The sequence below is a fragment of the Podarcis pityusensis genome (assembly GCF_964106645.2).
Source record: "Podarcis pityusensis genome assembly, chromosome: 17".
In the NCBI taxonomy this organism is placed as follows: domain Eukaryota; kingdom Metazoa; phylum Chordata; class Lepidosauria; order Squamata; family Lacertidae; genus Podarcis; species Podarcis pityusensis.
In genome coordinates this window covers 8,098,650-8,170,738 of record NC_138042.1, presented here as the reverse complement: position 1 = coordinate 8,170,738, position 72,089 = coordinate 8,098,650, and the positions used below count along the sequence as shown (strand labels likewise).

Genomic DNA, 72,089 nt, shown 5'->3' with positions numbered 1-72,089 from the left:
TAGTTGCTTTTGCCCCACCCTCTTTCCCTTTGAGCCTGTCTCCACCCAGACCACACTGGATTTTCCCAAGAGAAAGGTGGGCAGGGAGAGGATTCCCTGCATTGGGTCACCCTGAGTGGGGGATTTGACATCTTTCCCCAGGGCCTGCAAGACAGAGCTGTTCCGCCAGGACTTTGGACAGGATGCAGTTTGACTTACTTTCCTTTGTATAAAACGAGCCCAAAGGAGGCTCCCAACCCGCTCACAGGTCCTTGTATGATCAGTGGAAACAGTTGGCCCTGGCAAGTATTAACCACTCTCAGTCCCAACCTGATAATTGCCACCTGCTGAGATTTTAACTTGTTTGAATCAATTTTAAGATGTATTTTAATTAATTGATGTCTGTTTTTGTGCCTATTATGTTGTTTTTATGATGTTAGCTGCTCTGAGCCTGGCCTCAGCCGGGGCGGGTGGGATACAAATAAAATATTATTATTATTATTATTATTATTATTATTTACAAGCAGTGCCATAAAGCACACACACTCCTCTTGCCTTTTCTGCTCTAGAAAAAGCAAGCGGGGGGGGGGGGGGCGGAATTGTCATTTCATCCCTGCATGGCCGTTTTCTCTGGGCACCTCAGCTGCACAGTTGCTAGATAACCCCCAACCTTCTCGGATCTGGGAAATTAGGGAGGTGGCAGGGTTGGACCACCATGCAAATATGCGGGGGAGCTCTGCCCACTTCTGAGTCTGTTTGGCACAGTTGCCAGAGGGCAGCACCACACTTGCCGTGCCATACTAGGTGATTGAAGCCTAGCCATGATGCTTGCAGCAGCTACAGGTGAGCAGAGAGCTGCCCGAATGACTCATGTTCCAAGAGAAAGAGCAAACTGTTCAGACCGCGGCTTCCATTGCTTGCATTACTCAAGAGGTGTGGAGGGTGGCAACACGAGAACAGGGCCTTCTCTGCAGTGGCTCCCCGTCTGTGGAATGCTCTCCCCAGTGAAGTTCGCCTGGTGCCTTCATTATACACCTTTAGGCGCCAGGCAAAAACGTTCCTTTTTAACCAGGCCTTTGGTTGGTCTGATTCACATCCTATACCCTTTTAAAATGTGGCTCTTTTGGGGTGGGGGTGTTATTGGGTTATTGTTCCTATATATTGTGATCTTTTCTGTGAACCGCCCTGAGACCCCCGGGTATAGGGTGGTATATAAATTCAATTAACAACAACAACAACAACATTAATTTTCATCCAACATTTCCATTTTATCATTTCTGCTTAACCCTCAAGAAAGAAGGGCATTTTCGCTGGCCAGGTTTAATTCAAATCCATCAAACCTCCTTTGGGGAAGGTTCTCAGGCAGAGTGGAAGGAGAAAGAACTTGCCCATGTGAAGACCACCTGGTGGAAACCCTTACACACATGGTTCTCAATTGTAAATTATATGCTGATCTCCGCCAGCAATTTCTAGATCAACTCTGTATCCCCAAATGGAAACCAGAGTCAGAGGTCATATATTTTCTATTACTGGGGAATGATCAGGAGCTCACCATGTTAGTGGCCAAATATCTCTATTTGTTTTTTTGTCATCAAAATACACTGCAGACGTCTGATCTCCCTGGAGACCAAGAGATGTGACGATAGACTGCTCTGCCTCCTTTCTTTTAGTAAATGTTTTGTGCCACTGGGGAAGTGGTGATTCTGTATTGATTTGTTTTGGCTGTTGTATATGATGCCAATAAAAGGTTCACTACTACATTTTATCAGCGTTAATTCTGCATCCTCACAATTTGCCAGCACAGTGGGGGCATGGCTAGCTAAACACTTTTTGCCCTCACTTGCCCAGACTCAATGCCCAAAGGAAGCTTACATGCTGTACTAGTTGAGTCAGCAAAGGAGGGCGAGGGGTTTGTGTGGCTTACTGCTTTCTGTATTACATTGTTATGGACACTCCATAAACAGTAAGGGCTTTGTGGGGCATCTGTACAGCTACGGGTTGTATAGAAAGCAGAAAGGAACATTTGGGTCACTTGAGGAGTCGTACGAAACTCTGCGGCACAGAAAGCTCTAGATACCTTGGGTGCTAACAGCCCAGCTCATGTCGCTTCTGCTGTGCCTCGTGCAGGCTTCCTCTCAGCCAAACCGCACTGGAGGGGGCTTGTTAGCATCATGAAGAGGATTTCCTGTGGCCTGTAAGCAACACTTGGCTGGAGATGCTTCAAGTGGGGGCTGCTGGGTAGGTGAAGAGCTGCTTGCATTCTTGGAAGCTGTGCCGAAATTAGGCATCCTGTAGCACTGAAGCAAAGGGACGCGGGTGGCGCTGTGGGTTAAACCACAGAGCCTAGGACTTGCCGATCAGAAGGTCGGCGGTTTGAATCCCCACAACAGGGTGAGCTCTCGTTGCTCGGTCCCTGCTCCTGCCAACTTAGCAGTTCGAAAGCACGTCAAAGTGCAAGTAGATAAATAGGTACCGCTCTGGTGGGAAGGCAAACAGCGTTTCCATACGCTGCTCTGGTTCGCCAGAAGCGGCTTAGTCATGCTGGCCACATGACCCAGAAGCTGTAGGCAGGCTCCCTCGGCCAATAAAGCGAGATGAGCGCCGCAACCCCAGAGTCGGCAACAACTGGATCTAATGGTCAGGGGTCCCTTTACCTTTACCTTTAGCACTGAAGCAGCACCATCGGGCACATGGAGACATGTGGTGGAAGGCAACCTCAGCTGGAGCATGACTTACTGTGAAGCTGCACAGATCCCTGGAAGAAGAAGAGATTGACGGTTCTTAGTAGTCAATATTGGTGCTGGTTCCCAAGCAGGTCTGGGTGAGGCAAGGTGAAACGACCACCTTGCACAGCAGGATCCATGGGGGCAGCTGATCTGGCTGCCTGTTGTCACCTGCTGTCTCAGATTTGCCGTTATCCTGTCCTATTCATTTAAATTCCCACTGGTAAGGGAATCCAACTGCCTCCATTGCTGCTGTATAGGCATAAAGCACACCTTTTACCCAGAGTCTCTGGACAAATATCTTGGGAAACATCCAGAGCAGTTTTGCCATATTTTAGCTCCTGCCGGTTGTGTGATGCCTTAAAAATCAGCTCTTTTTGTTGGTAGCATTCAGACTTAAGCACTATAGCCCTGAGAGCATCTTCTATGTTGCCTCTTGGACCCAAGACCCTATGAGCTCTACAGTGGTGAGGGGATGCCTATATCCAAAGTGTCTAACCAATCTGCAATGAATTGGGACATAGAAGAAGAAGTGTTTGGATTTGATATCCCGCTTTATCACTACCCTAAGGAGTCTCAAAGCGGCTAACAGTCTCCATTCCCTTCCTCCCCCACAACAAACACTCTGTGAGGCGAGTGGGGCTGAGAGACTTCAGAGAAGTGTGACTGGCCCAAGGTCACCCAGCAGCTGCATGTGGAGGAGCGGGGACGCGAACCCGGTTCACCAGATTACAAGTCTACCGCTCTTAACCACTACACCACACTGGTCCCTCCCTCTACTTTCTCCAGAAGGCTTCTCAAATGGAAATTCTCAGAAAACTCTTCCCATTTCAGTTCCAGATCATCAGCTGCCATTTGCAGGAGTTGTCTCTCTGACTGATCACTTGGGCTTACATTTAGGGCAGAGCCGCCTTTCCCATTGGGCTTACTGGTGCGTTGCGCCAGGGTGCCAGCCTCTCAAGGGTGCCCCAGCGAGTGGGAGTGCTGCGCGGCTTTGCCGGTGTCCTCCCCTTTCCCTCCTGCACCCCCGCCAGCTGCGCCCCATCAACCATATGGCTGGCGGGCGTGCAGCTTGCCTCCCAAGCCCCCACAGTAGGAGAGCGATCCCCACAGAGGCTTGGGAAAAGGTCGACAACTCTTGGGAAATGGGGGTTGGGGCGCCAGAAGGATCTTTGCACCACGGCGCTGGATATACTTAAGACAGCCTTGATTTAGGGCCTCATTTGCCATCTGAGAAATGTCTGAGATCTAGGTTGTTTAAGTCTCAACTTTTGTTTCCAGTGGTAACAGAGCTGCTTTTCTCACTTTTGTATATATTTTACTTATTTGGAAAAGCCCAATTCTCTTCCATATCACAGGCTGTTTTCACTCCCTTTTGTCAATGGCAACCTCCCCTCATCATATCAGAGTCAGAGGCCTCATCCAAGAGCTCTGAGAAAACCCACAAAGTTTACTCAGGGGGCCAAGTAATCCCCACATCATCAGCCTGATGAGAATATGTGTATTTTAGGACAATGAAGCACTAATTACTACCATGTGCATACATGTGTTGGGGAAAGAGGTTTCTAAAGCAACTTTCTAATCTTTGCGTAATTTAGAGAGAAAAGTCCCCATAAGTCCTTCATGCTCATTTATTCTTACTTTCCGATCCTACCAAATCTATATACAGCAGCTGCTCTGCCTGCTCTCTTGAAGCGCTAACAGCTGCATATCATCTTTTTTCATATTAAGGGCAAGGGGACAACCTTCCCCCCAAGAAAACTTCCCACAAAACCTTGTCTCTTTTGAGTCAAAATTAGATAGTCCTACAGACTAGATAGTTCACAGATCCTCCAAGTGTCCCTATTTTCCAGGAATGTTCCTGATTTAGAGAAGCTGTCCCAGTTTCTGATTTGACCCCAAAATGTCTTGCTTTTCCTTAAGTATCCCTATTTTCATCGGAGAAATGTTGGAAGGTATGGAGTTACCTGACCCCTGAGCTGTCTAAAGGCAATCCTGTATAGGGAAGGTTTTTTAAAAAATGTTTAATGTTTTATTATGTTTTTATATATGTTGGAAGCCGCCCAGAGTGGAGAACAGGGCTGAAGACTATCCAGAGACTTTGGAGAAGGGGGGGGTGTGTGTGTGAATACTATCAAGAGGCTGTGAATCTGTAAACTCTCTCTCTTCCAGTGTTTCTCCTGCTAGCTATTCCCCATCCAGTATTTCCCAGCTTCTGCCTCCTGAACTATGCCCCTCTGCAAACCACTGTTCCAAATCTTTTTTTTTTTAAATAATATTTATTGATAATTTCAGGATTACAAGAAAAATAAAAAACAAAAAACAACAACACTACAATACAAAAAATAAAAATAAAAAAATAAAAAAGAGAAAAGCACAAAATATAAAAACCAATACGACAATACAGCAAAAGAAAGTAAAAAAGAAGAAAAAAGAAGAAAAAAACACAAATCCCAAATTGCATATCCATAATTTCCATTTGCTTGTTTCGTTGACCTCCTCACACCTCCCTTTTTGTAATTCTTTCCATCTTTCTCAATTTTTGTTATAAAATTTATCTTAACAATTTAACCTAATAATTAACTCAACAAATCCTTTCCATCTTTCCCCATATTCTGTTATTCAAATTATCTTAATTTATTTAACCTTATCTTACCCCTAAGTACCTTAAGACTTAAATCTTAGTTTTCAAATATACATAGCTCCTGATAACATTTCTGCTAGAGTCATATAGTTTCATTCCCACATTTTCCCTAATATTCATTAAGCTGATTCTAAAATAAAAAATTCCCATTATAAATTCTCTTTCAATCATCATCCAGCGTCTCTTCTTCCTGGTCTCGGTTCGTGTCAGTCCTTACTGTCCATTCCATCTAGTCCATCAACCTGGAAGCCTTATGTCCGAGGCCCTTAAGTCTCTTCCATGTCCCTTCTGCAATTCTTCTTCATCTTGTTTGTGCTTGCCCTTTTCCTTGTCTTTTGTTGGTCTCTGTCTTAGTTTCTTTCCTTTCTCATTGAGGAGTAGGTCTCTGGGGGATTCCAACCCAAAATTGTCTCCATCACCCTTCATCCAGCTCGCCCATTCCCCACAGTCCCACTCCCCACAGTCCTCGATATAATCCAAAATGTATTTAAAATCAAATTTCAAGATCTCTCCAAAGCTAGGAACCTCCTCATCTCCAGACTCCCCTTGGCCCACTCCAACTTCAATCTTCAATAACAGCGGCTTATGCTCCTATAGGGCCTCTGGTCTCTCCATTTGTACTATTTGAGGTGCAGCCGCATCCTCCTCCATTGTCATCTGCACTTGCCCAGTCAGTACAGATTCATAGGTTGGTTCCTGAATGATTTCTGTATCAATGTTCCCTGTTTGTCCACAGTTATTAACCACAACAGTCAAATCCATTTTCTCATTCATCATGTCCATCTTCTCATGCATCTGTTCCAGCAAAGCATTTGTCTTGCATAAAGCAAGCACCCAGTCTTCCTCCCAGCTCATCTTTGTTCAAGGTCAGAAAAGACTGTTCCCACGGTCTTAATCTCACAGATGTTGGGTCTCAAATATACTACAGCAACAATTCAGCAAGCTCCCTCTAGAGGAGACAAACTATTTGTATCCATTTTTTTTTTAAGACAAAGGAAAGTTACTTTCATTTTTCAGATATTTCAGATGTTTTTCAGATATTTTGTTTCTTTAAAATGCAAAAGGCAACATTAGAATCAACTTGTTTCTCTTCATTAGCTATCTGTCAAAGTATTACGTTCACAGTCAATGAACCTCTCCAACAGTTTCTGTCTCTGACACCCCGTTCCCAGGTTAGAAACGGTGGAAACTTATCCTTCTTCACTCCCTCTCCTGCTAGGGTTAAACAGAGTCCCCCCCCCCTTTCTTCTGCTTCCAAGGGTGGTTTCAGTAATTCTGAATGAAGGAAATTTAGTCTTTTTTGACAGCTTCCCGGCTTTAGCTTGCAAAATGTTTGCTTTAGTCTATATACAAAAAAGCGGAAGGCGGACTTCCTGTTTGCACCTTCCCGCTTCGATACCAAATTAAACAATTTCTTGATCCAATTTTCCGTTTCTACTCACAGGTACTTGTTTTAAGTCCAATTGTCCACAGGAAAAAGTCAGCGCTCTCTGGCAATGGCTGTGCGGCTTCACTCCGTGAAAGTAGCAGTCAGTTCGTAGCACCGCGCTTCTCACCCCACTTCGCTCCGGAGCCCCTAGATGGGATTCCCCGCGAGTAGGGGGGCGCTTCTGGTGCCCTGCCGAACCCCACGCTCCCAGGCTTCCTCCGCCTGGGATTTCTAGCGGGTCCCCACCTTCGCCGCGGTGGGAAGACCCAGTTTCCACGGAGCCCGTTCCTCCGGTCGGAGGAACTCCGCCATTCACCAATGGCGCTGACCCAGAAGTCCACTGTTCCAAATCTATACTGTCCTCCTGCTCCTGGGAAGATTCAGGATTGGGGGAGGGGGTGGCTCCCACCATTCCTCCTCAGTGCAGCTCTCCTGAGCATAATCCCTGACACAGGGTAACTGGGTGTGAGGTGGCAAGAAAATAGGGGGAAGACAGGCTGGCTGAAGACAGGTTGGGAAAGATGCCTTGTGTTAAGTTGTGGGTGAACATATCAGATGACACAGCAATTCTTCAGACAGCTCTTGTTTATTCACAGGCCAGAACAGAACTGAACTGAAGGGTTCAGCCAACCTGCTTATATAGAGCTCAACTACAAAGCAACAGTAACAACTTTCTGTAACTATCCAATCACAGAACGTCACTTTCAATTCCTTATTTGCATATGCGGACCTGAGGGAAAACTATCTACAGTATCCCCCTGCTGGCCCAGGGTGAGAACTTCAGTACATAACGCCTTGGACTCCAACACTGCACTGCTGTGGGGAATAAATCCCTTGAGATGAGCATGCTGCAATTCCCTTAATCCAAACTTAGAGTTTACGGGGAAATGATATACAATGAATTGAAAAAGATGTTTAAAATAACATTTGTAAAAAACAACAACCCAGAAGCTTTCCTTTTGGTAATTATAGGGACAGAACTACCTAAACTGTATAGAAATTTATTCATGTATGCGACTACAATGGAAAGAATGTTATTTGCCGAAAAATGGAAAGAAGAAGAAGTCCCAGCGAAAGAAGAATGGATACAAAACCCGATGGAATACGCCGTAATGGCGAAACTTACCAGAAAAATATGAAATCAAGATAACAGACTTTTTAATAAAAGAATGGATAGGGTTTGTTGAATATTTACAAGCAAACTGTAACAGATAAGAACATTGGCAGGATTACTGTAATAACCTGCAGGTTTATAAGAGTATACATTTAAAGTAGATGAATGAATGTTTAAGTTAAGTTAATTTGGAATATGCAGAAAATATAAAAAAATAAATTTAAGGAACTGCAGAAAGAGCAGGAAAGGAAGTCGAGTTTTGAAAGGTTAAGATGATTGTAAAATTATTGAAATGTATAAGATTGAAAATCATAATTAAAAAAAAATCCAAACTCAGGTGTAATTATGTGAATATTTCAGATTTCTTAAAGCTACAACAATCTCCACTGTGTCTTGATTCTCAGACCTTGGGTAAGCACCTAGAACCCCCTGGAATCTGGCCACAGTATGACAGATTGTGGGAAGGGGTGCCCAACTTTTGTAACAATATCTCCTCTTTTTCAGACTAAACATACCCACCTTCTTCAACTATTCCTCATAAGGCTTGGTTTCAAAGCCTTTGGTCATCTTGGTCGCCCTCCTCTGCACATGTTTGAGCTTGTCAATATCCTTCTTAAACTATGGTGCACAGAGCAGGAAACAATATCCCAGATGGGGTCTGACCAAGGCAGAATAGAGCATGGTTCCTAACATGGAATTTGCCCTTATGCTGGGTCAAAATTAAGTTTTCTTCGAGACTTTACTGCCCTTTACTGCATGAATTACAATAATAATAATAATAATAATAATAATAATAATAATAATAATAATTTTATTTATATCCCAGCCCTCCCTGGCCAGGGCTGGTCTCAGGGCAGCTAACACCAAATATAAATTACAATAAAACGTAATAGCAACAACAACAACAACAAACAAACAAACAGTTAATTAAAATACGGCTTAAAATACAGCTTAAAATGCAGCCTCATTTTAGCAGTAGCCCATAAATCAAGACCATAAAGGGAGGAAACATCAGGTATTCACCCGAGCCAGCTATCCAAGCTGGTCCTACATTGGCCAGCAAAAAAGCCAAGGGAAGATTTATACACCAAATCCCATATAAGGGGTCAGAGTGAGTTTAAGCTGAAGGCCAGGCGAAACAGCTCCATCTTGCAGGCCCTGAGGAAAGATGTCAAATCCCGCAGGGCCCTAGTCTCTTGTGACAGAGCGTTCCACCACTTCGGGGCCAGTGCTGAAAAGGCCCTGGCCCTAGTTGAAACTAATCTAACCTCCTTGAGGCTTGGGACCTCCAAAGTATTTTTATTTATGGACCTTAAGGTCCTCTGTGGGGCATACCAGGAGAAGCGGTCCCGTAGGTACGAGGGGCCTAGGACGCATAGGGCTTTAAAGGTCAAAAAAGGTTTACACTTGTTTCTTTTGGAGGTTTGGGAACCTGAGCATTTCAGAGAGGAGTGTGTTTTTATCACTGCCCACTGCAAACGGTGCTACTAGCAAAGCTCAATGTAGGTCAGGGTTTGCATGAAGTTTGCTCAGAGTCGCATGCAGTAGGAACAGCCACAAACCATTAGAGTGCCGGAGGCCAACTTAACTCAGAGTGACAACCAGGGCTGAGCCAAACAAGGGGTGCTATTCATGTGCATTTTCAGTCATCCTGGAAAGTGACCTGGGATGTAATCCTTATCTGGGGTAAGCCCCCTTTAACTCCATGGGACCCACTTCCAAGGAAATTTGCTTAGGAGTTGTAAGTTAAGGCCGCAATACTAAACACAGTTACCTGCATGCATGAGAGCAAGTCCGAATGAATTCAGCAGGACCAACTTCGGAGTAGACATGCACAGGATTGCTTATGGCCTAAAAATATTAGAATCATAGAGTTGGAAGGGATCCAAAGAGTCATCCGGAAATGGCGAAAACTGGGGCTAAATTGTGCTGTAAAAAAAGCTCCAAAATTCAAAAATTCTTGTAAGGTAAAGGTAAAGGGACCCCTGACCATTGGGTCTCGTCATGGATGACTCTGGGGTTGCGGCGCTCATCTCGCTTTATTGGCCAAGGGAGCTGGCATACAGCTTCCGGGTCATGTGGCCAGCATGACTAAGCCGCTTCTGGCGAACCAGAGCAGCACACGGAAACGCCGTTTACCTTTCCACCGGAGTGGTACCTATTTATCTACTTGCACTTGATGTGCTTTCGAACTACTAGGTTGGCGGGAGTAGGGACCGAGCAACGGGAGCTCACCCCGTCGTGGGGATTCGAACCTCCAACCTTCTGATTGGCAAGCCCTAGGCTCTGTGGTTTAACCCACAGCGCCACCAGCGTCCCAAAAGGAGGTTAATTCCCAGCAAAGATTAGGAGGGTAGAAGATACAGAAAAAGTCTCTATATCAGTGATTCCCAAACTGTGCTGCTGAGGCGTCATTTGAAAAATTAGCAAGAAAAGGAAGGCTGTCTTGGCATCCACAAGTACTGGGATGGCTGTGCAAGAGCTGCAGTGATAGCACAGTAATATAGTCTGCGGAAAAACTGATCGCTGTTTGCTCCGATTGAGTGCTAAAGAGCTCTTTTCTCTGGGGGAAAGCAGAGGGACAAGAGGAAATGTGGATAAACCCTCAGTCTTCCCTAAGCAGTGTTTTTTTGGGAGAGAGTTTTTCCCCTTAGTTTTTCTTCCTCTTCTAACCATTTCTTGGTACAGTGGTAGGTAAAGGTAAAGGGGCCCCTGACCATTAGGTCCAGTCGTGGCCGACTCTGGGGTTGCAGCGCTCATCTCGCTTTATTGGCCGATGGAGCCGGCGTACAGCTTCCGGGTCATGTGGCCAGCATGACTTAGCCGCTTCTGGCGAACCAGAGCAGCGCACGGAAAAGCCGTTTACCTTCCCGCCGGAGCGGTACCTATTTATCTACTTGCACTGTGATGTGCTTTCGAACTGCTAGGTTGGCAGGAACTGGGACTGAACAACAGGAGCTCACCCTGTCACGGGGATTCGAACCGCCAACCTTCTGATCGGCAAGTCCTAGGCTCTGTTGTTTAACCCACAGCGGTACCTTGGGTTACAAACACCTCAGGTTACAAATGCTTCGGGTTACAAACTCCGCTAACCCGGAAGTAGTACCTTGGATTACAAACTTTGCCCCAGGATGAGAATGCAAATCGCGTGCCGGTGGCGCGGCGGCAGTGGGAGTCCTCATTAGCGAAAGTGCGCCTCAGGTTTAGAATGGTTTTGGGTTAAGAACGGACCTCCAGAACAAATTAAGTTCATAACCCGAGGTACCACTGTACTCCTGTAAACATTGAGCTCTTCTGAACCTACTAACAACAACTTCTTGTTTCACAGGCTCCTGTTTGGTTACAGTTATGCCAGCACACAGCAACTGAGTTCACTGTTAGAGAAAGATACAGTGGTACCTCGCAAGACGAATGCCCCTCAAGACGAAAAACGCGCAAGACGAAAGAGTTTTTCGTTTTTTGGGTTGCTTCGCAAGACGAATTTCCCTATGGGCTTGCTTCGCAAGACGAAAAATGAAAAAAACGAAAACGTCTTGCAAGTTTGTTTCCTTTTTCTTAAAACCATTAATACGCAGGGTGACTTCGAGGAACAACTCATAGCACACGGTGTGGTAGCCTTTTTTGAGGTTTTTGAAGACTTTGGTGATTTTGAAGACTTTGGGAAACCGTGCTTCGCAAGACGAAAAAAATCGCAAGACGAAAAAACTCGCAGAACGAATTAATTTCGTCTTGCGAGGCACCACTGTAGATCTTTCCAATATGGATTCTACTTAGAAAGCAGAGGTGGAGGACATTTCTGCTATTGCTGCTGAACTGCTTCTCCCGACAGAGACAGCTGAGTCCAAGGATTTGGAGCTGGAGGAGCGTCTCCACCTCCATCGTTCTGCCCGGACACTGAGGTCCAGCGCCGAGGGCCTTCTGGTAGTTCCCTTGCTACGAGAAGCCAAGTTACAGAGAACCAGGCAGAGGGCCTTCTCGGTAGTCTTGTTATAGTGCACAGTGCTGACCTTTAAAGCCCTAAATGGCCTCGGCCCACTGTACCTGAAGGAGCCTCTCCATCCCCATCATTCAGCCTGGGCACTGAGGTCCAGCGCTGAGGGCCTTCTGGTGGTTCCCTCACTGCAAGAAGTGAGGTTACAGGGAACCAGGCAGAGGGCCTTCTCGGTCGTGGCACCCGCCCTGTGGAACGCCCTCCCACCAGATGTCAAAGAGAAAAATAACTACCAAACTTTTAGAAGACATCTGAAGGCAGCCCTGTTTAGGGAAGCTTTTAATGTTTAATAGGTTATTGTATTTTAGTGTTCTGTTGGAAGCCATCCAGAGTGGCTGGGGAAACCCAGCCAGATGGGTGGGGTATAAATAATAAATTATTATTATTATTATTATTATTATTATTATTATTATGGTCCAAACAATGGTCATCATAATGCTAAGGGTCCGTCCTTCACCTGGAGCTTAAACTGGAGGAGGACCAGCAAGGGTATAAAAGCCACCAGTAGGTCCTGGGGCTCACATCCCTGCTGGGCTGAGCAGAACAAATCATCATGAAAGATCTCTTCAGCCATCACAGCTCATAGTTTGCAGCGGGCAGCAAGCCAGGGCAGAAACTAGTCACCAAAACCAAGACTGCCTCCTGGAATCCTTTGCAATGCGAGACAAGTTTCCCTCTCCGAATTTGGGGGCTGCCGCTCCAGTTTCCACCAGCAGGTGATAGATTAGTGGTCACAGCAAAGAAGAGCAAGAGGATGTGGGGAAAGCCACTAACTTTCAGCCAGTCTCCTTTCACCATCATACACCCACTAAGAAAAAGAAAGAAAAGAAAACGGTGCGGTTTGAGCACAGAAAACTTTGTTCCTCTTCTTTGTCATGGGATTTACTAAAGACGGATTCTTTCTTGATTTAGAGCAGCTGGGAAGTTCCACTAAGCAAAGATGGGTCAGTCACGTTCCTCATGAGGTTGTGTTTTTTTTTGGGGGGGGGTCACCAGAATATTCCTGCAAATAATTCCCGTGACCAAATAAAATAAAACAAATGAGATGATAAAGTTAAATCTGGGCTATATTGTTTGATGCTACAGGTGCAGGTTCATATAACTAAATGTTCCTTCCAAATAAAAAATAAGTAATATCCCTGCCACCCCCTTGCCAAAGAATGTGCATATCAGAGACAGCGCAGTTTTATCCTAAGCTTTTTCCTGACGAGCTGGTTTTATATTTGCAGTGAACTTCTTGTCTCTGGAGGAACATTTCCTCATGTGAGCTTCCGCCGGCAATCTGAAGTGGTACGGTCCTGTCACAAAGCTGGGCCTGTTGTCTCATAGCTGTCAACTTACAGATTTGAAAATAAGGGACCAGCAACCTTGAAAATAAGGGACCAGCAGCCAAAATAAGGGACCTGCAGCCTCACCTGTTCCAGGCACTCCAGTCTTCCTGTCCTCCTGCAGTCTGGTCAAACTCATGCTGGTAGCTTCAAGAACACTGTCCAATCAACTTTGTAACCAGAGGTTCAACTGAATAGAATCTGAATCACATGCACCACAAGGCCTATGCAGCCTCAACTTAAGATGGCTCCCCAGCCTGGCTTTGCACTGCAAAGTTTGCAGCAGCACAGGCAACAAAATGGCGTCCAGCATTCAAAACCCCCCCTCAGCTTGCATTAACTAGCCACACACAAGGCATGCAAGCTCCACCCCCCAGTCGTTCTTAGACTTCTTATTGGGTGAGCAACACAGTTGGAGCCTCCCTCCCTGGCTGGCAGGGAGGGAGGGAGAGGAGCTGCTTCCTTTGAAAATTAAGGGACATAATTTAAGGGACAGCAGGGGGACATGGCGCTGGAATAAGGGACTGTCCTTCAAATAAGGGACACTTGACAGCTATGTGTTGTCTCCTAGCAGGACAGGTGTGGCTATTATAGAAATTATGGAACTAATCCTGAGTTCACGTCAGGTAAGCCAGAGATCTATAGTTGCCACGATGGTGATTCTGGTCTTGAGATTGACTTTTGAAAGTCCTCCAGCAAACAAAAGTTTAAAATACTAGGAAGCAGCCTTGAGAGGCTCCATCAGGCTTATGGCAGTGGTGGTGAGTTTATCCCTGTATTAGGTATTATAATGATAGCAATGATCAGTATTACTGTTACTAGTCCAGACCCTGTGGCAGCAGTAGGCCAGGTGGGATTCTGTTCTTTTTTTTTATAAATTTTATTTTAAAAGTTTTTGCATACATTATTATTTGCATTAGTCCACAAACAATGTCAGCACAGTAGTACATCGGGTTAAGAACTTAATTCGTTCTGGAGGTCCGTTCTTAACCTGAAACTGTTCTTAACCTGAGGTACCACTTTAGCTAATGGGGCCTCCCACTGCGCCGCCACCACACGATTTCTGTTCTCATCCTGAAGCAAAGTTCTTAACCCGAGGTACTAATTCTGGGTTTGCGGAGTCTGTAACCTGAAGTGTCTGCAACCCGAGGTACCACTGTATCTTTATGGGGGTTCTTCCAACCCCCAGGCTTCCCCCCCACCTGTCTCCCTGGTTTCCAATAATTATGTCTTTTCTTTTCTGCGTCTAAATACCTTAATCCAAACTATTAAATTTCCTTTTGAATATCCTTTGTCATATTATATTACAAGTACCAGTCCAATCCTGCTAACGTTTTTAGATGTTTGCAGTGCTCCTTCACATATTCTATAAAGTTAATCCATTCTTTTTTAAATTTATTGTCCTCTTGGCGTTTAATCTTCCTGGTCAATTTTGCCATTTCAGCATAATCCATCAGTTTCAATACCCATTCTTCTTTTGATGGGGTTCTTTCTTCTTTCCATCCCTGGGCATACAACATTTTTGCTGCTGTCGTCGCATACGTTCGGCTTCCAAGGTACGACTGTATTTGATTGAAATGCCTCCTGGAACAACAGCCCCCCCCCAAAGGTCTTCAGTACTGAGAGCAGAACACATGGCTATCGACATCAGTGACAGGCAACTGACTCACCACAGACAAACAAAAGTGTTTCTTCGAATAGCAGATAACCCGTGGGGTTCACTCCTGCATGATACAGTGATGGTCATCAGCTTAGATGCCTTTACAAGCTGATTAGACAGATTTGTGGATCCATGACTCATGGCTAAGTGTCATGAGGGCTGTATGAAATCTCCAGCATCAATGGCAGTAAGCCACTAAATAACATCTGTTGGGGAGAAGTAACTGCGGGTGGCTGCTATATTGCCTTAATGCTCTATTTGAGGACTTCTTGGAAGCATCCGCTTGGGAACTGTGGGCAAGAGGAGGCTGAACAACATGGAACTGACCCAGCAAGGTTATTGCTTTTACTTTCTTTTTTTTTACCTTTTACCTTATTGCTTAGCAGTCTGGTCACTGCATTTTGAACGTACTGGAGCATACCCTTCAACATTTCTCTGATGAAAATAGGGGTGTCCTATTCAATTATTATTATTATTATTATTATTATTATTATTATTATTATTTTACTATTTATACCCTGCTCATCTAACTGGGTTGCCCCAGCCACTCTGGGTGGATCTCAACACATTATAAAGAAAATAATAAAACATTAAACATTAGAAAACTTCAGATGGCTTGAGGGTCGGATAACTCCATACCCTTCAACATTTCTCTGATAAAAATAGGGACGCGGGTGGCACTGTGGTCTAAACCACTGAGCCTTGGGCTTGCTGATCAAAAGGTCGGCGGTTCGAATCCTCGCGACGGGGTGCGCTCCCGTTGCTCAGTTCCTGCTCCTGCCAACCTAGCAATTTGAAAGCACACCAAAAAGTGCAAGCAGATTCCCGGCGGGAAGGTAAACGGTGTTTCTGTGCGCTGCTCTGGTGTTGGTGTTCTGTTGCGCCAGAAGCGGCTTGGTTGTGCTGGCCACATGACCCGGAAAAACTGTCTGCGGAGCGGACAAACACCGACTCCCTTGGACTGTAAAGCGGGATGAGTGCCGCAACCCCAGAGTCATTCATGACAGGACTTAACTGTCAGGGGCCCCTTTACCTTTACCTAAGGAAAAGTGGGGCATTCTGGGATCAAGTCAGAAACTGGGGCTGCTTCTGTAAATCTGAGACTATCCCTGGAAAATCAGGACATTTGGAGGGTCTGCTGGAGTTCCTGGTCACTTTTGAAAGGCAGCCCCACGTTTAACACATTATGACCAATGGCTGTGTCCTCAGGCATGCCATGGTCAATGTTATGTACTGAGTTGAATAGGATCCAAAATGCAGCAGTCTGATTGGTCCTAGAACAATGCAGCAGTATGATTGGTCCACAGGAGCCACCCAATCCAGCTCCAGGTGGAAGTGAATCCACAACCTGATTGGCCTACAGGAGAATCCCAGAATTAGCCAATCACATGCAGCCCATTGTGTAAATAATGTATATAAAGCAGATATTGTGGGGGAACCTCCATTCCTCCTCACCACTATGAGCTGAATAAAGAGCATGAAATCCACTCTCGACTCGGAGTATATTTCAGTCAAGATCAGCATTTTGGGCAGATGGGGTCAGCTAACCCATCCTCCCCTTCATGGATCACTGCCTTGCCGTGGCGAAGGGGCTGAAGCTGAGGCTCCAATACTTTGGCCACCTCGTGAAAAGAGAAGACTCCCTGGAAAAGACCCTGATGTTGGGAAAGATGGAGGGCACAAGGAGAAAGGGACGAGAGAGGACGAGATAGTTGGATAGTGTTTGCGAAGCTACCAGCCTGAGTTTGACCAAACTGTGGGAGGCAGTGGAAGACAGAAGTGCCTGGCGTGCTCTGGTCCGTGGGGTCACGAAGAGTTGGACACGACTAAACGACTAAACAACAACAACAACCCATCCTGTCCCCATTATACCACCCCTCACATAGGACCAGTCTGAGACATGCCACTTATCCCGCCAAATTCAAGGCTAGGGTTTTCTGAAGCAAAAGATGCCAGAGGTTCACGGGTGCTAGAGCCCCAAAACCTTTAAAAAAACAACAACTCAGTCCCTGAAAGGGATGGAGCAAAGTCGCAGTTAGATGGCTTTAACCCTTAAGGTGATGGCTCGGTACACTGTGGTCTCCACAAAATGAGCCAGGTGGGTTCAGGTTTTCTCCAACTCGAAGCTAAATACAGTGGTACCTTGGTTCTCAAATTTAATCTGTTCCGGAAGTCCGTTCCAAAACCAAAGCATTCCAAAACCAAGGCATGCTTTCCCATAGAAAGTTCAAAACGGATTAATCTATTCCAGACTTTTAAAAACAACCCTTAAAACAGCAATTTAACATGAATTTTACTATCTAACAAGACCACTGATTGATAAAATGAAAGCAATAATCAATTTACTGTACTAGAAAATAAATAAGACAGTATCGAGGATGATAAAAATTAAAAATTTTTTTTTCCTTACCAGCGCTGATGATAGTCATTGTTTGGATGGGGGGCTTTTATCCATTTCCACAGTCACACAGTCAATCAATCAGTAGCTGAACTGGGTTCCACACAGTCACAAAAACAAATGAACTGAAAAAGCCTCAAAAACAGAAAAGTAAAATAAATAGCAAAAACAAAAGCGCCAAACTTAATCCATTCTGATTGGTGCAAGCGCCCCGGAAACAATCAATGACAGCCGCATCGGACATTCGGCTTCTGAAAACCATTTGAAAACCGGAACACTTACTTCCGGGTTTTTGGCGTTTGAAAACCAAGGCATTTGAGTATCAGGGCGTTTGAGAACCAAAGTACCACTGTATTGAATTTGCAAAACAAAAGTAGAACAGCCGCCATAAAGTGATTCACTTTTACATTGTGGCACAGATGTGTTTGCAGGTTTAGTGCAATGTATTGTGAGCATCACTATTGGAACCAATTCCTCCTTTCCTTGTGGCTAACATGCCTTGCCCAAGTGCTAAATCATAAGCAGTAAGTACCACGTGCACACTGATAGTTTGTGGTAGGATTCATATGAAACCAGCAGTTTATTTTAAGTGCAATTCTGCAACGAGACACTAGAGGGGCTCTTAGCTGCACAGCAGCCATAGGAGTTTGGCACAGATAGGTAACTCAAGGCTAAGAAATCCACTTCAAATGCAGAACTTTCTTTATGTATGCCACAACAGCAGCAAGAATACTTATTGCAAAGTATTGGAAGACACAAGATCTACCCACCCTGGAAGAATGGCAGATGAAGGTGATGGACTATATGGAATTGGCGGAAATGACTGGCAGAATCCGAGACCAGGGAGAAGAGTCGGTGGAAGAAGATTGGAAGAAATTTAAAGACTATTTACAGAAATACTGCAAAATTAATGAATGTTAGAATGATGTCAGAATGAAGTTAAGTGGTCGTAGCAGCAATGTTATAAAGGTGTATGTACAAATGGATTGTTAACAGGTGAGAATCTAAAGTTATAATATGTTAAGTTAAAAGATTAAGATAAAAACAAAGAGTGAAAGGAATTGCTGAATTAACTAATTGAACTAGAATACAAAAAAGGGAGGTGTGAGGAAGTCAGGGAAGTAAGGAAATGAAATGTAAGTTAGGGAAAGATCGATGTGTTTGTCTTTTAAGTGTTTTTTATCTTTTTTTCTGTATGTTGTATTTTTTTATTTTTCTTTTCTTTTTTATCTATGTAATGTTTTTTCTTTGAAACTTTAATAAATATCATTTTAAAAAAAGAAAAAAAGAAATCCACTTCAAATGGACAGTGGCAGTGCTTCATGCTCCGGCACCGGGGGGGGGGGCGGGCGGGCGGAGAGCAGGCGGGGACATGGCTGGCGCGTGTCCCGGGGGCGTGGCACCCAGCATGGGGGGGGGAGCCGTGATGGCACCCCACCAGGATTGTGGTGCCGGGGGCGGTACGCTTCCCCGCCTCCCCTCTTCCTCCACCAGTGCAAATGGATCTCCCCTCGGGCTGCAATTGCATTTACTGGGTCCAAAACCCTATCTAAACAGTTATGGGAGAACAGTGTTATAAGAAAAAAACTGCTCCTTTATCCCTTATGGGGTATCCAAGAGCCCTTTATGTAGGTTTCTTTATGTAGGTTTGATATCGGTAGGAGGAAACAACAGAGGCCAACCAGAGAATATTGAGAAGCAAAGCAGCTAGTAAGCCTGATCTTTGGCCACCTCATGAGAAGAGAAGACTCCCTGGAAAAGACCCTGATGTTGGGAAAGATTGAAGGCACAAGGAGAAGGGGATGACAGAGGACGAGATGGTTGGACAGTGTTCTCGAAGCTACTAACATGAGTTTGACCAAACTGTGGGAGGCAGTGGAAGACAGGAGTGCCTGGCATGCTCTGGTCCAGGGGGTCACGAATAGTTGGACATGACTAAATGACAAATTGGGTCCTCCCTTAAAGAGGGCACGTATTGCGGTGAGACCTGGCAAACCGACACCCTGTGTTGTGGGTGGGTACGATTGGTCAGCCACAACACCTGAGTGGTAGGTCCCTCGAAGCTGGGTACAATGTGGCCAATGGGACACAGTCCAAACGGTTTGAGGGACCTATTTATGCCCATGCATGTGACCCAGAGCTTCCTCTTTTGGCGCATGCATTCGGAACACCCGCCCACCTCTACCTACTTTTAGGGCTTTGCGCTTGACCTTGCTATGCCATCGTGTGTCGTCTGTCATTAGGACAGGGGCATGGCAGGAATTTTCCCCACTTGGCTGATTGGCTGTTGCCATTTGGGTTTCGCCTGCCGCGTAGCAAATCATCACAACTTGTAAGGTTGCGGATAGACTCTGGTTCAGGTGATAGGGATGGGAGAACGCTCTCGCCATTCCTATGTGAAGGGTATTCCGTTAAAGGAATCCAGGGATGGTTTGGTCAACCCCTGAGAGGGGGCTGTGCCCGTGCCTGAGTCCAGGGGGACATTTGGGTGGCAGAGTTAGCCCGTCCCAGCTTTCCGCTTATCCAGGTGTTTACCCTCGGCTGACCTATGCTGGAACCCTGGGTCAGCGCTACCTGCATGGCAGGGAGCTAGTCGAACCAGAGCCTATGCAAGCAGTCACTTTCTGTAATCAATAAAGTTGTGGCCTAAATTCTGCCAAAAACCAAATCAAAATTTTGAGTCATGTGTGAATTTATTTAGGGGGGAGATTTCAGGGTCTGAACATGCAAAAGCCTGATCTTTATTAAACAGGGCTCCCACTCCTCCCACTCAGGGAGGGAGGAGAAGAGCCCAGAACATTGGTGTGCAAGCTCTTATATAGACTTTTGAATTTGCCTACCCTGTAGCTCAAGACCACCCCACAAAACATCATACATACATCACAGAAAGAGGTGGCCCCCAGCAGAAATTTGAGTGTGTTGCTTCTCTCCTGTCTGCCAGGATACCTGATAATGCCATATTTGATTGCCTTTTCTGGGTAGCCTGGCCATTCCTTTGAGATGGGAAATAGTTCCTGAATCTCTTGCGCATATTGATGGTGTGCTCAGCTTAACAGATACTTGCCAGACTGTATTTACAGAGAAGTGTAAGCTCCTACAGTCCAAAGACAACTGGAAAGCTTTTCCCATTTCCTTCCTTCTCGCAGAGAAATATTTGAGGTCGATTTGAGAGAGTCTAAATGGCTTCAGGATTGTTCTCCTGTACTGTTTTAGACACGTAGTTTATATACTTATGTATGTGTTTGCCTTGTACATTTATGAACATTTATTTTTTATATACAAGATCTTAGAATTCCTATAACAACAGGAAATTTTCATTTTACAAATCACTCCTCCCGAATGCTGAAATACAATTATTCATAAAAGAATCTTGTGTGCTTCAAAGACACACAAAGACACACACACACACACACACACACACACACGTCTGCTACCTGGGGAGAGTAGTTCATGCACCAGATGAAGTGGGTACTAGTTTGCAAAAGCGCATGCTACAATAAATATGCTTGTCTTTGTGAGTGTATGCACAGTGATGGCCAAACTTGGCCCTCCAGCTGTTTTGGGACTACAATTCCCATCATCCCTGACCACGGGTCCTGTTAGCTAGGGATGATGGGAGTTATAATCCCAAAACAGCTGGAGGGCCAAGTTTGGCCATCACTGGTATGCATGCTTATTTAAGAGACTGGCATGGCTAGCACTCTGTAAAATATATATGAGGGTCTTCAAATGCCCAAATGTTTGATATCCATATTGTTCTCTTTGTCACTGAATGCTAAGGAAATTTTACGGGAGAATAATTCATCTCTCTCAGAGACTATTGTTCTCACCTCTCCCCAAACTACTTTATAATTATTAAAGTAGGCGTTTTTTCTTTCCCCCAGTCTGTGGACCTGTGATGCAATAATAATAATTTTGCACCACACCACGTGCTGGGAAAGAAAAACCTCAGTGCTTTTTCTTTTCCTAAACTCAGTGGGTGTCTAATGGTAAGAAGGGACCGGCTGAAAGTCACTGGCCTCTCCACATCCTCTTTCTATTCTTTGACACGACCAGAGACTAAATATATTGCCTGCTGGTGGAAACCAGAGTAGCAGAAAAGAAGAGGCAAGTCAGACCAGTCTGATGCACATACACACTGCCAAATGATGAACACAAAAGCTTTTGTTGTTGTGTTACTGTTTTTATTTTGATTTCATATATTGTGATCTTTTCTGTGAACTGCCCTGAGACCTCCGGCTATAGGGTGGCATATAAATTCAATTAAGAATAAGAATAAGGATTTAGCCTCTTGGTCCCTAAGTGGCTTTCTGGCAGGATGAATCATAGAATCATAGAGTTGGAAGAGACCACAAGAGCCATCGAGTCCAACCCCCTGCCAAGCAGGAAACAGCATCAGAGCACTCCTGACATATGGTTGTCAAGCCTCTGCTTAAAGACCTCCAAAGAAGGAGACTCCACCACACTCCTTGGCAGCAAATTCCACTGTCGAACAGCTCTTACTGTCAGGAAGTTCTTCCTAATGTTTAGGTGGAATCTTCTTTCTTGTAGTTTGGATCCATTGCTCCGTGTCCGCTTCTCTGGAGCAGCAGAAAACAACCTTTCTCCCTCCTCTATGTGACATCCTTTTATATATTTGAACATGGCTATCATATCACCCCTTAACCTCCTCTTCTCCAGGCTAAACATGCCCAGCTCCCTTAGCCGTTCCTCATAAGGCATCGTTTCCAGGCCTTTGACCATTTTGGTTGCCCTCCTCTGGACACGTTCCAGTTTGTCAGTGTCCTTCTTGAACTGTGGTGCCCAGAACGGGACACAGTACTCCAGGTGAGGTCTGACCAGAGCAGAATACAGTGGCACTATTACTTCCCTTGATCTAGATGCTATACTCCTATTGATGCAGCCCAGAATTGCATTGGCTTTTTTAGCTGCCGCGTCACACTGTTGGCTCATGTCAAGTTTGTGGTCAACCAAGACTCCTAGATCCTTTTCACATGTACTGCTCTCAAGCCAGGTGTATTTGTGCCTCTCATTTTTTTTGCCCAAGTGCAATACTTTACATTTCTTCCTGTTAAATTTCATCTTGTTTGTTTTGGCCCAGTTCTCTAATTTGTCAAGGTCGTTTTGAAGTGTGATCCTGTCCTCTGGGGTGTTAGCCACCCCTCCCAGTTTGGTGTCATCTGCAAATTTGATCAGGATGCCCTTGAGTCCATCATCCAAGTCGTTGATAAAGATGTTGAATAAGACCGGGCCCAAGACAGAACCCTGTGGCACCCCACTAGTCACTCTTCTCCAGGATGAAGAGGAACCATTGATGAGCACCCTTTGGGTTCGGTCAGTCAGCCAGTTACAAATCCACTGAGTGGTAGCATAGTCAAGACCGCATTTTACCAGCTTCTTTACAAGAATATCATGGAGCACCTTGTCAAATGCCTTGCTGAAATCAAGGTAGGCTACATCTACTGCGTTCCCTTCATTTACCAGCCTTGTAATTCTGTCAAAAAATGAGATCAGGTTGGATCAGGATGGACTGAACTCAGATGCACAACAGAGGACCATTGAGTGCATCCTGGATTTAGATGGAGAAAGAGCAAAGTCTCTTTTGTCCTGTATGATGCCCCCTCCATACAAACCAAAGGGTTGGGTGATTTTCTTCGCCCCTGCCCACCAGGAAAGTGAGCTCCAGGACCTCTCAGCAACTGGGATTTAGGTGAGCTATTCTCACTCCTCATAAGATGGCCCCAGAAAATCCAACTGGCTGCTGAAGCCATATAACAGAGTCCGTGGTGGGCATTTAGAGGCAGTGAGCCTGCAGTCCTCACATGGCCGGTTCTGACTGACAGCGCCAAAATGCTGGTGCATTGCATTCTAGCGCCACAAACTGGATCAGATGGGGTGCGTTGCCACTATTTTGCTTGAGCCCAAGGTGGCATTTCAGATATTGCTCACGGTGATCCAAAACATGTGCTGAATTGGAGCAGATATCAGTCAAGTTTTCAGTGGACTGATGTTTGTTCTGATTCAGTGGTTTTCTGGGGGAAAGCAGCAGCCAAACATAAAACAGTGGACGCTTGGGTTGCGAACGTGATCCGTGCGGGATGCACGTTTGTAACCCACAGTGCTCGCAACCCGCGTCTGCGCATGCACGGGTTGTGATTCTGCACATGCGCAAAGCGCGATTTAGCGCTTCTGTGCATGCATGACTGCCGAAACCCAGAAGTAACCTGTTCTGGTACTTCTGGGTTTCGGCTGTCCACAACCCGAAAAAACGCAAGCTGTAGCGGACGCAACATGAGGTATGACTGAACCGCTCAGGGAGCCATGCCTAGGAAGCATGAGATAAGCAGAAAACATCTTGACCTCATGCTTTCTAGGTGTGGGAAAAGTCTCTGTGGATCATTTATAATCTTGCATTTGCAATCTTCCATGTGTTTGATGTTTTGAGTTTTGCTATATGGTCTGCTTGTCAAATGCTTTCCGAACATCTATGCAAGTAGACGAGAGAAGCACACATATGCACACATGCCGCGCTGCTGAACAGAATCAATGTGCTGGGGGGAAAAACACGCCTATCTCTGCAACTGTTTTTGACCAGATTAGTTTATCCTGTTGTTGTTATTGTTGGCATTTGACCACTTATGAATCTGGAAATGTCTTGGAAGGAAAAACCCATCAGAATGATTGAAAATCTTTGCTGAGATCCCCCACCACAAATACCAAGCCGATTCCTCACATTTTTCAGCCCACCCATTTCCAGTGAAGTACGGTACTAAAAACAATCAATTTACAACAGATGGTCAAGCATTTAAACAAATTAGTTAAATGAAGAGCTCATCTTTCTTTATTTCTTTATTGCATAACATGAAGCCATTGTTTCCTGGGGTTCCTATGCCCTTTTAAAATGTGGGGTTTTTTGGGGGGTGTTATTGGGTTGTTGTTTTCATTTTAATTACGTATTTATATATGATTTTATATTTTGATTGTGTTCTGTGAGCCATCATGAGACCTCCGGGTATAGGTTGCCATACAAATTCAATAAATAATAATAAATAAATAATATAATTACTTTTTATTTTTGAGTGACAGGTTGCTAAAGTTTAAAGCCATGTGTTTTAGATTAGGCATGTCCAATTCCCGAGAGACTGCGATCTACTCCCACTATGAAAAAACTGGCAGTGATCTTTGGGGGAAGCCAAACTTGTTGAGGTATTTTTTTGTTTGTTTGTTTTTGAGAGATCGATCAGGATCATTGACCAGGATCGACTTGAGTCCCCCAGTAGATCGCAACCCTGGTCCCCCAGTAGATCGCAACCAGTAGATCGCAATCGACCTGTTGGACATGCCTGTTTTAGGGAATGGTTCTCAACACCTTTCCAGAACATTGGGAGCATAGCTGTCAACTTACAGATTTGAAAATAAGGGACCAGCAGCCTCGAAAATAAGGGATCAGCAGCCAAAATAAGGGATCAACAATTACTTGGATAAAATACATATTTTGTTGTGTGCAAATGGCTTTAGATACCTATTAGGTCCATAAATTACCATATAGCATATATTCAACACAAAAAAACCAGCAACAATTTGTTGTTGACAAAGGACAGCTGGACATAGAAAGGGCCCCATTACCTTCAGTAGCTTATTTAAGGGACATCATCAATAAGGGACAGCAGCCGTACATGGCACTGGGATAAGGGACTGTCCCGCCAAATAAGGGACGCTTGACAGCTATGGTTGGGAGGTGGGTGTTAACCAAGGTGGGATTTCCCCCAGATTTGCTTACCTCCCTTGCAAGCTATCTCTGCCTGGATATTATGGTGGGAGTGCTACAGGCACTGGGCAATCTGAGCATCTCTCACTCCTGTTTTTCAGCAGCCCCATTTTGGCTACAATCCTGTTGGCATTCACCATCTGAGTTTGGGGACGACAGAGCAAAAGTGGTACATTGATCTTTTCTGTCAGTTTACACGTGAACTAGGCAGCTATTATGGAACTGCCATTCTATGCATCTTTCAGTCCACATACCATAATTCTCTTTGGGGGGCGGGGTTTCTGGAAAATTTTTAACTGGAAAACAATCTCAGTTTTTTTTAAAAAAATATGCAACTAATGCGCTAGTAAGTTTTCAGTTTACATTGGAACATTTTTCTGGTGCTCTAGACAATGATCTAATTTAGCATGCTTATTCTGCTTGTTTATTCTTGACAAGAAAGCTGCCAAGCTTGCTTAATATTGTATTTGCAATAAGCATCTATTCATTGTCACTAATGGATTGATGAAATGGATTTTTTTCCACAGAAACACAAAGCACTAAAAAACCTCCTGCACATAAACTCACCACCACCATGGCCCATATGATAACTTCATCCATTTGTAACCCTCCCATGATCTGCCACTGCTTATTTGTATTTTTTTTTAATTGTAGGTAAGAGAAAGATGGAAGAGCAGCACAATCTCAACAGATGTAAACACTCTTAGTTCTTCATGTCCATCTTTTTGAAGAGGCATGGTTTTGATATGGGCAGTGAACAAAGTGGGGAATGAACTTATCATGGCTCAGCACAGATTCACTAGAACCTTTATGGTGGGCACCTGTTTTTTTAAAATAAAAAAAAAAATGTTTTCATTGGTGCTAAAACACATTGCTACATATTTCTAATACTAAAATTTTGACAAAATAGTACATAAGTGAAATGCTGATTTTTAAAAACAAAAGCAAGAACACTTGTTAGGCACTATCCAATGTTTGCCCTTGTGATGGCCTGGGAATCCGATTCAGAGGCTGAACCGGAGGAATCCCAGCCTGCACAGGAGTCCCCGCCTCCAGGGCCGGCTGAACTGGGGCAGGGCCTTGATTCTGAAGCGCCTGCACCTGTGCCGGTTCCTCAGGAGCAGGCACCAGGTGAATCCACTCTGGCTCTGGAGGTGGTTGAGGACTCAGTACCTACAGGTGAGTCTCCCCCTGGGTCCAGTAACCCTTCAGCCTCTCCTGAGCTGCAGAGGCTCAGGGCAGAGAGGCGAAGGGAACTGGTTTCTCCCAGGAGGAGTGCTCACCTTAAGGCCAGGAGAGGCGGGTCTCCTGGGGGCCGGGACCGCCCCTGGCCTCAGAGAAGATAAAGGCCAGTCAGCCCGGTCCCAAGTTGCGGGAGCAACGTCGTTGAGTACCTGCTCTTGCCCGGACCCAGACCTGACCTTCCAGTGATCCTGTCCCTGCCCGGCTTTCTGCTTCGGACCTCGCCTCGCTGCTTGTGAACTGCTTCCAGACCAGTGACCCAGGACCGGACTTTGACTACGTCAACGGTAACCTTCCCCCCGGGACCAGCACAGCCCTGCTCCTACAAGAAGTTTCAACCTGCAGTTCTGATCCAAAGCAAACATTAAACATTCCGGACTGGATTTAACTAAGGAGCTGCGCTAGTAGGTGAAGTGTCAGTGGGTTCCCACGAGGCAAGACACAGTGATAACAGCAATAACTTTTGTTGAACTAACAGAACTGGACAAAAGGGGCAAAGCAACTGCTTATATACATTTCTGCAAGCCTGGGCCACTCCCACTCCCAACGTAATTGGCTGTCTAAACTTCCAAACTGTGAATCATGGGCCCATATCCTGAAATGTTCTGTGATTGGATCTCATGTCTTGAATCAGAACATAGGAGCTCAAAATTCTTAGTCCAGACTCAAGCTCAGGCAAACACAGACCACTGAATACATAACGGTAGGGGCCAGAGATTTCCCTCCCTCTCTTCCCCCAAGTCCCAGCTAATCAATGGTGGGCCAGGGGGTGTCCTAGAGAAGCCCTAGAAAAGTTTGAGTGGGAGAAGAGATCATACAGTCAGGTAAGCCAAAACGCTTCTACAGGCGAAACATTAAACAGTGTCATGTGGACTCCACCCTGTTTTTCACATTTTGTGGGTAGCGTTTGGCAATCACACTTAAATGAATAAATGCATAGCACACAAGAAATGATTTTTTTTTAAATGATCTCATTAATCCAAGCTCCCTTTTCTTTTCAAAGGGTAGCTCAGATTAATGGGACCTCCCCCACCCACAGCAGCTCTGTCAAGCGAAATATAGCAAAGTGGCCCTGCAGAAATAGCCCTGATCATGTGGAAAGTTCGTTGCAACTCCACTTGCAGCTTATAGCAGAAGAACGACTATTTATTTGTCCAGAAGCAGCCCACTATGCAGGTGTGCCAGCCTTAACTTTTAGAGACAAGGGGCTGAAACCTGACACACTTCAGGGCACGACTGTTGCATGTTAACACGTTGCAAAAAGTGTGTGTGTGTGTGTGTGTGTGTGTGTGTGTGTGTGAAATCCCCAGCATTTCCCCACAAGGCAAAATAGGGACAAAATAATGACACTGTTTTATAACAGGTTGAAACCAGAAAATTAGGGGGACTCCCCCTAGATAAGCTCCAAATAGAAAGCACCAGCAAAAACTAGAGTTTTTGGTTCGGCCCACTGTCATCCAAGCTGAAACCCTAAACTTTTTCTTTCCTTGCCCACCAACACAGAGCTGGAGGAGAAGCTTACCCCTCCCTGTCTTGCACAGGCTTGCCCTATGAATGGCTTCCCGGATGAGTTGGTGATTGGCCATCACCAGCCTTGGTTCCCCTTAACAGCTTGTTGTTGTTTAGTCGTGTCCAACTCTTCGTGACCCCACGGACTAGAGCACGCCAGGCACTCCTGTCTTCCACTGCCTCCCGCAGTTTGGTCAAACTCATGCTGGTAGCTTCGAGAACACTGTCCAACCATCTTGTCCTCTGTCGTCCCCTTCTCCTTGTGCCCTCCATCTTTCCCAACATCAGGGTCTTTTCCAGGGAGTCTTCTCTTCTCATGAGGTGGCCAAAATATTGGAGCCTCAGCTTCACGATCTGTCCTTCCAGTGAGCACTCAGGGCTGATTTCCTTAAGAATGGATGCGTTTGATCTTCTTGCAGTCCATGGGACTCTCAAGAGTCTCCTCCAGCACCATAATTCAAAAGCATCAATTATTCGGCGATCAGCCTTCTTTATGGCCCAGCTCTCACTACCATACATCACTACAGGGAGAACCATAGCTTTATCTATGGCTTATCTCCTGGCAATGCCCTGATGCAGAAAAAGGGTGAGCCTGCTTTCTTTACACTGCAGGACCCTATGCCCGTCATCTTAATGCTCACAACACTTATCAAACCCTGGCTCCCAAGAATCTAGAGAAGAGCAGGGCACCTGCAACCCAGGGAAGTCAGGGCAGCTGCAAACCCGTAGCAATATTATTTATGACGACCATTTGTAATTCCCACCTTTCATAAGGGCATAAGGATAGTTCTGCTGGATCAGACCAGTGGCCCATCTAGTCTAGCAGCCTCTTATTCTCACAGTTACCAGTCGGACGTTCTTGGGAGCCTGCAAGCAGGAGCCAAGGGCAACAGCAGTCTCCCCTTCTGTGTTTCCAGAAACTGGAATTCAGACATCTAGCACCTCTGGCTGTGAAGGCAGTCACCATGCCTTGTCCTCCATGATTTTGTCTAAACTTCTTTTAAAGCCACCCAAATTGCTGCCCGTTGGTGCCTCCTGCAACAGTGAGTTTCATAGTGTGATGGCCTGGGAATCGGATTCAGATGCTGAACCTGAGGAATCCCAGCCTGCGCAGGATCCCCTGCCTCCAGAACCAGCTGAGCCGGGGTTGGGGCATGAGCCTGAAGGGCCCTCACCTGTGCTGGATCCTCAGGTGCAGGCATCAGCTGAGTCTGCTCAGGCTCCTGAGGTGATGGAGGACCCTGAGGTTGCCTCTGGGTCCGGTAACCCTCCAGCCTCTCCTGAGCTGCCGAGGCTCAGGACAGAGAGGCGGAGGGAACTAAGTTCCCGCAGAAGGAGTGCTCGCCTCCAGGCCAGGAGAGGCGAGTCACCTGAGGATCGGGGCCGCCCTATGCCTCGGGGCAGGTAAAAGCCAGCTAGCCCCAGTCCCAAGTTGTGGGAGCAACGTTGGTGGTTGTCAGTTCCTGCCTGCACTGTGCCCTGCACTCAGCTTTGACTTTTACGGACTGCCTTCATATTGCTTCATCAACCACGGACTGGACTTGGACCTTGCCTCTTGTTTAACCCCCAGGACCAGCACACATAGTTTCACTAGGCACTGTGTGAAGAAGCTCTTTCTTTGGTCTGGCCTGAATCTTCCAACCTTCAACTTCCTTGTGTGTCTCCAAGCTCTGGTGTTATGAGAGAGGGAGAAAAACTTCTCTTTGTCTAGCTCTGTCTAAAAAGGTAAAGGACCCCTGGATGGTTAAGTCCAGTCAAAGGAGACTATGGTGTTGCGGCACTCATCTTGCTTTCAGGCTGAGGGAGCCTGCGTTTGTCCACAGACAGTTTTCAGGGTCATGTGGCCAGCAGGACTAAACTGCTTCTGGCGCAACAGGACACCGTGACAGAAACCAGAGTGCACGGAAACGCCATTTACCTTCCCACCGGAGTGGTACCTGTTTATCTACTTGCGCTGGCATGCTTTCGAACTGCAAGGTTGGCAGGAGCAGGGACCCAGCAACGGGAGCTCACCCCGTCACGGGGATTCGAACCACCAACCTTCCGATTGGCAAGCCCTATCTGTTTATCACATCACCTCTTTCTTTTTCTCTAAACTAAAAAGCCCCAGGCGCTGTAATCTTTCCTCATAGGGAAGTCCTTGATCATTTTTGTTCCTCTTCTCCAAACCTTTTCCAACTCTGCAATATCCTTTTTGAGGTGAGGTGACCAGAAATGTATGTGGTTGCATTATAGATTCGTGCAACGGCATTATGATATCAGCGGTTTCACTTTCACTTCCTTTCCGAATGATTCCTATCATGAAATAGGTCTTTCCCCACAGCTTCCACACACCAGATTGACATCTTTATTGACCTATCAAGAAGCAGGACCAATATGTCTGCAGCCATCACATCTGGTTTGGCCTCGAGGGAGTAAACCTCAATTGGAGCTGAAAATTGATTTGCTTCCAATAAGTCACTTCCAAATTCGCTTCTCTCAATTCTGAAGTCAAATATACTCAAGGGGTTTCCCCCCATAACCATTTCCCAAATATTGCAGAGTATCTGATATTTGACTTCAGTATTTGGGGGTCTATATGCAACTGGTATGTAGCAGCCTTCTGGGACTGTATTTAATATCTGACAGCATTTGATAACATGCTGTGGCACTGGGCATTTGATAACTGACAACTTAAAACATTGCATTTATTTTTTTTTGGTTCTCTCTTTTCCCTTCTCTCCATTTCCTTTCCTGCATTTACAGAGACATGACAAGGAATTGGGTGTGTGGCTGAATATATTTGTTCCTAATTTGGTGGGGGTTAGCCTGCATGCCTGAGCCCCCTTCTAATTCCTGGCCACAGCACAGAATCAATGCCTGGAACAGCCAGGCTAGCTTCTTAGCGCGGTAATGGCCCTCAAAGTTTGGGCCATTAAGGTAAGAATTCAAGTGGCTCTGTGGCAGACTACAAATGGGTGAGCCCCCTCTCCCTCTCTGGTAGTTAGAAAGACAAAGGCCAGAGCTGAGAGTTGAGTTATGTGAGCTAGAAGCTTGCAGGCTGGGTAGCTGGGAGGCAGAGTGATGCCTGATTTCTGCTGGAATCCAAGGCTGTGGCTATGGAAGAAGCAAGACCCTCTTGAGGTGTTAATGGTGGGACCTCCCTCCGTCATAGGCTCAGGTGGTATATATGTGAAAATAAACCATATACAGTGGTACCTCGGGTTACATACGCTTCAGGTTACATACGCTTCAGGTTACAGACTCTGCTAACCCAGAAATAGTGCTTCAGGTTAAGAACTTTGCTTCAGGATGATAACAGAGATGGTGCTCCGGTGGCGCGGCAGCAGCAGGAGGCCCCATTAGCTAAAGTGGTGCTTCAGGTTAAGAACAGTTTCAGGTTAAGTACGGACCTCCGGAAAGAATTAAGTACTTAACCTGAGGTACCACTGTATCATAAAGACATCCTGGGTAAGTCTTGGGGTGTTTAAAATGGAAACTCTGAATTTTCATTTATGGTTTTCAATCTTGCAAGGGGACCCCAGTAGCGCTGTGGTCTAAACCACTGAGCCTCTTGGGCTTGCCAATCAGAAGGTCAGTGGTTTGAATCCCCGTGATGGGGTGAGCTCCTGTTGCTCTGTCCCAGCTTCTGGGAACGTAAACAGCATTTCCGTGCACTCTGGTTTCTGTCCTGATGTTCCATTGCACCAGAAGCAGTTTAGTCATGCTGACCACATGGCCCGGAATGCTTTCTGTGGACAAACGCCGGCTCCCTCGGCCTGAAAAGCGAGATGAGCGCTGCACCCCATTGTTGCCTTTGACTGGACTTAACCTTCCAGGGGTCCTTTACCTTTTTTATATGTGAAAATAAACCATATATCACAAAGACACCCTGGGTAAGTCTTGGAATGTTTAAAATGGAAACTCTAAATTTTCATTTCCAGCTTTCAATCGTGCAAGCCACTGGCACATAAGACTCAAGCTTCTACATTGGTCGGCAAGGAAAAACAAAGAAATTCACTTTCCAAATGGACAAACAGATGCAGAGATGAACGGAAACGGAGTCGGTGGCTATGCAGAGAGCTGCACTGTGTGGTGGCAGCTCAGGGCCTTTAACATGTGAGCAACCTTCCAAGCATCACTGCTGGCTGCAGCAACGCAGAGGAAATAATAATAGGCTTCTGAGCTCGAGAAAAAAACAGCAGCTGCTGAATGATAAGGTAGCCAAGATGCTTTTTCAAAATGATCCCCAGCAGGGATGTGGTTTTCTCAGTTTCATTATGCTACACCGACTTTCCTCCCTATTGTTTGTGAGCGGGGAGTTGGCAGCAGTGATGCAAACTGAAGCATCAATTTCCACTGTAGTGGATGGAAGCATTGGCCTAATCCTTCCACCCTCTCTGTGCAAATTTGCACCTGCAGAGGAGCAAACGCAGTGGCTTTTTCCAAACAGTTGCCACTAAATGAAGAAACAAATCGCCAAGCGATGATCTCAGACTTGGTGGCGCACAAGCTGTAATGACTTACGCGGCAAACCTTCAAAAGGCATCTGTTGTGAATTATACTGAGGCAATTAAGCAACCGTGCCGTACATTTACTGTTAAATGCTTCAGAAATATTGCTGAGTGCACATTTTCAGATATGCAGCCCATTCCTGTGAATGCTTACTTGGAAGTAAATTCCTCTGAGTCGAAAAAGGCTTGCTATCAAGTAAGTACAAAGGATCACAATGTGAGGCATTAAGATACACCCCCATACATTGTTATGATGGTAGTATTCTTTTTTAAAATGCCCATTGATCTGTTTTGTGTGTCTGTCTTGGGACTCAGCTACGCCAGTAAAAAAACAACCCAAAAAACAACCCAAAAACTGCTTTAAGTGAAACCAGGTGGTGCTGTAGTGTTTTGTCTTTCAGCAACGTGATTTCCCAACGCGTTTTCCTGAAACATTTTTCTGATGTGTCTAGATCCAGCCTTTATTATGATTTTTATCTATGCATTGTTTTATCTTTATTAGCAAAGTGTCTGGATAATCTTACTGAGGGATGAAACCAGCCAAGTGTACTGGGGGTCTTGGCCTAATAATAATAATAATAATAATAATAATAATAATAATTTATATCCCTCCTTTCCCGGTTCAGAAAACTGGGCTCAGGGCAGCTAACAACAAATTTAAAACACTTAATTATGATACAACAAAAAACAGCATAAAATACAGTATAAAAGCACATTTATGCACATTATTGCACATTTGTGCAACCTGGTGGCTGACAGGCTGAAGGAAGCCCCCAAACCCATTTTATCCCAGCCTCTGGCATTCCTACCAAAAATATTTTGCAGTGTAGAGATTCTACTTTAATGTTCACACATCAATGCTTGTTCTCTATTGGATTTTTGACATAATATGTGTGTGTGTAACACTTTGCCTGAACACATGTTCCCTAAAACGGTAGCCCCATGACACCAAATTCTTTAGGGAACTGAGACTTCCTATCCCCCACTGAATGGACTCTGGAGAATAGAGTGGTCCTTGGAATAAATATATTGGCCACACTGTACCTCTCTTACATACAACCTTGACCATTCATTTTCTGTGACAGATTGCAGCTTTTCACACGCATTTTTAAAATAAAAAATAGCTATTTCTAGCAGACGGCTTTATAAACACAAAGGCAGTGATGGCATGCAAAGTTAGGAATTTATCATAAAATAAGGAAAGCGGCTCCAAACACTTGATTCATAGCACATCAGTAAAGGTTCCTTTGCATTGAGTCTTTGAGAAAGCCAGGTGAGTACTAACAGAAGCAGCCTTGTATCTTTGATACTGTACTTCTGTGGTTGTGGCGATCACAGTGGTTCTTTCACTTTAGCATTTCTCCACCATGTGCTATCAGGGCAGGAATACAGGGGTGCTGATGTTGCTCTAAAATTGCTTGCTTCTTCAGGTAAAGCTGATGCATCTGCTAGCTGTTCTGTTATTTCCAAGTTCAATGAGAAAATCAGTTTATGCCAAACATGACTTTAATACTGGCAGCAAAGTATTGATTTGAGGCCTTAGCAGGATGCAGATTCTGCTACAGCTGCAGCAAACAGGCTGAGGTCTAATCCTTTATCCGGCCCGCACATGACAGAGCAGATGAGCAATGAGAAACAATACTAGATGAGGGTTTCATTTTTGTTAGATAATGCTAGGTAATTCTTCTGCCACTGCCACCGACTCAGGCTGAGCTCACACTACCGTTTACTGTGTACCCACTGCATTTCTGGTGTGGGGTTTTTAATCCATGCCCCCAGGAAGTTATCCAAAATGCATGCATACACTGTACCTCATTATGAAATACTGTTTGGTGTGTTGTTTCTTAAACCAGCTTCACATCAACTGGAGTCCTTAAGCCATTCCTAATTCATCTCTAGCCAAGGTATGCACACCTTTGCAAAGGGTGAAGACCACTTCACCCCATCAATTCCCCCTGGTGTGTACACTAATAGGACTGAATCTGACACTAATGAAGCCATGCGGATTTGAGCAGATGGGGTGGGGGAAGCGCTGTGAAATAGATACAAAAACAAATTCACCAGCACTCTAAGGCAGCAATGTGAGCACATCCTCACTCTCCCTCCTCCAGGAGTGTGTAGTTGGCAAGGTTGTCAAACAGGAGGAGGAGGAGCTGTCCATTTGCTCACCTGTGTATCCTCACAGTTTAAGGGTGCCCATTCTGGGCATCTTGTCCAAGGGTTTCCAGTGCCCTAAGCTTGGCACTGAGATGATATGTGAAGCAAAAGAAGAGGGTGACTAACTGTGAAACAGACTGAGGTTTTGATCTATGGTTTTGGGTTATCAAACTGAGTAAGAGTTGAGTGTAGGAAATGCTATTGTCAGCACTTGGTAAGGGGAATGTGGTTTAGATTAGGGACTCAGTAAAACTGAATACACACAAGGGACATTTTCAAAGCCCCCAAATCGCCCTCGCAAGCTGTTATCTCTGATGGTGATTATTAACACCTCTAACCCAACCATAGCTGTCAACCTTCCCTTTTTTTGCGGGAAATTCCCTTATTCCAGCGCCGTTTCCCGCTGCTTCCCGCTGCTATCCCGGATTGTTAGCCATCCCGTAGACTGTCCCCGGGACAGGTGAGGCTGCTGATCCCTTATTTTTGAGGCTGCTGATCCCTTATTTTCAAATCTGAAAGTTGACAGCTATGAACACAACACGTCTCTCCAAATGTTTCCGTGGGTCTGGGGACATTGCCTTGACTGATTGTTACGTCTCCTGTAGGAAATGAATGGATGCCAGGAGTTGTAAAAGGATGAAGGTCTCATTTTGCTTCTGGTGTCAATTTCCTGGACCACACCTGAGCAGAGCGTGAATCGATGGATAGGCCTATTGCATAATGCCAACATTTAGCCTTTTCTAAATGAGCAGTAACAAACAAAAACGTCAACATCTCCCGATGAGTTACACGTTGCAGAGTTACAGAGATTTTTAATTCACAAGATTTTAAGTTCTGCAGGTTTATAAATTTCTTCTGTTGTCAAATGAGCCTCCCCAACTTGGGGAAAACTCATGTAATGTGTGAGAACTCAAGAGATTGGTGCTGCCTTGTTAGACATAAACTGGGTGAATCTTCAAGAAGCATGCAGTGGACCAGTGAAATTTTGTGTATACGCTCCCCTGTTGCACCTAGAAAGGTGAAGAGTTCTGTTGAGCCTTACATCCCTTTGAATGCGCACATCTGTGCCCGTGTGTGCATGAATAGTCCCTCTAGTGCAGAGATGGGGAACCAGTGGCCCTCCAGATGTTGCTGAAGTGGCTTGCATGAAAGCTGGACATGGGGCTGATGGAACATCAAGTTCCATCGTATGCTGGGGAGAGAGAAGAATACACCCTCTGCTCCATTTTGTGTGTTTTTTCTTTTGTATTTTATACCATATGAACTTCAGAAGCAGTTAAGCACTCTTGAAATCAGTGGTCTTCAGAATATTGTGCGGCCATATTCTGGAATTGCTCAGGCACAAGAAAATTTTGCATTAATACTTTAGATATACCAAGGGAAATGGGTGGCTATGAAATAGCATTAGATCAAAATCTAGTGTTAGCAATTTTTACAGGAAACCTGTGACCTGGAATTTTGAATGTTACCAACTGGTCCAAAAGGTATTGTCACAAAATGGTCATTTACTGAATGAAATGCTAGCCATATTAATGAAAATATATAGGTACAACAATGAAACTGAGAAAACTATGTAAGATGTAAAGAAAAAGACAAAAATGATAAATTAACCAGTTTTTATTTATTCAATACCCAAGGGATAAATAAAATTTAAAAATACAACCTTTTTCTTTATGTTCCTTAATATACATTTGAACGGTAACAATAACAATAATAATCAGAGTTTATTTGATATGCAGTTTCAAAGAAATGAGGGGCTTTAAAAATAGCACCTTGAAATGGTCTTAACTTCACCATTTATTTATGTATTTACAAAATGCACAGCTAACTTCTCTATTAAAAAGATAGCCCTCTTTTTAAATAATAAAAAGGAATTGCACTAAAACAGGCAAAAAAAATCCTATTAAAAAGAAAAGGCTGCCCAATTGGCCCTAAAAAAAGCCTACCAGAAATGAAAACACGAACCAGCTCAAGGAAAACAAAAAAACAAAATACCGTATTTTTTGCTCTATAAGACTCACTTTTTCCCTCCTAAAAAGTAAGGGGAAATGTGTGTGTGTCTTATGGAGCGAATGCAAGCTGCACAGCTATCCCAGAAGCCAGAACAGCAAGAGGGATTGCTGCTTTCACTGCGCAGCGATCCCTCTCGCTGTTCTGGCTTCTGAGATTCAGAATATTTTTTTTCTTGTTTTCCTCCTCCAAAAACTAGGTGCGTCTTGTGGTCTGGTGAGTCTTATAGAGCGAAAAATACGGTATACAGCAGCAACATCAAACATACCTCAGCAGAAATGAAATGTTAACGTTCAATAGTCTCATGTAAGCCAGGCTCTGACTGTTAAGTGCAGGAATTTATTAATTTTATTAATTTATTTAATTTGTATACCACCCTATACCTGCAGGTCTCAGGGCAATTCACAGGATAAAATGAGAAATGAAGAACCTATGGCCCTCTAGATGCTAAATTCTTGGTGCATTTTACAACCCTTGATCCTAATATAGGATCAAGACAGACAGATCATATCCCTTCAACAGAGTTTCCTAAAAAAAAATTATAACAGGATTTTCTCAGAATTACTACTGGCAGTACATTTGACTCATGTAACTGAGATGTGGGTGTTTCCACAGCAGCCTTGAAAACACACATACAATAGTTGTGATTTTTCTTTCGAAACTAGCCAGCTAAAATGCATGTATCCTGCATTTTCAAGCCGGCCATGAAGAAATCTACTCTCCTCCCTCCTCCCATGGCCTAGCACAGAAACTATGATGCTGGCCTGATCTGTCTCTCCTCTGTCAGCCCACTCAGCTGCTTGAGAGGAATTCTGTGTACTTGCTTACCTGAAACATCTAGTTGCCTGTGGCCTCTGGAGACTGATAAGCAGAGATGCTTTGGAGAGAAGAGTATTGGGCAAATAGAAAGGCAGGAAAGCAAGCCTTCAAGACTGCAGAGGTATATCCAGATACACTCTTACAGGTGTGCAGGCTTAAGACACTGGTGTATGCAACTACTTTGCCATATATTAAATACAATTCAAAATAAAATACAAAGATTAAATATGTCAATAAAATACACTGTTGCAACATCAAGAAACATAAATAAAATATAAATTAGGTATGTTTCCCACCCCCCATTTTCTAGTCTGGATCTGGGCTATTAATTAGTGCTGGATATTTTCAGGGTGTTTTGTGGGATGGAAGAGAAAGCAAATCACTAATGTGCTCCTTTAGTACTTTTGTTTTCAGTGCTTTCACTGCCCAGAACACAGGTGAATGCAAAAATTCACCAAAGCAGAGATCTAAGTCACTAACTGGGAAGGAATGGGCAAAACAGACTGGGAACAGAAAGCGCAGTCATTAACATGCAGACAGCAAGGATCTCCGTGAACCTCAGCATCTCTTTGGAAGCTGGGCATAGACTAAGCAGAGGGTGTGAAGCCAGCCACCCAATCAAACAAACGGATGTATAAAGGTTTTGATAGTGTTTTCAGGAGCAACTTGTCAGAGATCCACCCATACCGTCTGAGGCAGAAGGAAAGGGAATGGTTTGTTTGGGATCTCCTGGAAGCCAGCATGCAACAAACTGAGTGACCAGCACCAGAGGCAACCAGGACCGCTGCAACCTCCAAATGAGAAGAATCACAGAACTGTAGAGCTGGAAGGGGTCCCCCAAAGGTCATCTAGTCCCACCCCATGAAGGAATCACAGCTAAAGACATGTCACTCTGGACAGCAATATCAGGATGGGGTAAAGACAGGCACACATCTGCTGGTGTAGATCTCATGAGTTGCATAATATTATTCCGGAATTGCTGCCTGACTGAAATCTGTCACATATTCAACTTGATTTTACCTACTTCGTACAGTAGATTAACATATAAATCTAATAAGAATGAAAGGATCTTCAAAGGTCAGCAAGCCCAACCCCATTCTCAGGAGCGGATTCCCAAAACCAGTGCTAGCAGCAAAGCTTGCCCCCTTTTCTTCCCAATCACACATAGTGATTGCCCCACAGTGAAACACAGGCACGACATGTGCCAATTATCCACACATTGTCCCAGTTGCCACACAGATCCATGCATTTCACAGCAGCACTTGGAACAGTCTTGAATGTCAAGTTTCCCACTGAAGTTCTGGTCCTGGTTCTCTCCAGACCCTGTAATCTGCATGAGCCGGCACACAATTACAGCTGTCATTTTTGATCCAGAGGAATTGTCTCAAGCGTTGTCTGAAAGTTCTTGAGCACCCTTCTCCATTCCACACACCGAAGAACGGCATTTGATTCCAGTTTCTTCTGAAATAGGCTCTGCAGGAACCTGGGAGATACCAAAAAAGTTACCCTTGGGACTAAGGGTCCAGCTCTTGTATGTGTCACTTGCCATTAATTCCACGGAAAGTTTATCATTCTCTTTCAGTTGATAAGATGAGACATCCATGAAAACTGTGACTGCAGTTTCCTTTGTATGCGCTGTAGCAGGGTAACTCAACGGGAGGGTCAGAATACGGAAAGAGTGTCCGTCACGATGACCATGGATGATGAGGCTGATATTCACCTTCTCTTTAACATTAGCTAACTGGTGTGAAATATTCATCTGGGCATAGATGCTGTACAGGCCATCATACTTAATTCCCAGTCTTGAAGAATTGTATTCAAATATTGAGCTACATATTGTTCCGTCAACTTTACAATCCCACCAGTTCAGTTGCCTGTTCCTTAAGCGTGCTGTAAAAAGAGAGGAATCAAGTGGGAACATCTGTCACACCACAGCAACCAGTTCCTTTGCATCATCCCAGCAGGAACCCAACAGAGCCACCCACCAGTTTCCTTGGAGTCTCATAGAAGACTTATTTCTTGTATTTATAGGATTCTTTATCAACCTTTCACCTGTACAAAGCTACATGAATGCAGTAACCAGAATAGTATAAATTCAGCAGAAGAGGCAATTCCCTCAACACAAAATACCTTATGGAGCTGTACAATGTACACATTCAACGCTGTACGATTTACGTATAAGCTAAACAAGCTATAGCTTAGGGCCCTACTCTTTTGGGGGCCCAAAAAAATTTAAAGGGGGAAAAATTGGATCCACACTTCCAAAATATAAGATAAACAACAAATAAAATAAAACCTACATACAGCAACAGTGTTTTGTGTTGTGTAGGCTCTGATTTGCTATGCGCAAATGACTTTAGATAATTAGGTCCATAAATGACCATATAGCATATATTCAACACAAAAAACAGCAGCAATTTGTTGTTGACAAAGGACAGCTGGACATATAAAGGGCCCCATTATCTTCAGTAGCTTAGGGCCTCATCAAACCGAAATCCAGCCCTGGATGAAGGTGCTAGGCACACCATTTAGGGGCTGCCACAGAGAAAACTCTCTCCCAGGCTGCCGTTCTCTGTACTTCTGAGAACGGCAGAGCCTCCTCTGCAGATCTTTATAGCTAAGAAGGTTGGTAGGAATGGAGGCAGTCTTTCAGATGTTTGGAGCCCCAAATAATCAAGGGCTTCAAACACTCGTGTGAACACTTTAAATCAGGCCTGGAAGCAAAACTGGCAACCAGTGTAGCTGTTCTAAAACAGGGGTTATTCTATGCGCTCCAAAGCGATCCCTGGCCCCTGCATTTTGAACCACCTTCTCTACAGTCCTAGTGCGTGATCCCCTATCCCACAAGGCCTTCTTTCTGGACTCCAAGTGAGCACACGTGTTCCGGGAAGGGATACTTACTTGTACCTTCGCTGATCTTAAAGACGAGGCGAGTACAATTCTGAAAAAGAAAAGAGAAGTCTGGCGTTAGAGGCGTCGGAGCAGCAGAAATGGGGAAAGGCTTGTTTTAGCGCTGGCCGCCTCGCGCGGGGTTGGACTAGATGAGCTTTAGGGTACCTTCCCATGTTGCGATTTCTCAGAGCCAGAAGGCACTGGCGTCGGCGGCATTGGGGGCTGCAGCGCCCGCGGCGGCTCCTGCGCCCGACGCGCCAGGACCGTGGCGAGCGCCGCCAGCGAGGCAAGCAGGGCGCACACGGCTAGCAGCAGAGCGCACCGCACGGCGAGCGAAGCGCGCCACACGCCGCGCCGACAGCTCTCGCTCTCGCCGGGGACATCCATCGCGCCGACCGCTGCCCAATTCCCTCGCCTGCGGCCCGGCTCTGTTTAAGTATAGCCGCCTGCCCGCTCCGCCCAGCGCTGTCGACGGGACATCCCTGAAAAGGGGCCGGCACAGCTTGTCAGCAGCGACGAGGAGAAAACCTGTTCCTGTTGGAATTCCCTCAGCTATTAAGAGTGAAAGAGCTTTTTTGGGTACTCTTTTTTTTTTTTTTTTTTTTTGGTGCTCGTTTAGTTTAGTTTAGTTTAGTTTAGTTTAGTTTTTTTGGTACTCTATTAGTTTAGTAGGGGGACGCGGGTGGCGCTGTGGTTTAAACCACTATGCTGCTTGGACTTGCCGATCGGAAGGTCGGCGGTTCGAATCCCTGCCATGGGGTGAGCTCCCGTTGCCCAGTTCCTGCTCCTGCTAACCTAGCAGTTCGAAAGCACGTCAAAGTGCAGGTAGATAAATAGGTACCACTCCGGCGGGAAGGTAAGTGGCTTTTCCGTGCGCTGCTCTGGTTTCGCCAGAAGCGGCTTAGTTGTACTGGCCACATGACCCGGAAGCTGTATGCTGGCTCCCTCGGCCAATAAAGCGAGATGAGCGCCGCAACCCCAGAGTCGGTCACGACTGGACCTAATGGTCAGGGGTCCCTTTACCTTTACCTGTTAGTTTAGTTACAGATAGGTAGCCGTGTTGGTCTGCCATAGTCAAAATAAAAAAAATCCTTCCAGTAGCACCTTTAAGACCAACTAAGTTAGTTCTTGGTATGAGCTTTCGTGTGCAAGCACACTTCTTCAGATACACTGAAACAGAAGTTGCCAGATCCTTCTATATAGTGAGAAGGTGGGGAGGGGTATTACTCAGAAGGGTGGTGGGAATGGGAGATTGGCAGATAGCTGAGATGAGCCTGCTGACGACTCTTAACGACTGTAATAGGTCTTACAGGAAAAGGCAAGGGGTGAGAAGGTGAGAAATGGCTTAGTCATGTATAATGGGATAAGAATCCAATGTCTTTGTTCAAACCAGGTCTCTCCATGGTTTTAAGTTTGGTAATGAGTTGCAATTCAGCAGCTTCTCTTTCCAGTCTATTTCTGAAATTCCTTTGTAGTAAAACAGCTACTTTGAGATCTTGTATAGAATGTCCTGGGAGATTGAACTGTTCTCCTACTGGTTTCTCTGTTTTGTGATTCTTGATGTCAGATTTATGTCCATTTTATGGACATAAATCTGACATCAAGAATCACAAAACAGAGAAACCAGTAGGAGAACACTTCAATCTCCCAGGACATTCTATACAAGATCTCAAAGTAGCTGTTTTACTACAAAGGAATTTCAGAAATAGACTGGAAAGAGAAGCTGCTGAATTGCAACTCATTACCAAACTTAAAACCATGGAGAGACCTGGTTTGAACAAAGACATTGGATTCTTATCCCATTATACATGACTAAGCCATTTCTCACCTTCTCACCCCTTGCCTTTTCCTGTAAGACCTATTACAGTCGTTAAGAGTCGTCAGCAGGCTCATCTCAGCTATCTGCCAATCTCCCATTCCCACCACCCTTCTGAGTAATACCCCTCCCCACCTTCTCACTATATAGAAGGATCTGGCAACTTCTGTTTCAGTGTATCTGAAGAAGTGTGCTTGCACACGAAAGCTCATACCAAGAACTAACTTAGTTGGTCTTAAAGGTGCTACTGGAAGGATTTTTTTTATTTTGACTGTTAGTTTAGTTTAGTTGTCAGGGTTGGAGTAGAGAACCCTGAGGGTTCCTCCAACGATTACGATGCTACGATTTTTTCGCATTTTGTTTCTCTCCTTTCCTGGCTCTTTATCTCCGCCCCCTCCTCGCTCCATTGTTTGTTAAATGTTGGTCGCTCTCAGTGCCAGATTTACATATAAGTTAAACAAGCTATAGTTTAGGGCCCCACTCTCTTGGGGGCCCCACAAAAAATTAAAGGGGACGAAAAATGGATGTACAGTGGTACCTCCAGTTGCGAAAGGGATCTGTTCCGGAGTCCTGTTTGCAACATGAAAAGCCCGCAACCTGAAGTGCCATATCTGCGCATGGGCATGGCACGATTTGGCTCTTGTGCGCAAGCGCGAAGCGCGATTTAGCGCTACTGCACATGCATGAGCGGCGAAACCTGGAAGTAACCCTTTCTGGTACGCAACCTGAAAAAACGTAACATGAAGCAGATGTAACATGAGATATGACTGTACATTTCCAAAATATAAGATAAAAAACAAATAAAATAAAACTTACATACAGCAACAGTGTTTTGTGTTGTGTAGGCTTCTATTTGTTATGTGCAAATGGCTTTAGATACCTATTAGGTCCATAAATTACCATGTAGCATATATTCAACACAAAAAACGGCAACAATTTGTTGTTGACAAAGGACAGCTGGACATATAAAGGGCCTCATTACCTTCAGTAGCTTAGGACCTCATCAAGCCTAAATCCAGCCCTAGTTACTCGCCTGATTCAAACCCACCTGTAGCCAGAGTGGGACCCCATGTTAATTCACAAAGGATCACTTTGATCTTCCTTGGTTGAAGCACGATACAGCCAGCCGGATATATTGTTGCCCTCACCCCAGGGGTTTGGTTTCTTTGCAAAGAAGGTCACTGGAGATTGTGGTGTCTTTAGGATTTACTGTATGGTTCCACCAGGGCTGGTGCCAGGCTAGTTTGTGCATTAGGCATGGCTACCTACTTGCATACATACCCTCCAACCCCCGCTAACTTCAGTTTTTAAAAGTTGACAGAATGGATTGCGTAAACTATCAAGGCATCTCTCTATTAGCTGCGACCAGCAAAATTCTTGTAAGAATCTTAGCAAACCATCTCTTAACAATATCTGAGGTGACCCTTCCTGAATTCCAAAATGGTTTTAGACCTTCTGGGGGACAGTGGACATGATTTTCACCGCTCAACAGCTTCATGAAAAATGCAGAGAGCAATACCAACCCCTGTATATGGCATTCAATAAGGCTTTGTCACTGTAAATCATAATGCCCTGTGGACTGCCCTTCTGAAAATTGGCTGCCCAGATAAATTTGTGAGCATCATTTGGATCTTCCATGATAATATGACAGCAACCATTGCAGATAACAATGGCTCTCAAAATGAACTATTCACATGGGGATCAGGTGTTAAACAAGGCAGTGTTATCACCCCAACTCTATTCATTATTTTCATTGCCATGATCCTACACTTTGTTGAAGGGAAACTACCCACTAGAGTAGAAATGACGTATCGAACAGATGGAAAGCTCTTTAATCTGAGCAGGCTGAAAGCAAAGAGTAAGGTTACCGTAATTCTGTCATAGATCTTCAGTATGCTGATGACAGCGTAGTGTGCACACGCTCAGAGGATGACCTCCAAACCATCCTAAATATCTTCACAGAAACTTATGAAAAACTTGACCTATCACTCAACATCCAAAAAAAACCCCCAAAGTGCTGCACCAACAAGTACAAAATAACCCCTCTGCAGTGCCACAAATCCAACTCAACAGTGTAACGTTGGAAAATGTACATGACTTCTTCTACCTGGACAGTTATTTTTCCACAAGGGCCAACATGAACGTCGAAATCCAGCATCATCTGAGCTCTGTGAGTGGAGCTTTCTCCCGTCTGAAGAGCAGAGTGTTTGAAGACCGGAACATTCACAGGGAAACCAAAATGCTTGTTTACAAAGCTATTGTACTACCAACCTTACTGTATGCTTGCGAAACATGGATCACTTATAAACACCATCTCCAACTTCTTGAAAGATTCCATCAATGGTTTCTCCAAAAAAAATTACACATCACTTGGGAACACAGGCAAACTGATGCCAGTGTATTGGAAGAAGCAAAGATCACCAGTGTCAAAGCAGTGATTCTTCAACATCAACTTCATTGGACTGGCCATGTTGTTCAGATGCCTGATTATTGCCTTCCAAAGCAACTACTCTATTCTGAACTTTAAAATGGAAAGTGTAATGCTGGTGGTCAACAAAAGAGGTTTAAAGGCTCTTTCAATGCAAATCTTTAAAAATGTAGTATAAACCCTGACAACTGGGAAACACTGGCCTGCGAGCACGCCAATTGGAGAACAGCCTTTACCAAAGGTGTCACGGACTTTGAAAACGCTTGAACTCAGGACAAAAGGGGGAACATGCTAAGAAGAAGGCACATTTGGCAAACCCTCACTGTGATCAACTCCCACCCGGAAACCTATGTCCCCACTGTGGAAGGACATGTGGATCCAGAACTGGTCTTCACAGTCACTTACGGACTCACTGTTAAAACCGTGTTCATGAAAGACACTCTTACTTGTCTATGAGTGATCGCCAGAGAAGAAGGTAAGCAAAGGGGTGGGGGCTGCAGGAGGTGGCGTGAAAATGCAGGGGTGGTCTGTGTGCAATGGAGGGTTGAGCAAGGTTTGGAGGAGGATAGAGTGTGAATGATAGAATGATGTTGGATAGTAATTAAGCGGTTTCCAGCTGTAATGCTCTAAGAGAATATGAAAAAAAAAGGGTTATAAATGGGTTAAAATCTAATGGTAAGGATTTGCTGAACCAATAAATTGAAGTGGAATACAAAAAAGGGAGGTACGAGGAGGTCCGGGAAACAAGCTAAAGGAAAATAAGTAATAGAAAATATGTGTGTTTTTAACTGTTTTTATTTTGTATTTTTCTTTTTTCTTTTTCATTTTCACTGTAATATTTCAAAAAACCTTAATAAATATCTTATAAAAAAAATAGAGAGAAGGTGAAAATGCAGCTGCAAAGAAGGTTGCAGAAAAGGAGGGAGTAGGAAGCATGGGAATGTGGAGCACAGATGAAAGCAAGGGCATGAAAGGATCTGAAGAAGAGGGAATGGCATCTTCAGAGTTGCACAGAAACTGGAAAGGGTGCTTACAAGTTGCAATGTGTGGAAGAAGATGCAAGAAGTTATCAGGAGACTGGTTTGAGGGGGCGAGGGTGGCACAAAAGGAGTGGGGAGGCCTGGATGCGGAAGTGAAAACGGGGCAGAGCAGGACTGGAGAACAGAAAGAAGTAGTGTTGGCAAGGTCAGGAGTGAGCTTAGTGGTTGCATAGGGTGTGAAGGGGAACTGCAGGAGGTTAATGCGGGAAGAAGAATGGCAGGCGTTGCAGCAGTTCAGGGTTCGCAGAAGCACAGTCCTGACTAAGTAAAACCAGGACTGGTGCTATCATGAGATCAACTAGATAGCTACCTTGGATGCAGACCTCAGAGGGGTGCAGTACTGACCTTTGAGGGGCACAGTTTTATACAGAATAGTTTTTGTTATATCTGTGCTGTGGACTTAAAGCAGTAGCTCAAAGATTTCCAAAATCCTTGCCATCACCAGAGGTACTTATCCTCATACTATGTAAATACTACGAAATAAACTCTTGGATAGTGTCAGTGGCCAGTGACTAAGTGCTGGATCTCTTGAGCTTTTTTCTATCCACCAGGTGTTCTTTAGTTCTCTGGTTCTTCTTTGAACCTCAGCCTTAGCGTTGGCATAGCGTTGGTTTTTTTCTTAGTGGCACAGTTTTGCCAGATCTGAAAGGCCTTCCTTTTCTTGTCAATAATGCATCCAATCTCACTGTCATTCTCATCAAACCAGTCCTGGTGTTTCTTGGTTTAGTATCCAATAGTTTGTTCACAGGCTGCAATAATGGGTGTTTTTAGCTTGGTCCAGTGTTCCCTGACGTTATTAGGAAATTCTGGAAGCAGATGGTCCTTAAGAGTTGTTTGGAAGCAATTCCACTTAATAGGATCTTGAAGGGCTTGAGTGTTCATTTTGTGCCTTGGTTTTGTTCCTTGAAGCCTCCGTTGAGGTTTAATCTTGATAACCACCGTGGAGCGTATTAATCAGTGATCTATCCAGCAGTCAGGAGCACTCGTCATAGCTCTGGTAAGGAGCACATCACGGCAAATCCACTCCACTTCCCAGTGGGGAGGAGTTGCGGTGGACCATGTGGCCACCCACTCCCCTCCGGGGGCGGGGGATAAAGTCCTGTGTCCCCTGGACGTCCCAGCCATGTCATTCGCCTGCCAGCCAATCCACTGGCTGGGGAGGTGTGGCTGGGCCCCATTTAAACTGAGGCGTGAGAGCTTCCTCTTGGCTCACTTCCTCGACCTCCCACCCTCCTTCCCTATTTTCAGGTTTCGAATTTGGCCTTGCTACGGACCTCGGTTGGTCGCCGTTGAGGGGCCTGGTAGGAATTTTTCCACTTGGCAAATTGGCATGGGCCATTTGGTTTTCTCCTACCTCATAGCAATCATCACAACTTTGTAAGGTTTAGCGGTTAGGCACTGGTTGATCTTATGATGGGTGAGGGGAGGTGTGGCCATCACCTGCCCCTCCAAGCTTAAGGGTATTCCGTTAAAGGAATACGGGGCTGTGGATCTTGTCCAAAGCCCGGGGCTAGGGCCATGACACGACCCCAACGGGAACACCTGGCGGAGCTCGAGTTGGTCTGCATTGACGGGGCTCCCCCTTCTGGTGGTTTACCCTTACCAGCCACGGGCAGGAGTCAGATATAGTCGGGTCCATTCAATGCCTAAGCCAATACCGCTCACATTATGTAATCAATAAAGCTGTGGCCAAAACTTGCCCAATAACATTAACCTAATATTAGTATCCTGTGTGTTTCATTTCAGTGAGGGAGTGGTTATGGGGTCTAGACACGCAATTAGACAGCATTTTCAACCTAGACTGTTTGAACAGAAGGTTCATCATACAGAAGGTTATGTTTTTATCATACAGTTATCATAAGATAATGACTCAGGGAATGCTCAGGAACTTACTTGTGATGGATCAGTTGATACATCAACCACCTCACCCACAAATAGTTGTGCACTGATCTAGTCCTGACCAAAGAGTCGTGCTGTCACTCCGCTGATCAGAGCTGAAAGCCCCTGCTAATGAAGCAGAGCTGGTCTCACGGGAAACAGGCATAAGCGCAAGCTGATGCTTAAAAACTGCTCCGTGCCTTCCCCACCGCAGGCACACCATATGCTGGTCTGGAACTCATTAGGTCTTCCTCCTCTTGGTTTGCTGAGAAAGTGGAATTGGCAGCCACCGAGGAAAGGAGAGAGAAGGGGAATGTCAAAAGGCAGTGGTAGATAGTGCCCCTCACCCCATAACTTTGCTTGGGACAGTTCTGCGGCATACCCATGGCTTTGTCGGGCAGGGTGGTTGCCAGACTTCCAGGGAGTTCTGTTATGTATTCAGTGGTCTGTGTTTGCCAGAACTTGAGTCTGGACTAAGGATTCTGAGCCCCTGTGTTCTGATTTGATACATGATATCCAATCACAGAACATTTCAGGGTTTGGGCCTCTGCCATTGGCCCTTAAACTCTGAGTCATGATTCGCAGCTTGGAAGTTTAGACAGCCAATCAAGTTGGGAGTGGGAGTGGCCCAGGCTTGCAGAAATGTATATAAGCAGTTGCTTTGCCCTTGTTGTCTAGTTCTGTTAGTTCAATAAAGGTTCTTGCCTCGTGGGAACCCACCTTCACTTCAAGTTCCTCATCCAGAACCCTCCCTTTAAAATGTGTGAAATGGAGCTCCTCTGTATACAGATTTCAAATGGAAAGACTCAATAAATGATAATGACGGGGGGGGGGGAAGCTATCCAAAAGAACAAGAAGTTTGCAACCTACACCCATCACTCCCCCCCCCCCCCCCACAATTTTTCTCTTAACAGAAAAGCCACAAATTCTCCAGAGGGAAGCCAGAGCACAGGTAAGGTGAGTTTACATCCTGGGACCCGTTGCCAGGTTTCCACCATCTCTTAACATAGGAAACTGAGGAAAGTAGTGAGACTCTTTTCCGGCCAGACAGATAAGGAATTCACCACAGAGCAGGGGTGGGGAGATTGTGGTCCTTCACAGGCGCCCATTCCTCCTGACCATTGGCAATGCTGGCTGGGTCCGGTGGGAGTTGCAGTTCAAAGAGCGGTATGGTCGTTCAGGTGTTGTCGCAGAACATTTGAAGAAAAAGGAGGTGTATTGTGGAGGGACAGAAATCCTCGGTGCATAGCAAGCTTCACCAACCGTTTTGGACCAGTGGGCACACTTTGTCGGAATCTCCGCTATGACCGAGCTGGAAAAGCTCATCCTCCGGTCGAGTCCTTCGGAATCGCCTCCGACGATGATTAACGACCTGAGCCTCTGATAAGGCTCCAGGCGCGTTCCCTCATTAAGCAGAGTAGCCAGCATCAGGGAAGGACGAGAAATGTATGAGCTACATTGCTACGTTTTATTTCTAACTACGCAGACAGAAAAGAAATATACGTGCTCTCTCTGTGAAAGCAGAGAGCAACTGAAAACAAAGGAACAGGAAACCAGTAAAACATCACATCCGTCTCCCGTCTTCCGTGAGACTTCCAACAGCCTGGAATCTCTGGAATGCAAAACAGAGTCTTGTGACTCCAAACGCTGCACAGTGGTACAAACAGAAACCAACACACTTCAGATTTTGAGAGAGCGTTGTGGGCACCTGTCACAAAATGGCTGTCCTGGCGGCATAGTATAACACAACATTGGAGAGAGTGCTCACATTGCTGCATCTCCTTCCCACACCTGGAGACAACTTCCGGGAAAGTTAACATGGGAAGCTGGCTGTGTCTTGCCAGTCCTGATGGCGGGGATACAGCTGTTAATGGCAGAAGTACCCTGTTTCCCCCAATGCCAACCCTAAACTAAAGCATTGGCTGCATTCGAAGATGTGTCTGTTATGAATATGCGTTTACCCCATAGCTGTCAACGTTTCCCTTTTTTTAAGGGAAATTCCCTTATTCCTAATAGGATTCCTTGCAAGAAAAGGAAAAAGTTGACAGCTATGGTTTACCCTCAGCCTACAAGAAGTACTCACAGCAGAGGAATAAAGAAAGGTTGGTTTATTGCAAGAAATAAAGGTGGCAGAGCATAGCGATGCTGCTTTCAGTCAGTCAAGTTATAATCCAAGCAGGCAGCAAATTACACAGTATACACCCCTTGATCAAAAGAGTAAAAAGGATCCCTATCTTGCCCAAAAGAGACAGTTGAGCATGACAGTTTGCCACAGACCCACACTAAAAGACAATTGAGAGAGGGAGGGGAAGAATGGTATACCCAGGGCCTTCTTTCAGTCAGAACTCACCCGAATTCAGTTCCAGCACCTCTCAAGTGGGCACCATTGCCATTAGAAGAGAACAAGGGAGGTGTTCATGGTGAGTTCAGGCACCAGTTTTTCTAGACAAAAATAGCACTGGTATACCTGTCCTGAAGCAAACAGTGACACAGCATCCTTGTAGGTATAGAGTGTCAAGGAAATAAACAACTATCTGACTTTTAGAAGACATCTGAAGGCAGCCCTGTTTAGGGAAGTTTTTAATGTCTGATGTTTTATTGTATTTTTAATATTTTGTTGGAAGCCTCCCAGAGCGGCTAGGGAAACCCAGTCAGATGGGTGGGCTATAAATAAATAAATAACAATTATTCTTATTGGATCTCTTTTCACTCGAATAAGAATAAGAATAAGTTCTTATTCTTATTCTTATTCGAGTGAAAAGAGATCCATTGTTGGAGCTTTGAGAGCTACAGGGTTTAATAGTTCAATAACTGTTATGAATCAATATTATGAATCCCCTTTGCCTTGGGGAAAGGGGAGAGGTTCTTTTTGTTTTTGTTTTTTTTAAATGATATTTATTGAAAATTTTTGAATTACAAAAGAAAACAAAGAAGAAAAAGAGAAAGAAAAAACAAACCACAGTCAAACAATACAGATTAATAAAAATCAAAATCAAAAAATAGCACAACACGCTCAAAAAATAAAAATATACCACAAACATTTAAAAACAAATCCAATATTCTCAAATCCTTAACTGTCATTACCTTCTTTCTTTGACCTCCTCCCTTTTTTTGTATCCTGGTTATTAATTGTCGCAACAAATCCTTTCCATACTTCATAATATTCTGTCATTACTTTACCTTACTCTATTTTACTCTTCTCTTACTATAAAAACCTTAAAGCTTAAAACTTAAATCTTATTTTTACCAATTTCTCATAACCATAATATTCTTACATAATTCTTTAAACATTTTTGCTAAAGCCAAATAATTTCGTTCCAACATTTTTCTAACATTCATAAATTTTATAAAACAATCCTAATAAAAAAGTAACAAAAAAGAAACAATCCAATCTTCATCCAGCGTCTCTTCCTCCTGGTCCTGGGTTTTGTCAGTCCTTTCAATCTCATCAATCTAGCGCATTAACCTGGCAATCTTATGTCCGAGGCCCTTAAGTTCCTTCCACGTCCCTTCCGCAGCTCTTCTTCATATTTATAGCTGTATTTTCCTTTATCTCCTGCTCCTTTCACTCTTGGGAACTCTAGCTTGACAATGCTTTTGACCCATCTCGACAAATCAGCCCCTTTTCCATAGTCCAGACTAAGCTCCATGTGGTATTTAAGAACATGTTTCAAAGTCCCTCCAAAATTAAGAGCCCCCACAACCCCAAACATCTCACGGCCCATTGCCAGACTTGAAAAGTCCAAACCTCCCTGCATAGGGGGGTCTATCCAACCCCCCATTTCCAAACCAAACCAAACTTTATCTTTCCAAATCTGGCTTTTACCAAGTTCATTTGTCAAATCCAAGAATTCGTGTTCCTGCTGGGCCACAGCTCCCTCCATCTCTGGCGCCCAAGATTCAGAAACATCCTCTTCCTTCATCTGTTCTGTCAGGGCACACTCCTGATCTGATTCCTGGGTGGGCTCTATATAATTTCCCACTGCCTGTCCAAAATTTCTGATCGCATCAGTCATAAAATCCGTCTTCTCATGTAGCTGTTCCAGTAGGGCACTTGTTTTACAGAAAACACACAACAGAGCTTCTGAATACATTGTCCTGCAAGGTCAGAAGTCTATTCCCAGGGGAGAGGTTCTTTTTGAATGAATAAGTGGCATAGCACCTTTCTTTCATTGTTTATTTTCTACAAGTTCTTATCTGTTTGCTATTTTATTTACCTTACCCAGTTTGCAGTTGAAACAATGTGACCCTAGTGAGACATGACTCAGGTTCCTATGTTCTGAGTTTACCTTTAGAGGAAGATTTTATTGTCTATGCAGACCCTCTACAGCAGGCATAGGCAAACTTGGCCCTCCAGATATTTTGGGACTGCAACTCCCATCATCCCTAGCTAACAGGACCAGTGGTCAGGGATGATGGGAGCTGTAGTCCCAAAACATCTGGAGGGCCGAGTTTGCCTATGCCTGCTCTACAGGGTGTGGTAATTAAAGTTTGCATATAACATTGGATTACTCTTCTGATCTTTAAGTACTGAGTTTTTAATTCGTGTCTTCCAGAATATATTTAAGATCAGGGCTAGCACCAGGGTCAAGAGAGTTCATTGAGGGGCTCTATTTTATTCCAAGTTATTCCAGCTTTACTTATCCCATGAACTACAGAAGTAAACCACAAAAAAATCAGATTGGCAGTCACCTTGTAGTAGTATTTGCAGAAAATAACTTCTAAGCAATACCTGATCTCAGATGAATCTACCACAGGAAAGGTGCATTCTGATTTATATCCATCTCATGCAAAGTTTGCGGAGGTAATATCAGCTTGGCATATATTCACTGGATGTGACAATAATTTATAGGGAGATGTGCAAGAAAGATGAAGCAGTGCCTAAAGTGCAATAAAAAAATAGTGACACTTTGGGGGGGGGGAATGTTGACTATCCATCTGATGCAAGGTTTGCAGAGTTAGAAAGATATATATGCTTGATTTACAAATCAATGATCGAGCTTGTGTTTAGATGAACTGTGCTGCTTCCTGTATGCAAAACAAGAAGCTCAAGCCGAACAACTTCCTTCTTTGTTGGAATTACGATTCAAAGTAAGACTGTAACTTCAATCTACCCACAAGCATAGATCAAACAACAGAGATAATATCTCTTAGTATACTTTTCAAGTTTGAGCTTTGCATTTTGCTATATTGCACTTCAGATATTTCCAATGTTTCTTTGAATATGAAGCTTATATAGCCACAGAGCTTTAAAAAAAAAACTTGCTGTACAGCTTAATAATTTAAAGCTCTAATGTCAGCTTTAGCAAACAACTTGAATGCAACCCACGTCTCTGTCTGCACTTGTATTTTATTGTCACCAAGAGCCTGAGCTCAACATGCAAACTGCACCTGGTTTCACCATAAAGTTTTATAGTAATAAATAATCGTAATACTTAGCCTTTGAACTTTTAGGACGTTCACAGTGTTTCGCACCCACTACCTTGCAGTCTTTGCATCAGTCCTGCAAGTATTATTATTATTTCCAATGTGAGATGAACTGAGAATAAGAAATAATAATTCAGTGATTAAGGCCACCTATTGAATTAATAATAATAATAATAATAATAATAATAATAATATCTTTATTGTCATTGCCCCCTTTGGGGACAACGAAATTAATTGACTGCTCCATAAAAACACTAATTAATCGATACAGTATAATACAGCAAGGGAGATTAGATGACTTTCAAAGTCCGGGCTTCCCATTCAGGGCCGAGATCGCTCTGGAGAAGAAGCTGTTCTTAAGACGGCTCGTTCTTGTCTTCATCGTCCTGTATCTCCGTCCCGACGGCAAGAGCTCGAAGAGACAGTGACCAGGATGCAATGGATCTTTTACTATGTCCAGTGCCTTCCTATGGCACCTTGTGGCATAAATCTGCTCTAAGGTGGAGAGTGGGCAGCCAACAATGCTCTCTGCTGCCTTAACAACCCTGCACAACCCCATCCTGTCCTGGGTAGTACAGCTTCCGTACCACACACATAAGCCATAAGTGAGCACGCTCTCAATGGCACAGCAATAGAAGGCAAGCAGCAGTTTCTGCGGAAGATGGTTTTTCCTTAGTATTCTCAAAAAGTACAGTCCTGTTAGTGGTGAGATTTCTACCAGGAACTTCCTGATTTATAGTTCAGTCTTTTACCCTCTTTAGGCTATATTACTGTGCTATCACTGCAGCTCTTGCACAGCCATCCCAGTACTTGTGGATGCCAAAATAGCCTTCCTTTTCTTGCTTCTTGCTATTTTTTCAAAAGACGCCTCAGCATCACAGTTTGGGAATCACTGATATAGAGACTTTTTCTGTATCTTCTACCCTCCTAATCTTTGCTGGGAACTAACTTCCTTTTGGGGCTTCCTTTTTAGAGTCACGTTGTCTCTGAATCTCCTATGATCTCACCACAACAGATCTCTGAAGATGCACAGAAAACAGAGGAGAGGCAGCAAGTGAGTAATCCTATGGAATGGATATACAGTGGTACCTTGATTCTCAAACAACTTGGAACCCAAATACTGCAAACCCAGAAGTAAGTGTTCCGGTTTGCAAACTTTTTTTTGAAGCCGAACGTCCTCCGTTTCGAGTGTTACGCTTCCAGTTTGAGTGCTACACTTCTGTTTTGAGTGTTACGCTGAGGTCTGCCTGTTTTTGCTATTTATTTTGCCTCCATCCATTCTTCTCTGACTGATCATGGACTTAGGGGGACTCAGAGTCCCATGGGGAGTTGGGCAGCAAAAGCTAAACCCCAATTTTGACATCAGGGCCATGGACAGGCCACCTCTGCTTTGAAGTTTTGTTGGTTTCGGTGAAGTTAGTAAAGGTAAGGAACCCCTGACCATTAGGTCCAGTCGTGACCGACTCTGGGGTTGCGGCGCTCATCTCGCTTTATTGGCCGAGGGAGCCAGCGTACAGCTTCCAAGTCATGTGGCCAGCATGACTAAGCCGCTTCTGGTGAACCAGAGCAGCGCATGGAAACACCGTTTACCTTCCCGCCAGAGCGGTACCTATTTATCTACTTGCACTTTGACATGCTTTTGAACTGCTAGGTTGGCAGGAGCAGGGACCGAGCAACGGGAGCTCACCCCATCGCGGGGATTCGAACTGCTGACCTTCTGATCGGCAAGTCCTAGACTCTGTGGTTTAACCCACAGCGCCAACCGTGTCCCTTTATTTGGTGAAGTTAAGTGCATGCTAATCTGTCTCACTGTGAGTTTTCAAGGTGCTTTAAAGCAACTAAGGTGGCAACGAGAGAATTATCAATGAGAGTAGGCAGGTTGGTGAGCAGAGCAAATGGGGGCATAGCTGTCAACTTTTCCCTTTTCTTGTGAGGAATCCTATTCAGAATAAGGGAATTTCCCTTAAAAAAAGGGAAACGTTGACAGCTATGATTGGGGGCCGGGGGCGGGGCAGAGCCTCCCTAGATGGAAATCAAAGATTCAGTTTTGTTTATATGAACTGTGTTGCTTCCTGTATGCAAGTCAAAACACTCCAGCTTATTACTCATGATCGAAAATGCTGAGTATGTAACAAGATTTCAGTCTACAGTACTCACAAACAGGACCAGCCCGCCCTGAGGTGGATTGAGGCAGTGGAATTCAGTGGGGTGAATTCCCCTACGCAGCGGTGGAGCGTGTCTTCATGTGACACCGCTTTGTGAGGCTGCAATGATCCCAGCCTTGCAGAGCAGCTTGGGGCAGGTGGCGTGAGAAGGAAGCAAAGCGGGTTCTCCTTCATGGAAAGCACATGTTCTGGTGGGGGCAACCATGACATCCCCTGTTGCTGGGCGGGTTAGTATGGATGGCCACAATTTTAATAGGGCACCTCCAATTGTTGCTGGGGAGAATTTAATGTTGCAAAATTGTTTGATTGATGGGGGTGCTATTTATTCCCCGTGCGGAGCGTTGAGCTTCCTCTTTTCACTGCACACATCGGATTACCCGCCCACCCTCCCTATATTTAGGGTTTGTTCGTGCTGACCTTGCTATGCCTGTCATGGGGTCGTCTGCTTTGGAGCAGGGGCCTGGTAGGAATTTTTACCATTTGGCTGATTGGCTGGTACCATGTGGTTTTTGCTTACTGCGTAACAAATCGTCACAACTTGTAAGGTTGCGGTTAAAGGTAAAAGTAAAGGGACCCCTGACCATTAGGTCCAGTCGTGACCGACTCTGGGGTTGCGGCGCTCATCTCGCTTTATTGGCCGGGGGAGCCAGCGTACAGCTTCCGATTCACGTGGCCAGCATGACTAAGCCGCTTCTGGCGAACCAGAGCAGTGCACAGAAACACCGTTTACCTTCCCGCCGGAGCGGTACCTATTTATCTACTTGCACTGGTGTGCTTTCGAACTGCTAGGTTGGCAGGAGCTTGGACCGAACAACGGGAGCTCACCCCGTTGCGGGGATTCGAACTGCCGACCTTCTGATCGGCAAGCCCTAGGCTCTGTGGTTTAACCCACATTGGTTAATTTTGTTTGGTGGAGGGGATGTGGTTGGCTGTGCCTGCCCCTCCAGTCCTGCTGCTGCAAGGGTATTCCAGTAAAGGAATCCAGGGGCTTGCCATGTTCTTGTCCAAGCCCCTGGCAAGGGGCTAGGGCCACGCAAGAGCCCCTGGGAGCATTTGGGGAGTGGAGAGAGCCTGGTGCCCAGCTCAATTTTCTCCCCAGAAATGTTTACCCTTACTGACTTCCGCAGGCTTGCGGTTGTCAGTTCTATTCCTACCTCTATGTGGGAACAAATAGTCGCTAACCAATGCCTAAGCAACCACTCACATACTGTAATTCAATAAAGTGCCTGGGGTCATAGACCTGGCAGTCCCACCCCCCACCCCCCACGCTACACCCCTAACCCCCCACCCAGCCCCTGCTGGAGAAGTGAGGAGAATCAGTAATGGCAGCAGATTCCGGTGAGGTCTCCTGGAAATTTTGCGATACAGTAGTACCCCGGGTTAAGTACTTAATCCGTTTCGGAGGTCCGTTCTTAACCTGAAACTGTTCTTAACCTGAAGCACCACTTTAGCTAATGGGGCCTCCTGCTGTCACTGCGCCGCCGGAGCACGATTTCTGTTCTCATCCTGAAGCAAATTTCTTAACCCGAGGTATTATTTCTGGGTTAGCGGAGTCTGTAACCTGAAACGTCTGTAACCCGAGGTACCACTGTATGTCGCTGAAGCTGCCGCCACCCAGTAAACAAGGCTTTGGCTGAGTGGGGCAGCGGGGGCACCTTTCCGTTGCTACAAATGGTATGGGTAAGCGGGGGGGGGGTATAATCACCTTGCCTACCCAACAATGCTGGAAGCCCGGGGTAAAAACAGTGGCGTTTTGGGTTTTCTGGCAAGGACGTTTTTCTTCAATGTCAGGGAATTCAAAGCAGCCACTGAAAGGAATATTGCATTATGGAAGATGCAGTTTGTCTTTCCTGTGATGGCGAATAACAAACAATCGATAGACCTCGTGAATTAGGATGCAAGGCTTTCAGGCAAGAGGAATCAAAGAGGCAGTGAGGGGGGATTGGGAAAATCCCGCCAGTTTCCCATGGCTGAGCATCCAGCAGAAACAGCTTTTGAAGTAGCAGAAAGAGGGCAAAAAGCGTAACAAGAAGGCAGCCAAGCCTTTCCTCAAACCACAGGCAAAGTAAGTAAGTAAGTAAGTAAGTAAGTAAGCAAATAAATAAATAAATAAATAAATAAGAAACTTCTCACAAACCAATATCTAACTATCTTTAAAAAATGTTCTCTCTGTTCCCTGATCTATGTGGGTTGTAGCCAAACAATTAATTTCTTGGCATCAATTTGACTCAGAGGGCCCAACAAGACAATATGCAAGAGGCAGGTGCCAATTTTCCTGACTCTGTAACGCATAGCTGTTAACCGTCCCTTATTTGGCAGGAACTCCCTTATCCCAGCGCCGTGTCCCGCTGCCGTCCCTTATTGATGATGTCCCTTAAATTTCCCGGGTTTCATCCTCGCCCAGCTCAGGAGGGAAGCAGCGGCTCGGGGTCCTCTGCCGCGAGAGAGTGAGAGAGAGCACATGCACGAGCTGCGCGTCTCTGTCTCTCCCTTTTCCCCTTCAGGGGCGCGTCGTGAGGAGACAGGTGGTGGCGGGCGGGCAGGCAGCCCCTCTCTTGCGAGACTTCTGCTGCGCTGCCAGGGGAAGTCGGAGGTGGCAGCGGCAGCGGCGGAGGCTGAGGAGGCGGCCTGAGGGAGAAGGAAGAGGAGGGGATGGGGAGGGACGCAGAAGGGCGGCGCTTCAGCGGCCGTCGCGGTGCCGCAACCGCCTCATGCCGGGCTCGCGGGCGGCGTGGGCGAGAATCTCTCTCCCTCCCTCCCTCTCTCTCGGGCGGGGAAGGGCCAATGGAACTCCTCGCACCAGGACGATGGTAGCCCCGACGTGCTGCTTAGTATACCCTCCAACCAGTGCAGCTTCTGTATAAGCTAAGCCAAAATACCTTATTTTGGCTGCTGTTCCCTTATTTTCAAGGCTGCTGGTCCGTTATTTTCAAATCTGTAAGTTGGCAGCTATGCTTTAACGTATCTATGGGCTCATCCACACTTATCTATATGGTGTAACATAGTGGAAGACCAAGTTCTTGTGAGCCAGTATAAGGGGGCACAAAGGCTTGCAGGCTTCCAGAGCAGGCTGGATCAAAAGGATCTTATGGAGCATGAAGGTCAGGTTTGGAGAGACTGTGTTAAGCATCTGTGTTTGGGACTTCAGTCAGCATAGCTCATCCCGCCCCCTCCTTTGTGTGTGTGAAGCGAATAAGGGCACCTATTTCTCATTGCCTGTTCAGGTTTCTTCCCCCTAATGTGTGAGGTAGGGTATTTAGTCTTCTGCTCATTATGCTCTGGTATTCTGATGTCTTATGCTGTTTAGATGGATGAATGGCAAATGGGCATTTTATGGGATTTCACAATACATTTCTCATAGAGCCTGAGAACAAAGACTCAAAGGCAACTGCCTTCAAAATGGCGATTTGCAATTCATTGCTTTAATCACCTAATCTAAGGTTAAACACTCACGTCAGAGTTACCAGAGAATAACAATAGATAATTATCAACTCAGCTAGAGCTCAGAGGGCTCTTCTTGGTTTTCTAAAGCTTCAATGGAATCTTCCGGTTAAACCCTCTCAGCAGTACACATTTAGGGATTTTCTATTTCAGTGTCAATTAAACAATTATACTGTACAGTGGTACCTCTGGTTGCAAACATGATCCGTTCCCGAGGCCCGTTCACAACATGAAAAGCCCGCAACTTGAAGCACCGTATCTGCACCAGTGCGCAGTGTGATTTGGTGCTTTTGCGCATGCGCGAAACGTGATCTAGCGCTACTGCGCATGCACGAGCGGCGAAACCCGGAAGTAACCCTGGGTCACCATGGGACGCAACCTGAAAAAACGTAACATGAAGCAAACGTAACATGAGGTATTACTGTACAGTGGTACCTCGGGTTAAGTACTTAATTCGTTCCGGAGGTCTGTTCTTAACCTGAAACTGTTCTTAACCTGAAGCACCACTTTAGCTAATGGGGCCTCCTGCTGCCACCGCGCCGCCGGAGCATGATTTCTGTTCTCATCCTGAAGCAAAGTTCTTAACCAGAGATACTATTTCTGAGTTAGCAGAGTCTGTAACCTGAAGCGTCTTTAACCTGAAGCGTCTGTAACCCGAGGTACCACTGTACTTAACAATGGCAGTGCTCACTGTCAAGCATCGTTCCATACTTTTGTCCAAATCGAAACAATCTCTCCCAAAGTGTTTGCCTTCTAGGAGTAAAACACAGCGGAATTAATACTGCAAGTTGCATACCCAGGACTGCCTGAATTGTCCTCATGGTGCCTTTCTTTCTGCTCCCCAACTGCATGCAGGTAGAGGACTTTCTTTACAGAGACTGCAAAATGGGCTTAGCCGACAGTGTTGAAATCTACAGAAGGCATCAATGGAGGGAAAATGAATCCTGGAGACCCCATCTAATGAGTTTCATGTAGATGAAAGGTTGCTGGGGGAAATATTTCAGAATGTGGATGACATGTGGAGAGGCAATGGACATTATTAAAAAAAATGTTACTTTAAAAAAAAAAGGCAAGCAAGACTGCCATTTCTTCCCTAATGCTTTCGGTGCAGTGAGTGGTGGTTGGTAATTTCCAACGGACCCCCTTTCCTCCCTCTTGTGTCTCTGCACGTGTCTTCATATCTAGTGAATGAATGAATGAATGAATGAATTTACATTATTACGGTCACAGACCAGCATAAGCAAAGCATCTAAATAAATAGCATAACAGTATGAGTCTAAGTGAATAATTACTAAATAAATGGGAGCAAGAACCAAACGTAGCTTAAAGCATATACATAGAATACTTAATTAAGCATAAATAAAGGATGGATAAAAACTGATAAGAAAATTTTAAAAGACCAATTAAAACAGCTATATGGGGTGCGGATCTAACAATATCGGCCTTCAATTTAGGACTGCATTGTAGCATAGACCATCCTTCAACAAATATCAATCATGGCAACGACTAAATATGTGACTTCTGGCTTTCGTCCTATAGTAACAGGGAGATGTTGTGTTGTTCTGAACGCCCAGGAAACTTACCGTATTTTTTGCTCTATAAGATGCACTTTTCCCCTCCTAAAAAGTATGGGGAAATGTGTGTGTGTCTTATGGAGCAAATGCAGGCTGCGCGGCTATCCCAGAAGCCAGAACAGCAAGAGGCTATCCCATAAGCCAGATCCCTCTTGCTGTTCTAGCTTCTGGCTTAGCCACGCGAAGCCTCCTCAGGACAGCGGGGAGCCTTCATCCCGCTGCCTTGTGGAGGCTTCGCACGGCTATCCCTGGCTTTTGTGGGAGGTGGGGGAAGGGACAGAGCACACACCTCTGTCCCTTCCCCACCCTCCCAGAAAAGCCCCCAAGAGCTGCGCTCCCTTTAAAGAGCGTACGGCTCTTGGCTGGCTTTTGTGGGTAGCGGCCCATCAGTCCCTTCTCCCTACTCGGGGAAAAGCCCCCAAGAGCCGCAAACACACTCCGCGTGCTCTTTAAAGGGAGCGTGGCTTTTGGCTGGCTTTTGCGGGGGGTGGGGGAAGGGACAGAGGGCAGCTTAGCCACGCGCAGCCTCTTCCGGGCAGGGGGAGCCTTCATCCCACTGCCAGCGGCTATCCCAGAAGCCAGAACAGCAAGAGGCTATCCCAGAAGCCAGATCCCTCTTGCTGTTCTGGCTTCTGGGATTCAGAATATTTTTTTTTTCTTGTTTTCCATCTCCAAAAACAAGGCGCGTCTTATGGTCTGGTGCGTCTTATAGAGCGGAAAATACAATATATAAGATGGGTTGGATAAACCTAGTTCAAATGTCTATATAATACTGGCAATGAAGAAGGGCATGCTCCGTTGTTTCCTGGTGCCCAGAGCCACAAGGGCATTTCCTCTCCTCGTAAGGTATCTTCCCATATCGGCTTCCTGAATGGCTGAAGGGAGGGCCTGACAACGGGCCAAAGTGGAAGCCCTTCGTTGTTTTGGTATTTCGAGGTTAGCTGTGTATGGCATTTGGGAAGTCAGGTATCTTCTAGTTTCGCTAATTAAAAATTTTGGGGACCTGGCTAGGTCTGCATGTCGCTCTGTAGCTACCATATGCTGTTTAATTTTGTTTTTTGCTTGTTTGTGCCCCGTGCTAAGTAAGATCTGTGGATTGAACCCTAGAGTTGTTGTTATATTTTCCACAGCTCGTTTCCATGTCAACTGAAATTCGTCTTCAGTTGTCAGGGAAGCAAGGCTGCTCGGAAGGCTAGTCTCAGCCAGTAATTAAGAGTGGTGAGCCACACTCTGGGCTTGATTCTTATGAATCAAGTTTTGAGGTGTCTCTGCCCCTCCTCTGTTTTTTGTGTTCCAGAACTGCCTTTGCTATTGCCGCTTTCATTGTCATCTATCACAGCTGTAATGACAGAACAGTTACTTTCTCGGGACTATGTGTTCCGATAAGATGGATGACTGATCATTTATTTTGATGCAAAGCAGCTGTGGGTGATTTCAGGCGGTGCAGAGAAACAGTGGAAGGAAAAGGGAAGGAAGGGGATTGTTGTTTAGTTGTTTAGTCGTGTCCGACTCTTCGTGACCCCATGGACCAGAGCACGCCAGGCACTTCTGTCCTCCACTGCCTCCTGCAGTTTGGTCCAACTCAGGCTGGTAGCTTCGAGAACACCATCCAACCATCTCATCCTCTGTCGTCCCCTTCTCCTTGTGCCCTCCATCTTTACCAACATCAGGGTCTTTTCCAGGGAGTCTTCTGTTCTCATGAGGTGGCCCAAGTATTGGAGCCTCAGCTTCAGGATCTGTCCTTCCAGTGAGCACTCAGGGCTGATTTCCTTCAGAATGGAGAGTTTTGTTCTTCTTGCAGTCCATGGGACTCTCAAGAGTCTCCTCCAGCACCATAATTCAAAAAGGAAGGGGATATCGACAACTATTTCCCTGCTTAGAGTTGCCCCACTCAAGCTGTTTTTCTCTCTAATGGGAAAGAGATACAGAGGTCCCGAACCAATTTCCCTCATCAGTGGGAAGGCAAAATGGTGGGAGATTTTGAGCAGAGAAACACAGGCAGAAAAGAACTCCCCCAATCTGAAACCACCTGTGTTTCTGCTTGCCATTTTAAGCATAAAAAATGGAAAAACTATTGCATGCCAAGGCACCCGAGCCACAAAGTGTCAAGCAGAACAATGAAACACACTGACTCAAAGTATTTTGGTTTATGGGTTCAAATAGGCCACAACTTTATTGGTTACAGATGTGAGCGGTTTGGCTTAGGCGTTGGGGTGAAGCCAGGCTATACAGTGGTACCTCAGGTTAAGTACTTAATTTGTTCTGGAGGTCCGTACTTAACCTGAAATTGTTCTTAACCTGAAGCACCACTTTAGCTAATGGGGCCTCCCGCTGCTGCCACGTCGCCGGAGCACAATTTCTGTTCTCATCCTGAAGCAAAGTTCTTAACCTGAAGCACTATTTCTGGGTTAGCGGAGTCTGTAACCTGAAGCGTATGTAACATGAAGTGCATGTAACCCAAGGTACCACTGTATCTTGACTCCTGTTTGTCTTCAGGGAGTCCACTTAAGGGTAAACCACCAATAGGGGTTGCCCTATGACATACATCAAATAGGGGCACCCCGAGAGGTCCCCGTAGGGGCTGTGACATGGCCATAGCCCACGTCCAGGCTTCGGACAGGAGTCACACCCCGGAACCCTTTAACACAGTGATGGCCAAACTTGGCCCTCCAGCTGTTTTGGGACTACAACTCCCATCATCCCTAGCTAACCAGTGGTCAGGGGTGATGGGAATTGTAGTCCCAAAACAGCTGGAGGGCCAAGTTTGGCCATCACTGCTTTAACAGGATACCCTTACTAAGGAGGGGCAGGCGAAGGCTACAACCTCCCCTCCATCCAAACAAAGACCTAACCTCACAAAAGTTATGACGATTGCACAAGGTGGGCGAAAACCAAATGGCAGGTGCCAATTTGCCAAGTGGGAAAATTCCTACCTGGCCCCAACAATATGGCGACCAACAAGTGTCCATTTCAAGGCCATATCAGAGCAAAGTATGGAAAGACAGTGGGTGGGTTGGGTGATCTGGCAATGGAGTGAGAGAGTGGGTACCGGCCGGCCGTGCCATGTGGCCACACCCACCCTGACCGCTGATTGGCTGGGACTGTCCTACAGAGGGCAGAACCCTAGCGACGATGGATGACGATGCAGCCGGCGTGACGCAGGGGAGAGGCTCCGCCCCTTTGGCCGCTAAACTGTTGAGACCCGGCTGCCCAGCCGCAACTCTGCCTGCCAGGAAAAGGTGAGCGGACTTACAAGAAAGTGTAGTGTGATTGACAATATTGAATTAAATCTTATGGCAATAAATGCAATTTGTTTTTTTGCTGCAACAGGCTAACATGGCTTCACCTCTGGAAATTGTCTGTACCCTTGTCTACTACTATCTTGGTAATAAGGTAATTAATAAATTATCATCTAACCAAGAGTATTAAAATGTTTAACAATTCAAATAATTTTAAATATTTTATACCATGCAGCTGAGAAAGTGAGTTTAGCAAAGTTTGTTACACACACAATTTGTTTTGGTTTCACGCTAGCAATTCTCATTAAACCGAACAGGACTTGTTTTGAGAAAAACATGTGGAGCATTGCCATTGCTATGAACGCCATTCATATTTTACTGCTGTATTTAAGTCACAAACCCACCCAGAAGGGTGATGCAAACTGATGTAACCCGTTGCAAGATCCAGATTTGGCTCAGCCCCCTGTCTAAGGACGAGATTTGAGAAAAGACTTTCGTAATCTTGCATCCCACGATGAATGCGGTTTTGTCTTTCTGATAAGTTCATTCCCGCTATCATCACTTGCGGTCAGTGGATATCCCGTATCCATGAACACAAAGGTTTCATTGCGCAATTGCTTTGTGTTCCAGCCGCCTTCTTTGTTTTTCTCCACTCTGGGGAAAGCTGCATTCTTATGTCAAATTCCAATATTGCAATAGTTCTGTCAATGTAAGCGTTTCAGTTTGTGTGATGGAATGGCCTGCAACTCCTTCCCCTGTGTTCTGTTCCGGGGGTTCTGCAGATCCGTACCCCCTGGCACAGCTGATTTTGGAGGTAGGGTGAGGAGAAGGGAATGTTCTGTTGTGCTTGGTGTGTTGGCTCCCTCTATCTCAGGGGTCAGCAAACTTTTTCAGCAGGGGGCCGGTCCACTGTCCCTCAGACCTTGTGGGGGGGCCGGACTGTATTTTTTTTGGGGGGGGGGGGATGAACAAATTCCTATGCCCCACAAATAACCCAGAGATGCATTTTAAATAAAAGGACACATTCTACTCATGTAAAAATACACTGATTCCCGGAACGTCCGTGGGCCGGATTTAGAAGGTGATTGGGCCGAATCCAGCCCCTGGGCCTTAGATTGCCTACCTATGCTCTATCTAGTAGTTGAAAGCAGCAGGGAATGGGATTGCCTTCACACACGAGCTCTGTGTATTGCAGGGGTCGGCAACCTAAGGCCCATGGACCCCCACTGCCCACTCGGTTGGCTCCCGTGCGCTGCGCTAAAGTGGTGCAGAGCAGAGCGGGGACCGCCTTTCGCAATGCTGGCCAGCTTCCCATAAACTGCAGGAAGCTCCTGCAGCCCATGGGAAGCTGCGCACGCCTCCTCCATGCCGGAAGGAGCGCCGGAAATAGCGTTTGCGCATGCATGCGCGTGCACACACACACTCCAGCCCACCGCGGCATCTGCGGGACCATGAACCGGCCCAAGCCACAAAACCTTTGCCAGCCCCTGGTCTATTGCAATAGTTTAGGGAAGCTTTTAATGTTTGATGCATTACTGTCTTTTAATATTTTGTTGGAAGCCGCCCAGAGTGGCTGGGGAATAAATATTAGTAGTAGTAGTAGTAATATTACTCTATGAATCACAATGTACCCTCCATTCTCCTGGGATTCCAGTGCAAGAAAGGATTTAATTCTGAGAAGTACTTTCTAGGAAGAATGACATTAGGGGAAAGAGGGTTTGCCTTCTGTTCCCAGCCTTGCCCTGTCTGGCTAGCAGGCAGCCAGTTACTGGCATTGCTCTCATCTGAGCTATTGCTTGAGACTCCCATTGGAATTCTACATCAGGGGCTTGTTTCAGCTGCGGGAGAGAGATGCCATCTCAGGACATACTAAACCCTAAGGAAACCATTCCTGGGGAGAGGCAGTCTTCTGCTGGTGCTGCTTCTCCTTCTCATCCCACAGAGAGTGGGAAAGAGTGTACATTCTTTCATATGTGGTGGACCTGAAAAGGGCAAAAGAATCTTGGGAAATAATTCATAATGAATTGAAAAAAGTGTTTAAAAGCACTTTTCAAAAAACAACAACCCTGAGTCCTTTTGGTTGGGGATAATTCAGACGGAAATTCCCAGGTGTCAAAAAAGGTTATTTATGTATGCCACTACTGCGGCCCATGTTTTGTTAGCCCAAAAATGGAAAACGAGCGAGGTCCCAGCTATAAAGAAGAATGGCAACTTAAACTGATGGAATATGTGCAGCTTGCGGACCTAACATACAGAAAAAGAGAACAAGAAGAACATACGTTTAAAGAAGATTGGAAAATGTTTATTGAATATATGGGGGGGATTGTGTACACTTGAAAACGTTGGCAGCATTAAGATAAATTCAATAGTGTAAATAAGTTTTGATGGAAGTAACAATGGATTACTGAATGGTTTATTTATGTAAAATATGCAGGGATTTATGTTATGCAAAATGAACCACGGAAAGAGAAGAAAGGAAGTCACTGATATCTTAAGGTTGTTGAAACGGATATTCTAAAATGTACTGCAGAAAATTTAATTAAAATTATTTTAAAAAGAGTGGGAAAGTGGCTTGCGCTGAGGTAAAAAAAGGCTAGGTGTCTTCCAGTCCTGGTCCTGACAAAAGCCCCACAAGGCATAAAGGCAGTGCTATAGAAAGGCCCACTTTGAGAGCCATGGTTATCCGCTATTGTTGCCTTCATATTCTCGTGAAGGAGCCAAAGGATCGTCTCAAATTTATTTGGGCAGCCGATTTTTAGAAAGACAGTCCGCAGGGCAATACAATTTAGTGTTGAAGGCCTTGGTCCGATCAATAAACATCGTATACAGGGGTTCGTTTTACTCTCTGCTTTTTTTCTTGAAGCTATTGAGCAGTGAAAATCATGTCCACTGTCCCACTAGAAGGTCGGAAACCATTTTGGAATTCAGGAAAGGTATCCTCAGCCTCCACTATGGACACACTGTTAAGACCATATTCATGGAAGACAATCTTACTTGGCTATGAGTGATTGCCAAAGAAGAAAAGAAAACAGAAAGGTCCATGTGTGCCACTTGCTCTGATGCTGGTGCTGCGATTGATGTTCATGAGAACGATAATATCCTAGCACAGGGTAGCCACCAGGACCGGCAAGGGGAAGAACAGGTGTTGTGGCACAGCTGCTATGTGGATTTGAAATAGCTTCCCAGAGAGGCAGCTAGTCAGAGCAGAGGTTTTCAACCTTTCTGAATCCTTGGCTCCCTTGACCAACCACATTCTTTCTGTGCCCCCCACCCCGTGGGATACTTACGTGGGGATTCCATTCCAGGTGACCATGTGCATCACCAGGATGCGTGTAAGTGGGGACTCCCCCCGTCTTGCCTAATTCCACCCCCGCCCAGGTTTTCAGTATGTGTGCAAGTGGAACACATATTCTGATTGTGCGGGAGTGGGAATTTCCCTGTTTCGCTTTTTACTAGTGCTTGACAAACTAAAGTATCTTTCCATATCGCTGTGTTTCAAATTTAAGCGTGGGACCTGGGTGCAAGAAATTATGGAAGCAGAAGGAATAAAATAGCAGGCAACGTCAGGCCAAAACAGACATCAGTTGGTCATGGTTTCCGGCAGTCAGAGGAGAATGTCATCAGCGTTGACACCTGCCTTGATTTTACAGTTTTATATCTTATTTTTTTAATCCAAATTGTTTTATTTATTGCAAAGTCTTTTATTAGGGAGCATGCAAATAATGGCAGCAAATAAATGTTTATTATTTGGTAATCCTGAATCAAATCCTTTGGTATGTTTCCTTTGATCCTTGATACAGATGCTGAAAGCTTATACCCAAGAACAAACGTAGTTGGTCTCTAAGGTGCTACTGGACAATTTTTAATTTTTTTTTATATATTTTGACAGATGCTGAAGTTATTTGGCAGGAAATGAAGAGAGGGCAGGTAGCACTGAAACATTATATTTTCCTTCATGCTTACCTAACCAGGTGTCTGACTATGACTCTGAACCATGTATCCTTCAAGGAAGATGCTGAAGCATATGTAACCTGAAGCGTATGTAACCCGAGGTACCACTGTAAAAAAAAAAATCCAATTTAAACCCAAAAAAATCTGATTTAAATAAAAGAAGATCCGATTATTATTTTTTAAATCATTGATTTTTATCCACCCTGGTCATGTATAACACTGTTAACATTTATGAGGAAGCAGGTTGTTTAGCCATGTCAATTGCTCAGAGCCAGAGGCTCCAGCCCACAGCATGCAAATGGTGCCAGCCGGCCACTCCATGCCTCCTAGGGCAAGAAAGCATCTCTCCTCTCCTCCATTTGGCATGCATTAATGTTGACCTCAAGGCAGCTTCCCCTTGTAATGCCCTCTTCAAAGCAGAACTGGATAAAGGATGTTTGGCTTTATAAGTTTTTGATTTGAGTTTCTACTGAAATGAAACTCTGCATTTTAATGTTTAAAAGCTGCATTTTAATGTTGTTTTTAAGTTGTATTTTAATCAATTGTTTTTATATCTGGTGTTAGCTGCGCTGAGCCCGGTCTTGGCTGCGGAGGGTGGGGTATAAATAAAAATAAAAATAATAATAATAATAATAATAATAATAATAATATATTATTATTATTATTATTATTATTATTATTATTATTAAGGATGCTTGGCTTTATAAAAACAAATGAGCACTTCAGAAGAGGACGGATGGCCCCTTGGTCTGGAAAGGAGGGATTCTTGGTAGGTTGTCCACAACACTTTTGGCTTTGAGTTGCTCTTCCTTACATTCTGTGGAGCCATCCTCTTACCTGTCTTGCTGTGGGCCCATGTTAGTCTTTGCTCTTTCCCTTTAACTCCCCTCCCTCTATCTGTCCTAGAACCAAGGGAGAAAACAAACAGTCATGTCTCTCCATGAAGTTGTTGAAGGCTCAGCTCCAGTACCTGAGACAGCAACTCTTGTGCAGAGACACTACCAAGTACCACACCTGCTTGGTAAGACCCCTTGCCACCTGCAGCTTTCAGCGTGCTTTGTTCAGAAGGCACAACAATGTGGCGTGCTATATTATGAATGTGGAATAGATATTAACTTAGGTTATGCACAAAGGCACCATTATTGGTTCACCACAAGAAGCTTTTTCTAGAAGAGAGGTGACAGATAAAGAAAATTTGTTAACCTATCAAGAGTTGTTAGAGTGGAACCAAGGAGATTGTAAAATTAAAATAAGGGAATAATTAATAGTGGAAAGTTATAACTTCCAGCGGTTTTCTCATTTACAATCAGTAGATAAATTCAAGTTGTATAAAAAGCATTGGGGGCACGGAATAAAGTAAGATGGATTTCGAAATAAAATTGTGTAATGATGAACACGTTATATCAAAAAAATTATATAATTTTGTTGAAATTTGAAATGGAAGAGGAACATGTTAAAGAATGCATGATTAAATGGGCAATATAATATAATATACAGATGGAACATACGTGGGCTAAAGAGTTAAAATACACATTGTGTTGTGATTTAAAAGAGAATTTCCCCCCATAACATTTTATTAATTTCAGCAATAACAAAAACAAAACAAACAATAAAAACAAAAACAAAACGAAATAGATTGACTTCCTCCTATTCCCTTCCTTGGTTCCATTGTATATCAATGTGCTACATGTCCATTATAAAGTTTTAACCATTTGAATTACTTATTGTCCATTCATAATAAAATTACAAGTATTCTTAAAACCCTGCCAGAGTATTAAGCTGTGTACATTGCTTCTGTATATATGCAATAAAGTCCTTCCATTTGTCCTTAAATTTGTTGAAGCAGAGTCGGGATACACCTAGACTGATCATAATAGCTGCCTTGCTTACCCTTCTGCAATCTACAAACTGTATGCAGTTGTTTGTTCAGGAGTCTTTCTCCCTCTTTCATAGTAAAGTCATACCTTGGAAGTCTAACAGAATCCATTCCAGAAGTCCTTTCGACTTCCAAAATGTTCGAAAACGAAAGCACGGCTTCTGATTGGCTGCAGCAAGCCCCGTCGGACGTTCAGCTTCCAAAAATAGCTTGCAAACTGGAACAGTCACTTCTGGGCTTGCGACGTTCGGGAGCCAAAATGTTTGAGAACTAAGCTGTTTGAAAACCAAGGTATGACTCTACTAGAAACAGGAGCTATCCAATGAAGCTGACTTGTGGGAAAGTCGGGACAGGCAAAAGAAGTGAAGGCGTCTAACTGCAGGTGCCAAATATCTCCCTACCCCAGGGCATTTATAAAATAGTTCTTAGTTTCTTTCATTTTGCCTTTCATCTGGCAATGAATTCTTTTTTTTACAAAGATCAGCTGTTTGCTTAGATTTTCAGTGAGATCATGGGTGGACCAGACAAATACACACTGTTATTTCTATTTATGAAAGACTGATTTTCTGGCACTCATAACGAAAGAACATTTTAAACTCAAATAAAGTCCTGTCTTCTCTAGTAGAGTGGGGAGTGTATGTGTAGAGACAGATGATGAAGGGGGAAGTGTCATTCTGCTTGCATTATGGTTTGCTTTATAATTTCCTGAAGCTAATAAATATTCCTGCATCTTAGAATGCCTTTGAGCATGTGCAGAATTCACAAGCTGCCCCCATATATATATAGAATTATGATAGATTAAAAGATCAGCGAAGAATATGACATCTAGAGAAACTAATCCCATTACTTTTCTCCCTCAGTGTATCAGTGGATGGAATTGCAGAGATACATCAAAAATGGGAAAATCTACAGTGACTCCCATCTTACCATTATTGTTTATTATCAGTTAAATTTATTCTAGGCTGCGTACACATTTAAATTTACATAGATTGTGTATGGGATGCAATTATGGGGAAATTCTAATCCTGCCATGTTCAATAGGAAAACAAAAAGAAAATATTGGACAGGACATGAAAATAGAAAGCTTTTGAGTAAAAGCGCAGGAATCAATAAAAACCCCAAACCTTCAACCCCACACTGCACCTGTTGGTTCAGCGACTGAATTTTATTGTGGGGGAAAGTAAAAACTGGGTTTGGAAAACCATGGGACAAAACAGAAAACACTAATATAAATATATATGTGTGTGTACACACACACACACCGGTACCACTTGATTGTCTAAAAAACCCCAAAGTGTTTACAAAAATATGTATCTTTACAAAAAAAAATCTTTTAAAATATACAGAAAGTTAAAACTACAATAGAATAGACTAAAATGAATTAGAACTTAGAAAAGATGTTGTGATTACTAAGACCCAGCATGGGTTTCTCAAAAACAAGTTGTGTCAGATGAATCTCATTCCTTTAAAAAAACATAAAACATACTTACAAGTTTGGTGGATCAGGGGGCTGCTATGGATGTAGTGTATCTTAATTTCAGTAAGGCTTTTGAAGAATTACCCCTTGGTATTCTTATGGAGGGGACGCGGGTGGCGCTGTGGGTTAAACCACAGAGCCTAGGACTCGCCGATCAGAAGGTCGGCAGTTCGAATCCCTGCGACAGGGTGAGCTCCTGTCGCTCGGTCCCAGCTCCTGCCAACCTAGCAGTTCGAAAGCACATCAAAGTGCAAGTAGATAAATAGGTACTGCTCTGGCGGGAAGGTAAACGGCGTTTCCGTGCGCTGCTCTGGTTCGCCAGAAGCGGCTTAGTCATGCTGGCCACATGACCCGGAAGCTGTTTGCCGGCTCCCTCGGCCAATAAAGCGAGATAAGCGCCGCAACCCCAGAGTCGGCCACGACTGGACCTAATGGTCAGGGGTCCCTTTACCTTTTATTCTTATGGAGAAGCTGGAAAATGTGGGCTGGATGAGGTAACAGTTAGATGGATTTGTAGCTGGTTGACTAACTGAACCCAAAGAGTGCTCATTAATGGCTCACCATCATTCTCAGAAGAGGGCAACCAAGATGATAAGGGTAAGGTAACCAAGCTCTACGAGGAATGATTGAGGGAGTTGGATATGTTTAGCCTGGATAAGAGGCATATGAGACCCATCTTCAAATTTCTAAAGAGCTGTCACATGGAAGAAGGAGCAAGCCGAGCCAATGGATTCAAATTTCAAGAAAAGAGATTCTGAGTAAACATTAGGAAGCTCTTTCTGATGGTAAGAGCTTCTGGACAGTGGAACAGGCCCCCTCGGAAGGTCTTGTACTCCTTCACTGGAGGTTTTTAAGCAGAGGTTGGGTGGTCATCAGTCAGGGATTCGTAAGCTGTGATTCCTGCATTGCAGGGGTTTGGACTAGATGATGCTTGGAATCCCTTCCAATGCTACAATTCTGTGAAACTGATTTAGTATGAAAGAACATGATTCTCTGAGGAATTCCTGAGCACAGGGTTGGTTGTTGTGTTTTACAGCATCAGAACTTAGATGAACTCACGGTCTTTCGACACATTGAGCTGTTCATGGTTTCCTCAAGTTCTCTTTGTTTCAGTTGCCAAATTTCCAACAGATGTGCTTCATTTTGCTATTGTTCGATAACTGGAAGTCAGAAACTCTTGCAAAATGATTACACATCTCCAAGAGATATGCCAATAGATTCAAATCTACCTCCTGCCAAGGTTGTTGTAATAAGAATAAGTGGATGGGACGTAGGTAGCACTGTGGTCTAAGCCACTGAGCCTCTTGGGCTTGCCGTTCAGAAGGTCAGCGGTTCGAATCCCGGCGATGGAAGAAGAAGAAGAAGAGTTTGGATTTGATATCCCGCTTTATCACTACCCAAAGGAGTCTCAAAGCGGCTAACAAACCCCTTTCCCTTCCTCCCCCACAACAAACACTCTGTGAGGTGAGTGGGGTTGAGAGACTTCACAGAAGTGTGACTAGCCCAAGGTCACCCAGCAGCTGCATGTGGAGGAGGGGAGACGCGAACCCGGTTCCCCAGATTACAAGTCCACCGCTCTTAACCACTACACCACACTGGCTCTCAATGAGTGAGCTCCCGT

At 44.9% G+C, this 72,089-nt stretch overlaps 1 long non-coding RNA gene across 1 annotated transcript; it reads right to left on the bottom strand.

The window, feature by feature from the left end:
• Window positions 1-36,096: 36,096 nt before the first annotated feature.
• Window positions 36,097-40,405, bottom strand: LOC308467028. Its single transcript, XR_013981101.1, has 3 exons — window positions 40,322-40,405; window positions 40,166-40,205; window positions 36,097-39,154 (listed from the first exon to the last, which is right to left on the bottom strand). It is a non-coding gene; the product is annotated as an uncharacterized lncRNA (long non-coding RNA).
• Window positions 40,406-72,089: the final 31,684 nt, after the last annotated feature.